This window comes from Pristiophorus japonicus, chromosome 17, assembly GCF_044704955.1.
Source record: "Pristiophorus japonicus isolate sPriJap1 chromosome 17, sPriJap1.hap1, whole genome shotgun sequence".
Taxonomy (NCBI): Eukaryota; Metazoa; Chordata; class Chondrichthyes; family Pristiophoridae; genus Pristiophorus; species Pristiophorus japonicus.
This window is the reverse complement of record NC_091993.1, coordinates 115,842,826-115,914,914: the sequence shown is the minus strand read 5'-3', so window position 1 is coordinate 115,914,914 and position 72,089 is coordinate 115,842,826. Positions and strand designations below refer to the sequence as shown.

Genomic DNA, 72,089 nt, shown 5'->3' with positions numbered 1-72,089 from the left:
TATTGTGTACAGTTTTGGTCTCCTAACCTGAGGAAGGACATTCTTGCTATTGAGGGAGTGCAGCGAAGGTTCACCAGACTGATTCCCGGGATGGCGGGACTGACCTATCAAGAAAGACTGGATCAACTGGGCTTGTATTCACTGGAGTTCAGAAGAATGAGAGGGGACCTCATAGAAACATATAAAATTCTGACGGGGTTAGACAGGTTAGATGCAGGAAGAATGTTCCCAATGTTGGGGAAGTCCAGAACCAGGGGTCACAGTCTAAGGATAAGGGGTAAGCCATTTAGGACCGAGATGCGGAGGAACTTCTTCACCCAGAGAGTGGTGAACCTGTGGAATTCTCTACCACAGAAAGTTGTTGAGGCCAATTCACTAAATATATTCAAAAAGGAGTTAGATGAGGTCCTTACTGCTAGGGGGATCAAGGGGTATGGCGAGAAAGCAGGAATGGGGTACTGAAGTTGAATGTTCAGCCATGAACTCATTGAATGGCGGTGCAGGCTAGAAGGGCCGAATGGCCTACTCCTGCACCTATTTTCTATGTTTCTATGACAAGGGAGAACCAGTTGATGTGGTATATTTGGACTTTCAGAAGGCTTTCGACAAGGTCCCACACAAGAGATTAATGTGCAAAGTTAAAGCACATAGGATTGGGGGTAGTGTGCTGACATGGATTGAGAACTGGTTGTCAGACAGGAAGCAAAGAGTAGGAGTAAATGGGTACTTTTCAGAATGGCAGGCAGTGACTAGTGGGGTACCGCAAGGTTCTGTGCTGGGGCCCCAGCTGTTTACACTGTACATTAATGATTTAGACGAGGGGATTAAATGTGGTATCTCCAAATTTGCAGATGACACTAAGTTAGGTGGCAGTGTGAGCTGCGAGGAGGATGCTATGAGGCTGCAGAGCGACTTGGATAGGTTAGGTGAGTGGGCAAATGCATGGCAGATGAAGTATAATGTGGATAATTGTGAGGTTATCCACTTTGGTGGTAAAAACAGAGAGACAGACTATTATCTGAATGGTGACAGATTAGGAAAAGGGGAGGTGCAACGAGACCTGGGTGTCATGGTACATCAGTCATTGAAGGTTGGCATGCAGGTACAGCAGGCGGTTAAGAAAGCAAATGGCATGTTGGCCTTCATAGCGAGGGGATTTGAGTACAGAGGCAGGGAGGTGTTGCGACAGTTGTACAGGGCCTTGGTGAGGCCACACCTGGAGCATTGTGTACAGTTTTGGTCTCCTAACCTGAGGAAGGACATTCTTGCTATTGAGGGAGTGCAGCGAAGGTCCACCAGACTGATTCCCGGGATGGCGGGACTGACCTATCAAGAAAGACTGGATCAACTGGGCTTGTATTCTCTGGAGTTCAGTAGAATGAGAGGGGACCTCATAGAAACGTTTAAAATTTTGATGGGTTTAGACAGGTTAGATGCAGGAACAATGTTGGGGAAGTCCAGAACCAGGGGTCACAGTCTAAGGATAAGGGGTAAGCCATTTAGGACCGAGATGAGGAGGAACTTCTTCACCCAGAGAGTGGTGAACCTGTGGAATTCTCTACCACAGAAAGTTGTTGAGGCCAATTCACTAAATATATTCAAAAAAGAGTTAGATGTAGTCCTTACTACTAAGGGGATCAAGGGGTATGGTGAGAAAGCAGGAATGGGGTACTGAAGTTGCATGTTCAGCCATGAACTCATTGAATGACGGTGCAGGCTAGAAGGGCCGAATGGCCTACTCCTGCACCTATTTTCTATGGTTCTATGTTTCTATGTACTGGTCAGGTGGGCAGAAGTGAGGCAAATGGAATTCAATCCAGAGAAGTGTGAGGTAATGCATTTGGGGCGGGCTAACAAGGCAAGGGAATACACATTAAATGGTAGGGCACTGAGAAGTGTAGAGGAACAAAGGGATCTTGGAGTGCATGTCCACAGATCCCTGAAGGTAAGGTGGTTAAGAAAGCATATGGAATAATTGCCTTTATTTGCCAAGGCACAGAATACAAGAGAAGGGAGGTTAGACCACAGCTGGAGTACTGCGTGCAATTCTGGTCACCACATTACAGGAAAGATATGATTGCACTAGAGAGGATACAGAGGAGATTTACGAGGATGTTGCCTGGACTGGAGGATCTTAGCTATGAGGAAAGATTGGATAGGCTGGGTTTGTTTTCTTTGGAACAGAGGAGGATGAGGGGAGACATTGAGGTGTTTAAAATTATGAGGCGCCTCGAGTGGATATCTCTGTATGATGTATTTCCCTTAGCAGAGGGGTCAACAACCAGGGGGCATCGATTTAAAGTAATTTGTAGGAGGTTTAGTGGGGATTTGAGGGGAAATTTCTTCACCCAAAGGGTTGAGGGGGTCTGGAACTCACTGCCTGAAAGGGTGTAGAGGCAGAAACCCTCACCACATTTAAAAAGTACTTGGATGTTCACTTGAAGTGCCGTAACCAACAGGGCTATGGAGCAAGAGCTGGAAAGTGGGATTAGGCTGGGTAGCTCTTTGTCGGCCGGTGTGGACACGATGGGCCAGAATGGCCTCCCTCTGCAAATTTCGACGATTCTATGATTGTGTGCTGAGTCCTCAGCTTTACACCTGCCACCCGGGATGGGTCACCAACGGAGGCATGGTGCTTCCGGTGATCTGAGATCGGCAGAAGCCAGATCTACCAGGAGCAGGTGACCAACAGAAGCATGCTGCTACCAGGGACAGGAAAGCAACAGGAGGCAGGTGTTTCCCTACAGGAAGAGGAGCAGAAAAGACAAGAGAAGGAGTCGCCCCTGATTGCGCTCATACACACCCCAGTGTCCAGTTGCACAGCAATATTGGCAGGCAGAGGCCTGTGAGCAGATCATGGGGCTGCCCTTCTGGAGAGGACGCGTAGTGCAAGCAGAGGCAACGGGAAATGGGAGCAAAATCTAAAACTGAAAGATGAAAGGCCGCACAGCCAGCATTTAGGCAACCACTTTTATATGAAGCCCGTTAAATTTTACAATAAAGAATCGCATAAAATGCCCCCATCTGGTAAATAGCGAGGCGCTTGATTTGGAATGCGTAGAACGAGTGAAACTGCTTCAAGCTGGGTTTAGCCTGCGTTTATCAGTGACCACAATGAAAGTCTGTTTATCTGCCATGTATAATGGTTCCAGATCACTCTGGCTCTTCTGGTTAGAACATAAAAACATCAGAAATAGAAGCAGGAGTAGGCCATATGGCCCCTCGAGCCTGCCCCGCCATTTAATACGATCATGGCTGATCCGATCATGGACTCGGGTCCACTTCCCTGCCCGCTCCCCACAACCCCTTATTCCCTTATCGGTTAAGAGGGGATTTGAGGGGAAATATCTTCACCCAGAGCGTTACGGCACGTTCCCAATAAATATCCTGAATTGTACGTAATCCTGATCAATACTTGAAGTTGCAAATATCAATCTGGACTAAACTGACTCAAATTCTCGGTGAATTCTCATTTTCAATGGACAGTGACCATTGCCCAGTACAAACTGTACTGGGGCAGAGGGAATGTCCTCCTCACGGCAACTTTCTGTTTGTTCATTTCTTTCAATTACTTCACAATTCTTTCTTTTTCTAAAATTATATTCTGAAGCAACCCACTGTAAAACGTTATAGAATAAATGTTTTATAAAAGCATAGACATGTGAACATGTACCCAATGAGAACTGCCTCATAAACCTTCCGGAACATTCCGGGTTCCCTGTGCCCACACGTGGTACTAAAAGTCCAGTACAGTTGTTGAGTGATGAAGCTCAACGGCTAACAATGTGTTTCATCTGCGACTTTAAGGATACAATGCAATTCGTCTGTTTGAACTTTGCAAGGAGCCTGTTGCCTCAATTTAACAAAAATCATAGAACAATATCCACTTTTGGTGGTGGCAGAAATGTGTGGTAGCAAATTGGTTAGTTACCTCGCATTCAGTCTCTCTTGAAGTATAGACAGGAAAATTGGACGGATAGTATAACGGGCAGGGTGTATAATGGGCAGGGTGTATAATGGGTGGGAGTATAATGGGTGGGGTGTATAACAGGCGGGTGTATAATGGGCTGAATGTATAACGGGCGGGGTGTATAATGGGCGGGGTGTATAATGGTCGGGGTGTATATCGGGCGGGTTATAACGGGCAGGTGTATAATGGGTGGGGTGTATAACGGGCGGGTGTATAACGGGCAAGGTGTATAACGGGCGGGTGTATAATGGATAGGTGTACAATGGGCAGGGTGTAAAAAGGGCGGGGTGTATAACGGGTGGGTGTATAACGGGTGGGTGTATAACGGGTGTAGTATGTAATGGGCTGGTGTATAAGTAGCGGGTGTATAATGAGCAGGGTGTATAACAGGTGGGTATATAATAGGCGGGGTTTATAACGGGTGGGTGTAAAATGGGTGGGGTGTATAACAGGCGTGATGTATAGCGGGCGGGTGTATACCGGGCAGGTGTATAATGGGCGGGGTGTATAACGGGCGTGTGTATAATGGGCGGGTGGATAATGGGCAGGATATATAATGGGCGAGTTTATAACTGGCGGGTATATAATGGGCGAGGTGTATAATGGGCGGGTTGTATAACGGGCGGGGTGTATAACGGGCAGGGTGTATAACGGGCAGGTATATACTGGGCGGGATGCAGAACGGGCGGGTGTATAACTGTCGGTGTATATAATGGGCGGTGTGTATAATGGGCGCGTGTATAACGGGCGAGGTGTATAACGGGCGGGTGTTTAACAGGAGGGTGTATAATGGGCAGGGTGTATAACGGGCGGGAGTATAACGGGCAGGTGTATAATGGGCGGGAGTATAACGGGCAGGTGTATAATGGGCGGGAGTATAACGAGCGGGGTGTATAACGGGTGGGGTGTATAACGGGCAGGTATATACTGGGCGGGGTGCAGAACGGGCAGTTGTATAACAGTCGGTGTATATAACGGGTGGTGTGTATAATGGGCGGGAGTATAACGGGCAGGTGTATACGGGCAGGTGTATAATGGGCGGGAGTATAACGGGCAGGTGTATAATGGGCAGGGTGTATAACGGGCGGGGTGTATAATGGATAGGTGTACAATGGGCAGGGTGTAAAAAGGGCAGGGTGTATAACGGGTGGGTGTATAACGGGTGGGTGTATAACGGGTGTAGTATGTAATGGGTTGGTGTATAAGTAGCGGGTGTATAATGAGCAGGGTGTATAACGGGTGGGTATATAATAGGCGGGGTTTATAATGGGTGGGTGTAAAATGGGTGGGGTGTATAACAGGCGTGATGTATAGCGGGCGGGTGTATACCGGGCAGGTGTATAATGGGCGGGGTGTATAACGGGCGTGTGTATAATGGGCGGGTGGATAATGGGCAGGATATATAATGGGCGGGTTTATAACTGGCGGGTATATAATGGGCGAGGTGTATAATGGGCGGGTTGTATAACGGGCGGGGTGTATAACGGGCAGGTGTATAATGGGCGGGAGTATAACGAGCGGGGTGTATAATGGGTGGGGTGTATAACGGGCAGGTATATACTGGGCGGGGTACAGAACGGGCAGTTGTATAACAGTCGGTGTATATAACGGGTGGTGTGTATAATGGGCGGGAGTATAACGGGCAGGTGTATAACGGGCAGGTGTATAATGGGCGGGAGTATAACGGGCAGGTGTATAATGGGCAGGGTGTATAACGGGCGGGGTGTATAATGGGCAGGTATATACTGGGCGGGGTGCAGAACAGGCGGGTGTTTAACAGTCGGTGTATATAACGGCGGTGTGTATAATGGGCGGGTGTATAACGGGCGAGGTGTATAACGGGCGGGTGTATAACAGGAGGGTGTATAACGGGCGAGTGTATAACAGGAGGGTGTACAATGGGTGAGTGTATAACAGCTGGGTGTATAATGGGTGGGTGTATAATGGGCGGGTGTATAATGGGTGGGTGTATAACGGGCGGGAGTATAACGGGCGGGTGTAAAACTGTCGGTGTATATAACGGACGGTGTGTATAATGGGCGGGTGTATAATGGGCGAGGTGATTAACGGGCGGGAGTATAATGGGCAGGGTATATAATGGCCGGGTGTATAACAGGTGATTGTATAATGAGCAGGTGTATAATGGCAGGGTGTATAACGGGCGGGGTGTGTAACAGGAGGGTGTATAATGGGCGGGTGTATAATGGGCAGGATATATAATGGGTGGGTGTATAACGGGCGTGGTGGATAACGGGCGGGTGTATAATGGGCAGGGTATATAATGGGCAGGGTGTATAACGTGCAGTTATATAACGGGCGGGTGTATAACAGGTGGGTATATAATGGGCAGGTGTATAGCAGGCGAGGTGTATAATGGGCGGGTGCATAATGGGGTGAGTGTATAATGAGCGGGTGTATAACAGGAGGGTGTATAACAGGAGGGTATACAACAGGCAGGTGTTTAACAGGAGAGTGTATAACAGGCGTGTGTATAATGGGCAGGGTATATAATGGCCGGGTGCATAACAGGCAGGTGTATAACGGGCGTGTGTATAACGGGCGGGTGTATAACAGGAGGGTGTATAATGGGCGGGTATATAACGGGCGGGTGTATAACGGGTGGGTGTATAACGGGTGGGTGTATAACGGGTGGGTGTATAACGGGTGGGTGTATAACAGGAGGGTGTATAACAGGAGGGTGTATAACGGGAGGGTATATAACGGGCAGGTGTATAACAGGAGGGTGTATAATGGGCAGGTGTATAACGGGCGGGTGTATAACGGGCGGGTGTATAACAGGAGGGTGTATAACAGGAGGGTGTATAATGGGCAGGTGTATAACGGGCGGGTGTATAACGGGCGGGTGTATAACGGGTGGGTGTATAACGGGTGGGTGTATAACAGGAGGGTGTATAACGGGAGGGTGTATAACGGGCAGGTGTATAACGGGCGGGTGTATAACAGGAGGGTGTATAACGGGAGGGCGTATAATGGGAGGGTGTATAATGGGAGGGTGTATAATGGGAGGGTGTATAACGGGCAGGTGTATAACGGGCGGGTGTTGAACAGGAGGGTGTATAACGGGAGGGTGTATAATGCGAGGATGTATAACGGGTGGGTGTATAACGGGAGGGTGTATAATGGGAGGGTGTATAACGGGTGGGTGTATAACGGGAGGGTGTATAATGGGAGGGTGTATAACGGGAGGGTGTATAATGCGAGGGTGTATAACGGGTGGGTGTATAACGGGAGGGTGTATAATGGGAGGGTGTATAATGGGAGGGTGTATAATGGGAGGGTGTATAATGGGAGGGTGTATAACGGGCAGGTGTATAACGGGCGGGTGTAGAACAGGAGGGTGTGTAACGGGAGGGTGTATAATGCGAGGGTGTATAACGGGTGGGTGTATAACGGGAGGGTGTATAATGGGAGGGTGTATAACGGGCAGGTGTATAACAATCGGCTGAACTACTACCACTCGTTCCCACCATGGTGAAAAGTGAAAATCTACCCCAGGAAGTGCAGATTAATTGAAAGCTCCAGGTCTGGAAGGTTTCTATGCTTGACTGAGTTTTGAACAGACCCCCAGCATGTTTTTACAGAGACCTGTGTTAACGCTGATTCTGTATTTCCTGAGGTGAATCAATCTTTATGCCTGTGAACACTGCGGGAAGCAACATGCAAAGAGTTCATTTGCTCTAGTTGATTTAGCTTCCCAGTGTAGGAGAGATTTTACACAATTTTAATGGCATTTCTCAAGGAGCTTTTATCCTTTGAAGATATGGTCCTGAAATTAAATGCGCTACTGGCTGATGTACACTTACTGCAGTCAGTAGCGACATTAACCAATTTAAAATAAATGGATTAACACTTGCATTACGATAACCAAATAAGGCAATGCCTTACAAAAGCATCTATTTCCCTTAGCAGAGGGGTCAACAACCAAGGGGCATAGATTAAAGTAATTGGTAGGAGGTTTAGAAAGGATTTGAGGGAAAATTTCTTCACCCAGAGGGTGGTGGGGGTCTGGAACTCACTGCCTGAAAGGGTAGTAGAGGCAGAAACCCTCACCACATTTAAAAAGTACTTGTATGTGCACTTGAAGTGCCATAACCTGCAGGGCTATGGACCTAGAGCTGGAAAGTGGGATTAGGCTGGATAGCTCTTTGTCGGGTGGCGCAGACATGATGGGCCGAAATGGCTTCCTTCTGTGCTGTAAATTTCTATGATTCTGTGATTCTAAAAGTGTCAGATCTTTCTCCAGCTGTGTTACCAGCTATAACTTTAAGGCTATAATCCCATTTGGATATCAGAGGTGAGATATTTGTTGTCAGTATTTCCCTACCGTGTGAAAACAACACTGACCAGGGGCAGAGAATCGACTCTCCATAAATCACCCGGGAGGATATTTTCCGAGCTCTGCTGTTTTGGCACCATTCCTGGCTGGCGACCTTGCACAACATCCAATATAACAGTCGCTGCCTTTCAGAAGTAACTCATTGTACGCAACATGCTGTGAGATGCTTCGGAGAGATGTGCGAAGATGTTGGGCCATAAATTGCGGCCTCTCCAACGTGCTCACGTGCCCGAAGAGGCGCCGCAAGTTCAGGGTTTCGGCAGATGAAGCGCATGCGCCTAAATCCAGCACTCGCGATCTGACAAGATATCTTTTGACAGATCACACGCTACCCCGGGAGAAGGGCCTTCGCGGGCAGAGATTTAGGCTATTTGCCCAACTCTTGCCCAGCGAATGTCCTTCACACTCTTATGCCAGGTAAACGCAAGCGTAAGGCCTGCTTTTATCAGCGTAAGAGTTTTAAAAGATAGAGAAAATACATTTGAATACTTATTTTTATATTAAAAACCCTGCCCATGAAGGTAAGTTTATGTTTAATAGTATAAAAAAATGTTAATTAAAAAAAAATGTTTTTTTAATAAAAGGTTGAATTTAATTTAATTTCTATTACTTTTAAAAAAGTGAAGTGTTTTTTTTTTATTTCTGTGTGCGTTGTTTTTGTTTTTAGGGGTATTCTTATTGTCAGTAATGAGGGCTCGGAGTTCGGAGCTCCCATTACTATGAGGCCCACGTGATCCAAGATTGCGCGCATGAACCTGGGATACGTGGGCCTCTGGGGCTGCGTATCTCGGCCTCGGAGTGCAAGTGTCTGTTCCTCCTGGACCACCAGGCACTTTTGTAAAAAAGATTTCGGTCGGAGGCGGAAAGTGCTCGGAGCTGGTGCCTCTCCGCTTACGTCACTCCGTGTGAAGTGGAGCGGAAATGCTGTCATCGTGTGTAAACAACGTTACAGTGCGTGGGGCGTGGGAGAGGAGACAGACCAGCTCTGAGGAAATTCCCAGCCTATTCCCAGTCCAGTTCCAGTTCCTTTCTCCATTTTAGCAGTTGCACTGTCTGGCCTGTCTAGAAGGATGAGAGGGGATCTCATAGAAACGTATAAGATTCTGACGGGACTGGACAGGTTAGATCTGGGAAGAATGTTCCCGATGTTGGGGAAGTCCAGAACCAGGGAACATAGTCTTAGGATAAGGGATAGGCCATTTAGGATTGAGATGAGGAGAAACTTCTTCACTCAGAGTTGTTAAGCTGTGGAATTCCCTGCCGCAGAGAGTTGTTGATGCCAGTTCATTGAATATATTGAAGAGGGAGTTTGATATGGCCCTTATGGCTAAGGGGATCAAGGGGTATGGAGAGAAAGCAGGAAAGGGGTACTGAGGGAATGATCAGCCATGATCTTATTGAATGGCGGTGCAGGCTCGAAGGGCCGAATGGCCTACTCCTGCACCTATTTTCTATGTTTCTAGATGACATTTATGAGATATAATTTCACCTGGTCACACAGGTCATGTCCGGTCACATTTTAAACTTCGTATCACCGTGACTTTCTTTTACTCTCCCTCCTGCTCTTTGCTGGGCTGCAGCTCCTTGGGCACTCTGCAGTACCTCACCAAAGTTTTCATTGTTCAATTGTGAGGCTTGTCAGTGAATATCGACAGGCCATTCAGCTGCAGAGGACATTCCAGCCCAACTCAATCCCGTGTCCATCCAACATCCACTCAAGTGCGCTTCCCAGCTCGGGGTGTCAGATGGGACATAGAACATAAGAAATAGGAGCAGTAGGTCATATGGCCCCTCGAGCCTTCTCCGCCATTTAATACGATCATGGCTGATCCGATCAAGGACCACTTCCCTGCCCGCTCCCCATAACCCCTTATCGGTTAAGAAGCTGTCTATCTCTGTCTTAAATAGAGACCAGGAGCAGGGAACCCTGGCTATTGTTTCTGCTTCTTTGTCGAATGGCAATGGGCCACTTATAGAATCCCCGGTGTCATCCTGTCTGAGAACAGTCAACTCAGCACAGAACCTCGGTCCTTCCTGATCTTTATGGCTGAGCCAATTACATGTTGAATCATCTGGAGAGTTGAAAAGGCAATTTTCAAAGCACTGGGGTGTGCAGTGACAATACAACTATTGTACAGTGTCCTGTCTAATGTATGGACATCACTTTGCATCTGGATCAATTTAGTCTAGCAGGAGAGCCCGCTATTTTCCTTTTATTATTTTTATATTTGATGCCATTGATCAACAATGTCTTCTGTTAATTACCAAAGTGAACACGTTGGGTGTTGTTTGAATATTGTTAACCGACAGGTGTCATGGGGAAAGAGCGGGGGAGAGGGACTAATTGGATCGCTCGTTCAAAGAGCCGGCATAGGCACAATGGGTGGAACGGCCTTCTCTATGCTCTAATATTCCATGTAACATACTCAACAGGATCATTCATACATTTCTTATTATATTATATTAATTATAATAATATTATTATATTAAATGCCTACTTATGTGTGTCTTTACTTATAATCTAGATTTATATTCAAGTTGGAACAAAATAAGTATAATTTCCTCATCCTGCTCCTGGCCCTTAACTCCACAGTATCTAGAACCCAACCAGCTCTGCTAAAATTAATTTAGCAGATTTTACTTAGTCACACTTTATCTACTGGTTCCAAGTATGAAGAAATAACGGTTCCTTTTCACCATCTTCAGTACATAAGCACTACTTTACATTCACCAGTGCCAAGATGCTGTGTAAATGTATTTGATTTTATTTAAGTCTTTGGCACTTACAACTTTCCCGTATAGGACCATACAAGAGTCAGCTATTATCATTGGCCCAGTGTTTGCATTGTAGCAGTACTCTTGCTCACATCCCTCCTGGTCCAGATCCTTCCCCCTGAGGAATTCTGCAGTGTTATTACTGTGGAAAGAATGCGGCATTAACTGAGTAAGTGCCTGGTTTCTGCTACATTAAACAGACTGTTTACCACCAAATAATATCAAAATATCAATATGGACATTGTTAGTTTTTTATTATGCAAACTGCAACAAAAGCTGTGGTCTTTATGAACTCGTGTTATTTGTGCGTATTGCAGTACATGCTGCAGAACATGCCCGTCTATAGTTTTGACTCAAGAAATGGCCAACGTATAAAACAGGTGGAAATAAAAACACCCACTTAAAGTAGTAGCGGAGTGAGTGTAGAAAGAAAATCTTGCTGCTATTATTTTTTATTTTTCTATTCACTCAGCAAATATATTCACTATTCAGCAGTTCGTTTAAGGAAGTCAACTGTACAGATGGAAGTAAATGATTTGGAGTTTGGTATCTGGCACCAGTTTCAGTCAATTGCGTTACATTCATAACGAGGCTTTAGTTGGGCCGCTCCAGTTGGATAAATATCCAGTCCACGGCACAGCGGAAGACTCCTGGTTCGATTTCCCAATCTGGAATGGGGTTCCCATACAGGCTGATCCTGCTGTACGGGCTCTTCTGTGGATCATCAATCTTAGGGCAAAAGTCATCACCTTTTACATGAGCTATCTGGTTATCATTGAGATAGAGGGCCTGTAATTGGAATCATAAATTAAAAACCCAATGAATTCTGAAAATCACGAGTTACTTCCAACAACATATGTGAAAACAGAGGTCAGTGCAGTCACATTTATCAGGGGTTGTGAAATAGAGTGATGCTCCCTTTCACTGTACCTTGCTGGTATAAGTCCATCAAGAGTAAAGTGGTGCACATTGCATATTCCATGAATAGTGTTGACATAACTAAGGTTGCATGTTCAGCCATGAACCCATTGAATGGCGGTGCAGGCTAGAAGGGCCGAATGGCCTACTCCTGCACCTATTTTCTATGTTTCTATTATACTGAAAGGGGCCAAGAACTCTTAGTGGACTTGACGCTAAACGTGTGCAACCAAGGGAGAGCAGTAATAACAATGCTAATAATATGATTGAAAGAAATACTTGCATTTATATAACATCTTTCACGATCTCAGGACATCCCAAAGCACTTTATAGTCACTGTGGTAATGGTGGGAAACACAGCTGCCAATTTGCACACAGCCATCTCTTACAAACAGCAATGTAATCATGACCAGATAATCTGTTTTTAGTGACATTGATTGAGGGATAAATATTAGCCAGGACACCAACTCCCATGCACTTCTTCGAAATATGCCATGGGAACTTTTACATCCACCTGAGAGTTCAGACACGGTCTTGGTTCAGTGTCTCGTCTGATAGGTGGCACCTCCAACAGTGCAGCACTGCCTCAGCCCTGCATTGGAGTGTCAGCCTAGATTCTTGTGCTCAAGTCTCTGGAGTGGGACCTGAACCCACAACCGTCTGACTCAGAGGCGAGAGTGCTACCCACTGAGCCACGGCTGACAGTGCGCTGGATCACATAGCCAAAACAGTAGTACATAAGTCAGAGGAGGTTAGGATCAAACTGTACAGCGCTTTGGTCAGACCCCACCTTGAATAATGCATTCAGTTCTGGCTGCCAAGAAACAAGAGAGGCATTCAAGCTCTGGAGGCAATGCCCCAAGAGCAGATCTCCGGTGTCTGGGATCTGAGTTACATAGAAGAACTTGGCCTTTTCAGCCTGGAAAAGAAGCAACTGAGAGGCGATTGTCCAGAGGTTTTATTAAAATTATACAAAAAGCTTAGCCAGAATACTATTTCAAACTATTGGAGTCTCGGGTTTAAACTCATTAATTTGGGGAATGATTCAAGAAATTCTTCCGCACACAAAGTGATCAATGTGTGGAATAAACCTTCAGATATAGAGAAGTGGAGGCAAGAACCATGTGATTATTTAAGAAACAATTGGTTGCTACTATGGGAAGCTATTAGGATCTCTTCAGATGGATGAATATCGGTTGAATGGCCTTCCTCATCCATAGGTCAATCATTTATTCACAAGCAACATCCTCTGCCAAGTGGTTGGAACAACATGTTGCTCGGAGATGAAGAAACCCAGCTTGGGATATTGAATGATTTCATCATGAAGATGCCATCATTCTTTCAAAGCATCAATTGCAGCCAACTAGTAGTCTGTAGTTGTGCCATAAAACTCTACACCTACATTATAAAACTTTCCACAGATTTTTGATTCCTATAAAAGCAAAAGAATGACTATCTGTTTTGTTCACGAGCCCAAAGATTCTGCAAAGTTTTGCAACAGGGAAAAAAATAGTGTTTTTCCATGTAGTGAAAATGCAAGGATACAGTCTGGATTTTCCAACGAAACAGAAAGGCCGACAGCAAGTGACATGGGTGACAGTTTTTCAACCTCTCCCTCAATCAGTTCACTCGGCGAAAAACCCAGGGGAAGCAGAATGACACCAGGGCAGAAACTTGACTTGGAAACCCTGGAGTTTAGAAGGTTGAGGGATGATCTTACAAAAGCAAAGAAGTGATGGTGCAGTTGAACAGAGCGTTGGTCTGACCCCACTACGCTCAGTTTTGGACACAGAACCTCAGGAAAGATATATTAGCCTTGGAGGGGTACAGCACAGATTCGGTACAAATTTGGTTTGTCGTTGTAATGTATGCAGGCGGGGAAGTGGAGCTGAGTCATGATCAGATCAGCCATGATCTTATTGAATGACAGAGCAGACTAAAGGGGCCGTATGGCCTACTCCTGTTCCTATTTCTTATGTTCTTATGTACCTGTGAGCATGCTCACAGGTTTGTAGAGCTGTTGAGTTGTGAGTAGCTTAGCCAGTCACGTGATGTTGACAAGACTCAATAAAACCCCAGCCAGTTGGGTTCGGGGGATCCACTATGAGGCAGATGGTTGTGAGCCTGGTGGATGAACTGGTAATGTGTAGTGTGATTGTTAAACCTTTGTTAATAAACCAACTAGTTCTTAATAGCAATGTGTTGCTATGAATTCTTAAGCAAAGAACCCATAAAGCAAATACATTACGGTAGTCCCTTGCGTTTAGAAGGTTAAGGTGGTGATCTAATTAAATTCTTTAAAATGTTAAAGAGATTCGATAGGGTAGATATGGAGAAAGTATTTACTCTGGTGAAGGAATTCAGAACAAGAGGGTGTAATCTTAAAACTGGAGCTAGGCCTTTAATGACTGAAATCAGGAACAAAAGGCACTGGAAATCTGGAACTCTTCCCTCGAAAGGCCGTGGAGGCTGGGTCAATTGAATTTTTAAAGATTGAAATCGCTAGATTTCTGTTGAGTAAGGATACCAAGGGATATGGAGCAAAGGCGGGTAAATGGAGTTGAGGTACAGACCAGCCATGATCTAACTGAATGGCGGAACAGGCTCGAGGGGCTGAATAGCCTACTGCTGTTTCTCTGTTCCTAAGTACATCAGGTAAGTGAGCAGGTTTTCAATCTCACTGTGAGATTCCTTGTCACATACTTTGAAAGTGAGTCAAGAGTAACAAACAAGCCAGTAATCACCTTACAATTCTTGTTTCCACAGCTTTTTCTACAGTCATTCATTTTTTGTTTGTGTTTTTTGGGGGCAATGCATGCAATTCTGGTCACCACATTATAGGAAGGATGTGATTGCACTAGAGAGGGTGTAGAAGAGATTTACGAGGGTTGACAGGACTGGAAAACCTTAACAGGTCCTGCTTTCCTTCTTGTATCTCGCATAAGTGGTCATTCTTCATCCACGAGCCTAGATAATGTCTGCAGACTATTCTGAGGCTTTTGAGCAGGAATCTTTGGGTGGCAATCAGGGGTGGGAACTTTGGCTAATTTTCCCTCCTTCTTTAACCCACAGGTGACGAGATAAATTGTAGCGATGCCCGAGCTGGGATCGACAATGCCGCACAAGAACCTCCCAGGCCTGATTAGTTCAGTTCCACACCGACTCATTGACGTACTAACTAAACCTCCAGAGCAGTGTGAGCCAAACGTTCTTAAGGGGAGGGAAATTCCTCTGCAATCTCACCCGAAATCGGGCGGAATCATGGCAAAAATGACAGGAAAATGTCACAGTGCGGCCTAATGCCACCTCGTGACTGGGATTTCCCTCCCCCATCGGGACTCCTGTTCCCTGCTCCTTGCCCGCCCTCTGTGTGGAAAAGGGGAGATTTAGTAGAGGTGTCCAACGTTATGAAGGGCTTTGATGTCGTAAATAAGGAGCAACTGTTTCCACTGGCAGGCGGCTCGGTAACCAGAGGACACAGATTTACGATAATTGCCAAATGAACCTCTTTCTTCTGAGGCAGTCCCCCGGAGTCCAGGATGACTTGCTTCCACACTAATAAGAGTTCTAAGGTGACTTGAGCTGGCTTTCGCCTGCCCGCCGTGTCTTGCTTAGGGTGGCAATGCCAATGGTGAGATGAGGAGAGATTTGTTTACGCAGTAAGTTGTTATGATCTGGAAAGGACTGCCCGAAAGGGTGGTGGAAGCAGATTCAATAGTAATTGTCAAAAGAGAATTGGATAAATGAAAAGAAAGAAAAACTTACATTTTTTTAGCACCTTTCACAATTACTGGACGTCTCAAAGCACTTTACAGCCAATGAAGTACTTTTTGAAGTGTAGTCACTGGTTGTAATGTGGGAAATGTGGCAGCCAATTTGCGCACACCTAGCTCCCACAAACAGCAATGTGATAATGACCAGGTAATCTGTATTTGTCATTTTGATGGAGGGATAAATATTGGCCAGGACACCGGGGATAACTCCCCTGTTCTTCTTAGAAATAGTGCCATGGGATCTTTTACATCTACCTGAGAAAGCAGACGGGGCCTCGGTTTAACGTCTCATCCGAAAGATGGCACCTCCGACAGTGCAGCAAAAAGGAAAGATTTGCATGGCTGTGGGGAAAGAGCAGGGGAGTGGGATTAATTGGAGAGCTCTTTCACAGAACTGGCACAGACATGATGGACCGAATGGTCCCCATCTGTGCTGTGTGATTCCATGAAACGGTCTCATATGAAGCCTCAGTGCTTGATGCTCCTCGGGGTTCTCCCATGAAAGTACTGACCAGCTCCCAACCTATTAAGATTTCTAGATTGAAAGAACAACTGCGTGCAGGTCACCTTGTCTAAGCTCAATCTTACTTGATCACAGCAGTAGACAGGTATATCTAAATACTTTAACCCAGTCAAGAAATCTGTCTCTGAGAATGACAGCAGTCTCTGAGAATGGCAATTGTTTAACAAATCAGTTTTAGAAGGCATCAGTTGGTTTCTTTCCATCTCTTCATGATTCCATAAGCAGGTAGTACAGACAGCGTATCAACTCCTCACTTTCCTCACTCTCTCATTTCAAGACACGGGAAAACATATCAACTAGTCTCACATGCTGCTATTACCTATTTCCTCTCCTGCATCTTACCATGATGTTTCTGTGCTGTGGTAGGCCCGGTGGAATGGCAAACAATCGATTGTTGTCCAAGTGGAGATCCTGGAGTTTCGGCATATGACTGAGAGTCTTATTCGCGAAATATCGGATTTTGTTGGAACTCAGCCTTAACCTGGAAAGAGCAAAACAGATGAGGTGAGAACCACAAGGAGCTCTGAGCAGCAGACTGCTGCTGGAACTGAACAGACCTTTCTCACCAAGTGACAGACAAATTAGTCATATGGGATATCATGAGTTCCCCCTTGACTGGTTCCACAGCGCTGTATTATCAGTGCTCCCCTCTATCCATGGGAATCACAAAGAATCCCGTTCCCTTTCGGAGGAGCCAGCCCGCCTTGGCAAAATGACCTCAATGCCCTGCCATAAAACTGAATGGAAAATTCAACTAACGTAGATGGAAATATAGTGCCCGAAACTTTTGTGAGGAATTTGTGGTGGAACCTGTTTTTTTCTGTAACTCCACAGGTTTACAGTGTCCCTTTAAGTTCTGGTGGGGAGATGTTAGGGGCACCTTCTACCTTCCCCCTGCATCAAGGGAGTCATGGTTAGGGCAGTTCCTGGGAGACCGCAAGAAATTATGTCCCCAGAAGCCCTCATAAGGCCTCACTGGGAACTCAAGGCAACTGTAAGCTCGTGTGGGTTCCAAGAAGGCCTGTGGAAAGGCCCCACACCTTTTCCAAGCAAAGGTAATTGATCCTGAAGGGTTTTGATTAAGGATTCAGCAGAAGCCTCATTAGCTCCATTGGGAACCTAAGAAAAGCGATAGTCTTTTTTTTTCTCTCAAAGGGGCCTTTTCTGGGACCCCTTGAAAACAGCATTGAGCCATTCCAATTTTCAAGGCCTCTGTCGGAGTCGGTGTCCCTCGATGTGCCTTTGCTCATCCCAACCGTTATCCTGACTCTCCTTGTCCCCGAGACCTGGCAAGGTGCCAGTGTGTCTGGGAACGGTTGGGTGTTCCACTCTACACTTGCACCGGCCGAGCAGGACTTCAGGAGTTTTCACCCTATATAATCTGAAGTGTTCTGGGGCCAAGCCAAATTCTGAGCAGCTGAATCTCAATGCGATTCTATTTGTTGGAATTTGGAGCTTGATGCATGTGCAGCAGCCACCGATGGCTTTACCTCTTGAACTTTGAATAATTTTCCGGATCACAGCTGTGCCTGCACAGAACGGCTCATATCTATAATTGTGATTTTCTGGAAGACATTAACATCTGTTTTTTTTTAAAACTGCGCCAATCTTGGCTGAGCAAAATCGCAACTTTACATGTCAAGAATGAATAGACCTCAACAACTGACTTAAGCCTAGTTCACACTCGTCTCCGTTAACATCTGCTGTGATAATGCAGCAAACCTTCACGTGATTGGAAAACACAGCTTTGTAAAAACGAAACTGCACATGTCTTACCTCATGTCAATATATTTCCCTTGCTCCTAAAGACACTTTGCTGGGGTATTGGCTCACAGCCAATAGTTGTACTCCAGTCCTTCACCCAAATAGCCACCACTCCCTATCTCTGTAACCTCCTCCAGCTCTACAACCCTCCGAGATCTCTGCGTTCCTCCAATTCTGGCCTCTTGAGCATCCCCGATTTTCATCGCCCCACCATTGGTGGCCGTGCCTTCTGTTGCCTGGGCCCTAAGCTCTGGAATTCCCTCCCTAAACCTCGCCGCCTCTCTAGCTCTCTTTCTTCCTTTAAGACGCTCCTTAAAACCTACCTCTTTAACCAACCTGTCCCAATATCTCCTCATGTGGCTCAGTGTCAAATTCTGTTTGATATTGCTCCTGTGAAGCGCCTTGGAATGTTTTACTGCATTAAAGGCACTATATTAATGCAAATTGATGCTGCTGTTCATTTGTAAGTTCAGACAGTGAGTATCACAGCTGAGCACGATGCTGTCTTTATCCAATATCCATATGTACACACTTCCATTAGGAGTGGCCGGATGAAGATCAGCAATGGGAACCGTGACCAATTCTACCCTTCCTAATCCAGATGTGCCAAGGACACATCTAATGTCTCCAGCACCGACCACCCCAGCTGAATGAGCTAACTCAGCACAGAGTGACCATCAAACCTGGGATCTTCCTGACCTGTATGGCTCAGCCACTCACTGAGACACGTTGAGAGCTCCATGTCAACCATCTCCATGTACGATTCACTAGGTTCACTAGGTTGATTCCGGGGACGAAGGGGTTGACTTATGAGGAAGGGTTAAGTAGCTTGGGCCTCTACTCATTGGAATTAAGAAGAATGAGAGGTGATCTTATCGAAACGTATAAGATTATGAGGGGGCTTGACAAGGTGGATGCAGAGACGATGTTGCCACTGATGGGGGAGATTAGAACTAGAGGGCATGATCTTAGAAAAAGGGGCTGCCCATTTAAAACTGAGATGAGGAGAAATTTCTTCTCTCAGAGGGTTGTAAAACTGTGGAATTTTCTGCCTCAGAGAGCTGTGGAAGCTGGGACATTGAATAAATTTATGACAGAAATAGACAGTTTCTTAAACGATAAGGGAATAAGAGGTTATGGGGTGCTTGCAGGGAAGTGGAGCTGAGTCCATGATCAGACCAGCCATGATCTTATTGAATGGCGGAGCAGGCTCGAGTGGCCGTATGGCCTACTCCTGTTCCTATTTCTTATGTTCGTATGTTCTTATTCACTTCAATATCTCCTTTCATGTTCCATCCCTGCAGGAAACACTATCACTGGAAAATGATGCAACTCCAACTCCCAAGCATGCAGCAAGTGGGAGGCGAATAACTAATGTTACATAGGAACATCGGACATTAGAGAGAACATTGGTCCTAGCCTCATTTCTGATCCTTTGAGAGTTGAGCTTCCAGTGCGAGTACGTTGGAATGGTCATAGATGTTCATTATGACCATGAAACTACCGGATAGTCGTAAAAACCCAGTGAAGGAACTCTGCCATCCTTACCCGGTCTGGCCTATATGTGACTCCAGATCCACAGCAATGTGGTTGACTCTTAACTGCCTTCTAAAATGGCCTAGTAACCCACTCAGTTGAATTCAAGATAGCGGCTCACCACCACCTTCTCGATGGCAATGAGGGCCAGCCGCGTCCACATCCCAAGAATGAATAAAGAAAAATTCTGCCTTTTTCTCTAAATCGCACTGTAACATCAATGAGCTACAACAACAACTTGCATTTATATAGTGCCTTTAACCTAGGTTAAAGGTCCAGCTAGTTGCATGATACAACGATAAAGGAATTGTTGTGATCATGGCAATCAATACTATTGTGCCTGGTCAATTTCTAGTAAGTTGCAATCTCCAACTATTATTGTTGGTCCCTTACTGGTCGTCGGGGCCGAAATTCAGGGTCGCGGGAAGGACTGTTACCGCAGGTTTTCGGCGGCCATTCGGCAAAATCGATTGGCCGCCGCATTCCGGATGATTGGCCCTCCAACGCATATTCAGCGCGGGGGTGGGGTTTCAGCGGTGAGGACTTCCGCTGCAATCCGCCGACTGCCACCGTGGTAAGGGGCTTGCGACCGTGGTGATGTCATCAGGGTGCGCACCGCTGCTACGCGGCCATGCCACCCATATTCACTTATAAAAAGAGGGTTTTTTGGGACAGCGCCCCCGCCAGCTTTTTGGGTCGTTGGACTTTGCCGTGATACTCAACACCGCTGGAGGAGGGCAACGGAGGATTCTCGCTATCGAGGGTATTGTTGCTGCAAACTTTTGCTGGTGCTTTTGAGGACTTCTATACAACAGGATACCTATTACGAGGTGATCGCCGCCCCAGCTCTCGCTTGAAAAAATACAGCGAATCAGTATTCACTGCATGAGCCACCAACCTGTTCCACAGCCCTACTATTCTTTGGGAATAGAAGAACCCCCTAGCATCTAACCTAGTTCTGCCCTTACACACCATGTCTCAGCGCACACACAAGGAATGCCCTCCGAGTGCTGTATCAGAGGGCTGCCAGGATTCGTGAAACCACACCCCACAAAAAGGACAAAAGGAAAGATAGCAAAAAAAAGTGCCCCTCACAGACTAACATTCAGAAATTGGTATCTAATTACTGCAAAATTCAGGAGTAGCGACTGTCCCAAGTTGGGACAAACACAGCAATCAATTTCAGGACAATTCTGCAATTTATTTTTTTGGGTCACTAATTATTTTTTAATTTCTCAAACCATTAGAATGGACTGACACACAAGCCTGAAATGTTTTATAGTTGACTCTGTGAACCTCAGCTATTAATCCAACTGCTAGGCCTTCCTGTAGCTCTGGGACAGCATAACTAAAGCTGAAAAGAAAAGGGTAGACACAAGTAAATATTTCACCATCCCCAGAAATGATGCCCAACTTGTGCACTGGTATCTGGATTTTTGCTTTGTAAATATGAGCAGAGAGACAAAACCTGAGAATTGAACTGTTTGGTGAGGGAACTGTGAAAGGTGAGGTCAGAGTTTAATTGCAATCCAGGCTGCAAGTTAGAACTTGGGATGAAATGTGCGTCTTTTCCTTTTGAGCATGATTGTTCAATCTTTAAGGTTTGCTCGATTTGTGGGGGAGTATCTCTGTACATTCCAAATTACTGGTATTCTTTATCTTTTAAAAATTGTCGGAAGAAATATGCAAACGAGCCAATTAATTGCATGTATTCATTTATAGATAGCTGGCAAGGATTTAAATACAGGTTGAACCTCCCTTATCCAGAACTCCCTTATCCAGAACCACCCCTCGTCCAGAACCATTCCCGGCCACCAGGTGGCGCATGCGCAGAACTCCGACATGAACAAATTGAACAAATTGAGGTCCTTCCTTGCTGCCGACTCCTGCAATCACTGGCCTGACCCCACGATCCACTGCCCCCTCCCCCTCCATGATCTATCTCTCTACCATACTTCCAGCCCCAAGCCAGCCAGCCCCGATATCCCCTTGTTCAGTACCTGTACCATTCAATTTAACGTGACCATCCCTCGTCCAGAAAAATCCCTTATCCAGAACAGGCCAGGTCCTGAGGGTTCTGGATAATGGAGGTTCAACCCGCACATGGAGCAACAGAGCTAGGAATTTCTGATTACTGTTCTGCTGAAATTGATCTGAAACGGTAACTCTGTCTCTCTCGCCACAAGTGCTGCCTGACCCGCTGAGTGCTTTCCAGCAGTTCCTGTCTCTACTTCGAGTATTGCATTTCAGGGATGTACTTGAATACTGTACCTGACCAAGGAGCTGAGGTTTGTGAAATCATCCACTTCCACTTTGATAATTTTATTGCGATCAAGGTGCATCTCGGAGATTGAACTCGGCAGGTCTTGAAAACAAATCAAAATGAGGAGCGAGAGGATATTAGTGGTTAATTAATGACTTGCACAGTGCCCCTCTCTTACAGGAGTTACGAGTAAGAGTTTTAAATATACAAGTTTAATTCAACTGTGTAAGTGGAAATAATCAACTCTCAGTAAATTGATCAATTTAGTTTTAAAATATTACTAATTAGTCTGAGCAGTTAGATATTCAGCAGAATCACTTTGGGTGGAGCAAAAAAATCATTAGCATCATAGACAGTCCTTCGGATTCGAGGATGACTTGCTTTCACTCTAAAAGTGAGTTCTCAGGTGCCGGATTTGAGATCCTGGTCTTCAAAACCAGATCTAACAAGGTACAGAAAGCACTGGTGGGAGTAGTTTACAGGCCCCCTAACAGTAAGTGCAGTGTCCGGCACAGTTAAATCAGGAAATAAGAGGTGCATGTAACAAGGGTAATACGGTAATCATGGGGGACTTTAATTTACACACAGACAGGGCAAACCAAATTTGCAGTGATTGTCAGAGGATGAGTTCATGGAATGCATTCAAGATAGTTCTCTAGATCAGCATGTCAAGGAACTAACATGGCAATAGACTATTTTATATATAGCATTGTGTACAGAGAAATGGTTAATTAATAACCTTGTAGTAAAGGAGCCTCTGGGCAGAAGTGATCATAATATGATGGAATTTTATGTAGAATTTGAGAGTGATTTAGTTAAGACTGAATCTAGGGTCTTAAATTTGAACAAAGCAAACTGCGTAGGTAAGAAAGGCAAGTTGGCTAAGGTAGGTTGGGAAACTAGATTAAAAGATATGATGATAAATAAGCAATGACAAACATTTAAAGAAATAATTCATAATTCACAATGAATATTCGTTCCCTTAGGAAAAATAAAAAATGATCCAACCAAGGCTAACAAGAGAAGTTAAAGATAGCACTAGATTAAAGGAAGAGGCTTATAATGATGCAGAAAAGAATAGTAAGCCTAAGGATTAGGAGGACTTTAGAGTTCAGCAAAGGAGGACCAAGAAATTGATAAAGTGAGAGAAAATAGAGCGTAAACTAGCAGGAGATATAGAAACAGATTGTAAAAGGTTCTATAGGTATATAAAAAGGAAGAGATTAGCAAAAGTGGGTTCCTTACAGGCAGAGACAGGAGAAATTATAATGGGGAATAAGGAAATGGCAGAGACATTAAACAAATACTTTCTGTCTTAATCGAAAAAGGTACGAAAAACATCCATAAATAGCGGAGAAGCAAGGGACTAGTGAGAATGAGGAATTTCAAGAAATTAGTATTAGTAAAGAAACAGGAGAAATTAATGGAACTAAGTGCTGACAAATCCCCTGGACCTGATGACCTACATCCTAGGGTTTCAAAAGAGGTGGCTAAAGAGATAGTGGTTGCATTGGCTTTGATCTTCCCTAATTCCCTAGATTCTCGAACGGTCTCCGTAGATTGGAATGTAGCAAATGTAACCCTGCTGTTCAAAAAAAGAGGGAGAGAGAAAACAGGGAACGGTAGACCAGTTAGCCTGACATCAGTAGAAGGAAAAATGTTAGAATTTATGATTAGGAACGTGGTAACAGGGCACTTAGAAAAGCATAATATGATTGGCCAGAGTCCTGATTTATGGAAGGGAAATCGTGTTTGACAAATATAGGTTTTTTTGAAGTTGTAACTAGCAGGGTAGCTAAGAAGGAACCAGTGGATGTTGTGTGTTTGGATTTTCAGAAAGTGGGTCGCACCTATCGTTTCACTGCCACGGAGGATGAGGTGGCCTCTTGCGCGAAATTCAGCTCCTTGTCTTTTTTTTTCCCCAGGCGGAGCAGAAGTAGGGAAGAGAGTTGGAGATCGGTCATAAGAGGGGCGGAAGTGGAGACGGAACGGACTCTCCACCGCTGTCAGTCATTAGCGTAGCGTTGATGACGTCATCGCGCTGGCGCGTCACCACATCGCTCCCCTTCACTTAAAGGGAAGAGCCCCTGCAAGCTCTGCAGTTATTTTAGTTAGGTCCACTAGGACACCAGGGAGGGTTTCGGCCGGGCCAGTGGCCTGGCACCCAAGAACGGGTGCCAGGCTGCCTGTTGGCGGCCCGGCCGAACCCAGGAGGATAATTGTCAGGCCGACCTTGAAAGTGGCCGCCAAAAAAAATAAAATGGTGGCCGCAGCAGTCGCCCTCCCCTATAATGGCGGCCACACCGCCATTTTGCACACACTGCAAACACAGTGCAGCGAAAGAAAAAAATGTCGGGGGGCACCGAGCGGCAGCAGCAAGATTTCTTTACCTGAATTTTGCTTGCGGGATGGGGAAATCAGCTGGAGGTGAGCGCTTTGATGACGCACTTAGGAGGGTTCGGCAGCAGCGGGGCAGAAGTGGGGATCGCCGGAAAAACCACTGAGGAGAATTTCGCGAGCGGCGGCCATTCGACACCGCCACATGGCCGCCGCTTTCTGGCGCTAACAGGCCTTATCGACAGGCTGAATATCGCCTCCAGGAAGTTATCCACTTCGGTATTAAATATAGGAAAGTAAAACATTTTTTAAATGGTGAGAGATTGGGGAATGTTGGAGTTCAGAGGGACCTGGGTGCCTTTGTACATGAATCACTGAAAGTTAACATGCAGGTACAGCAAACAATTAGGAAAGCAAATGTGAGCTATGTTAGCTTTTGTTGCAAAAGGATTGGAGTAAAAGAGAACGGAAGCCTTACTGCAATTATATAGGGCCTTGGTGAGACCAGATCCGGAGTACTGTGTACAGTTTTAGTCTCTTTACCTAAGGAAGGATACACTTGCCTTGGAGGGAGTGTAACAAAGGTTCACCAGACTGATTCCTGCAATGGGAGGATTGTCCTATGTGAAGAGTTTGAGTAGACGAGACCTATATTCTCTAGAGTTTAGAAGAATGAGAGGTGATCTCATTGAAAGATACAAAATTCTTACTGAATTTGACAGGGTAGATGCAGGGAGGATGTTTCTCCTGGCTGAAGAGTCTAGAACTAGGGTTCACAGTCTTAGAATAAGGGGTTGGCCATTTAGGACTGAGATGAGGAGAAATTTCTTGACTCAAAGGGTTGTGAATCTTTGGAATTCTCTACCCCAGAGGGCAGTAGGCTCAGTCGTTGAGTATATTCAAGAGAGAGAGAGCGATAGATTTTTGGATATTAAGGGAATCAAGGGATATGGGTTCAGGGCAGGAAAGTGGAGTTGAGGTAGAAGATCAGCCATGATCTCATTGAATGGCAGAGCAGGTTCGAGGGGCTGAATGGCCGACCCCTGCTCCTATTTCTTATGTTCTTATGTTCTCACCTTTCGGAATTTCAGAAAGTCCCGTCTCAGTAATCCGGAGATATGACAACTTTTTCAACCCTTGAAAGGCTGCTTTTGCCACCCCTTTTGGCTTCAGTGGGTTTCTACTTAATTCTGTAGGGGTTAGAGACATTTGTTAGGCAAGAAAAGTTCTTCATTGGTAATTTTTAAAAAAGTTTTGAAACTATTTCAAATACCGCTTCGAATTTTACAGCGCAGAAGACAACCATTTGGGCTACTTTGCCTGTGCCGGGTTTGTGAAAGAGCTGGTCACTTGTTTACATAACCCATACCCTTTGACACTTTTTCTTCTTCAAATATCCATCAACTTTCTTTTTCAAAATTATTGCAGATTCCCCTTCCACCACTATTTCTGAAAGGGCTTAAAAACACTCTGTGCAAGAAACATTCTCCTAACCTCTCCCTTTGTTATATTGGAGATGATTTTAAGTTAATGTCTCCAAGTTACTGATTTATCGACCAGTTATTCCGCTTTACCTCAAATTTGATCAGATTTGTTCTTAATGTTCACTGTTCTAAAGAAAAGAACCCCAGTGTGTCTAATCTTTCTTCATAACTGAAGCCTTTCATCCCTGATCTGTACCCTCTTCAGGGCCTATTTTTGTAGGTTCAATATAGTTTTTGTTGCGCCCTTACCTGTAAAATCTAGGTATCTAGGTTTCCATTTGTTTTTTGAGAAAATATAATGTGGCAATTCCTTCCAATAGACGATTTTCAATTTGAACAATCCTGGGTTAAATCCAAATCATTTTATTTCTCAGGAGAGGTAGATGGTCATCAAGAACATAACTGCAGAATATCTCAGATATCGATCTAACACTGCAATGAACATTATACAATCTAGTTGGCATTCCATCGATGACTGTTCCATGATTCCGTTAGAACAAGGACCACGGGATTTCACTGAGTAGCTGATCGTCTACTCTGTAGTAATCCTTACAATCTATTTGATCTGCCTATTCATTCCTGCTTGACTCTGACACCCCATCAGCCGGCACTGAGATGATCACTTCAATGTGGACTGACTGAACCTTTATGTAAACCATTATGAACCAAATCAAATTCCTATGTCAAAACCTCTCTTACAGCTGTTTTGGAGCACATTTCTCAGTTTGCTAATTGAACGGCACTTTGAGGGGAAACATTCTACTTGCCATCGTTATCATCATCATCATAGGCAGTCCCTCGAAATCGAGGAAGACTTGCTTCCACTCTAAAAGGGAGTTCTCAGGTGACTGAACAGTCCAATACGGGAATTACAGTCTCTGTCACAGGTGGGGCAGACAGTCGTTGAAGGAAAGGGTGGGTGGGGAGTCTGGTTTGCTCCTTCTGCACCGTCTGCGCTTGTTTTCTGCATGCTCTCGGCGACAAGACTCGAGGTGCTCAGCGCCCTCCCAGATGCTCTTCCTCCACTTAGGGCGGTCTTTGGCCAGGGATTCCCAGGTGTCAGAGGGAAGTTGCATTTTATCAAGGAGGCTTTGAGGGTGTCCTTGAAACATTTCCTTTGCCCACCTGGGGCTCGCTTGCCATGTAGGAGTTCCGAGTAGAGTGCTTGCTTTGGGAGTCTTGTGTCAGGCATGCGAACAAGTTGACCCGCCCAATGGAACTGGTTGAGTGTGGTCAGTGCTTCGATGCTGGGGATGTTGGCCTGATCGAGAACACTAACGTTGTTGCGTCTGCCCTCCCAGAGGATTTGCAGGATCTTGCGGAGACATCGTTGGTGGTATTTCTCCAGCGATGTGAGGTGTCTACTGTATATGGTCGACGTCTCTGAGCTATACAGGAGGGTGGGTATCACCATCAAATCAACCAGCAAGGCAAGACAAAATTTTCGCCGTTGGAAAAAAAGATATTCAATCAAGAATCAGTTGTAATCATGAGAATGACTGCCGTAACCACTACAAGTAAGCCACATGTCCAACAAAAATGCTATCCCCACTCCATACAGGCAGTATAAAGCAGGAGATGGGGTCTACTTAAGATATGTGGTGGAAACCTCCAAATTGACTGTTAAATTAATCACGCAGTGCTGCAAGCATCAGGCCAAGAGGATGAAGAGAAGGGGATTTAGAAATTAAAAAATAAATGAAGAAAACCTTTCCAAACTTATCCATAAAAGAACATTTTTAAAAAGTCACCAAGATATCAGTGCTGCTCTGAAACATATTGTCTGGCTGTGAGGAATGATTCATTATAGTGAGAAGACTGATAGTGCAAGATGTCTAAAATGCTCATATATATAAATAAACATATATATCTGAACGGTTTAATTCTACGGGTAGGATAACCAATTGCACTGACGGCATGACTGATCATATTGATATTAAAGCAGTATTCTCCGTTTTTTTAAACAAATATTTGATCAATGATGCAGGGGGTTGAATTTAAAAGGTGCATAAAAATGTCCTGATTGGCAGTACAGGTTGAACCTCCCTTATCCCGAACCCTCGGGATAAGTATTTTTCCGGATGAGGGGCGGGTTTCGTTAAATTGAATGGTACAGGTACTGAGCAAGGGGAAATCGGGGCTGGCTGGCTTGGGGCTGGGAGTGCGGCAGAGAGATCATGGAGGGGAGGGGCGGTGGATCGCGGGGTCAGGCCAGCGATTGCGGGAGTTGGCAGCGAGGAAGGACGTCAATTTGTTCAATTTGTTCATGTCGGAGTTCTGCGCATGCGCCACCCGGTGGCTGGGAATGGTTCTGGACGAGGGGTGGTTCCGGATAAGGGAGTTCTGGATAAGGGAGGTTCAACCTGTAATACAAAAATCCAGGAACTTTCACCCACATTAACATTTAACATAATTCTCTGACATTTGCAATGATCACAAATTTGTGGCTCTTTTCTAAAAATTAAATCTTCCACAATACCCTTTTGATGATTTCATTCAACCATAGATATTCACACAAAGTATGTGCGAGATTCGGAACTTTTCATACCCAGAGCAAACATGTTGGACATTCCATCAAAGGGTTTCTTTTTCACAAAGTTTATTTTGTTGTCACATATGTGGAGTTCAAGGAGAGTCTTTGGCATGTTCTCAGGAACGGTACTGATTAGATTCTTGGCAAGATATAACCGCCTGAGACTGTGGAGTGAGGAAAAGGCCTTGGGATGGATCCTTTGCAGCCTGTTGTTCACAAGAATTAAAATCTAAATTAAATTAGAAACAAACAAACAGAAAATGAATTGAGAATTCAGAAACAGACAAGGGTGTAATTTTCTGAGTGAGCAGTGGCAGCTGGGACTTTATCCATTGCCAGTGAATATCAGAAAATCGTGGGGTTCCTTCAGTGTACACTTACAAAATTACCCCAGCAGAAACTTAGCTTTTATATTACACTTTATACAACCTCGGGGCAGTGCGATTAGTTGTAAATTGCTCTCGCGTAGAGCCGGCACAATGGGCCAAGTGGTCCCCTTCTGTGCTGTAAACATCTATGGATCGAAGAAGCGATACAAAGGAGCCATCTGGACAGATTTTGGGATTGGGATTTTTGAACTCTGATAAATCAGAGTGGACATCTTGGAGGAAAAATTCCCCAGATTGGGGGCGGTAACCGACTTGGGGGCGGGACTTCCTGTGCCCGGCACGGAAGTCCCGTCCCGGCCACGCCATTGTGGTTACCGCCCCTCACAGGAACTGGAACGCAATCTCGTATGCGCCACTTCCTGTAGGGGCAGGTTCCGGGGCGCTACCATGGCGAGTTGGTCAGCGCTACACGGCTGCTCCGCATAACGCCGACACGTTTCATTGGCCCTGTCCTTTGGTTAAACGGGAGGGCCACTGCGCACTCTGCCGGGCCTCTGACGGAACTTCACGGGACCACCAGGGCGGCGTGGAGCCGAGGCCACAGCCCGTTTCCCGATCCGGCTCTGACACCGCTTGCAGCAGCCTCGCGGGGCGCAGAGCAATGTCTGCCGGGGGTGGAAAGGGGTCACCGCACGGCGCTGAGGGGTCGCCACACGATGACATGGCAGAGCCTCCGTTAACTCCCACGCAATTTCGCGGGAACTGGGAGCGCCACACCCCACCTTGCCCAAAAAACTGATTTGCGTCCCATCAGCACCACAGGAGGCACTATCGAGCGTTGTAAAACAGGGCCATTCCAAGCCTTTGCAATCTCAGTGAACAGATGCTTTACACAATTGAATAGAAACTAAAACTGAACATTAAGGTTGTTTACAGCTGTTCGTCGTGTGGGGAGATGGGGTGGGGGTGGGCGGGTGGCGGGGTATTATACCGTAAAATACCTGGCTCAGGTTAAATCAATGGGAATATTTAGGGCCAGTTTACTCACCTGAAGGCTCTTTAGATTTTTGAAGTCATTTTCCTTCAGCTCTCTGATCTTGTTATTCTGAAGATCCAGCAAAGTGGTCTCAGGCAGAAAGTATGCAGGTACTTTGCTGAGTCCTGTAGCAGACAAAAGGCTACTTTAAACAATTTCAATCTCTGTAACTTATTGAAGCATCTTAGCTCATGTACAAAAGGTAGATTCATTGATGACTGAATTTAATTTGCATTTGAAATTGCACATATTATTTGACTGCAGAGCTGCCACTTACGTCACTCTTGCCCTTACATTCTGGGTAACAGGCCACATGTTTTTTTCATTCGTTCCTGGGATGTGGGCATTGCCGGCAAGGCCGGCATTTATTGCCTATCTCTAATTGCCCTTGAGAAGGTGGTGGTGAGCTGCCTTCTTGAACCGCTGCAGTCCGTGTGGTGAAGGCGCTCCCACAGTGCTGTGAGGGAGGGAGTTCCAGGATTTTGACCCAGCAACGATGAAGGAACGGCCGATATATTTTCAATGTCAGGATGGTGTGTGACTTAGAGGGGAATTTGGTGATGGCGGTGTTCCCATGCATCTGCTGCTCTTGTCCTACTTGGTGGTGGAGGTCACTGGCTTTAGAGGTGCTGTCAAAGAAGCCTGCTGCAGGCATCAAGCAGGACGCCAGAAATTTGGCATCGGGCATCATTATCTGAATGAGCTGCTGACACCCGTTGTGCCTGCACAGGCAGCTTGCCCATTTGATAGAGATTCCAGGCTGCTTACCTCACCGCAAGAGGTTATAGATAAGTCCTGGGTGGGGGAAGTGGAGTAGCAATGGGTGGGGCGGTGGGCGGTGGAGAGAGAGGATTAATCAGGAGGATTGTGCAATTATGAGGAGCTGGGGGTGGTTGGGTGCACTCCTGCTCCTCCTGGCACCACAGAAACGGGTTTTTTATAAAGAAGAATCCTAAGCCCAGTTCCGACTCCACTCATCCCAAACCAATTTCTGCCGTGGGACCTAAACCAGGCATTAGGCCTCTCATTTACATATGCAAGGGGCCTAACACTGTTTTAGGTGGCTGCCAGCGATGCCTGAGAAGTGGCCTGTGCCAATATTAGTTTGAATGTCTTTCAGATGTCCTTTGGGTATTGAGCATTGGTCCAAAATTGGACCACGTTGTGCCTTTTTTACCTCCTTAATTCTCCATTCACTCGGCCTGCATTTGATGGTTACCGCTCCAATGGGATGGTGAGTGTTACAGAACTATTTTTGTTCATGAATAAGTAGGTTCCAGCTCAGAAACCATGACATCATCCTTAAATGCACCACCCAAAATGAACGGGACAAATAAGAAGTAATGCTGCCCCTTGCAAAGAGAACAGCAGAAAAATACATGTCAGCGGCTGAAATTGTAAATAGAAATGTTGTGTTTTGCATTAAGTTAGTGCAGCTGTTTTTCTTTTTGCAATTGTGATATTTGTTTGACTACAAAAGGGAGAAAAAGAAAACAGCTAAGCCATTTATTAAAGGGTGGAAAAAAAACAACTCAGTCTGCCTCACGAACAGTAATGTCTGTCAGTCAGAGCTGACCGTGGTCACATCGAGGTTTGCAGTCTAGACAGCTCCACCCTCCTGGCTGAAGACAGAAGCATATTGGGAAGTTAGAAACATGGGGATAATGTCGATGAGGCTTTAATTCAACCTTTCATTACTTTGCACCAAAAATATGGGAGATTAACATCAACTTAGGTTTCAGCGGAGACTTGATACTTTAATCTTAAGACGCATAAAATTAGTTGCCTCAGCTAAGCCAATTAACAAAGTCACAGCAGCAAGTTGGTACAGATGTTTTATGAACTAGATGGAAAAAGAACCATTTTATATTCTATCTGTTTTACTGCGTATCAACAACGTTCCTGTACTAATGTTTGTCAGTGGCTGGGCTACACAGAGCCATTGTGAAGCAAAATCTAAAGTCAAGTAAATCAGTCGCATTTGGATCACATCCACCATAAGCTAAAGTTGCTTTCCGCATAAACAGGATTTTATGCGCATTAAGGCGCTAGTCATACATATTTTTAAAGCTATGCATTCTCCCACAATTAGTCACTTTTCTTATTTTCTTCAAAACAGTATGAAGTTGACACTGTCGGAATGTAGTAATAATCAGAATGGTAATTGGATTCACAGTACAACATGACAGGGTTTTTTGGTTTATAAAGGAGATTACCCAGTGTAGCTACTGTTAAGTTCCTCCCAAATCATTTGTTATAATGACTACTGTTACGACGTTGCTTATTTTTCTCATTTTTTCCAACCAGGAAGTCCTCGGGGTTTAGCATTTCTGAAAATCTGTTGCTGATTAACTGAAAGAAGGGCCCTGTAAAAATCAATACAATTTTCTGACTCGCTTATACAAACGTCACACACCATTTCCTTGACACATCTTTTCAATGGGGACGGATGAATTTCGTTCAGCCCCGTATTCGCTGACTATCAAGTCAAAGGCTGAGAAATGAGACAAGTCCTTTTTCAATCACCCCTTCCCCCATCACAGCCAGTAACGTCAAGTTTAGAGTGAGTACTACCATTATAGACTCCATTAGTTCCTGCAGAGTGACTACAACAGCCTTCGCCTCTAATCTGCTTGTCACGGCATACGTCTGCGAAAGGCCTGTCAAAGTAGCTGCATAATTCTGTTCTAGATGGATATAGCACTACGGTTGATGGTATTACTTATTAAATGGACTAAAGCATCTATTGTTAAAAGCTTCCAGGGCCATCGCCCATCATCTTGAATATTTTCGGCTCAGTTGACATTAGTCTTCTCTGAGGCAGGAGGTTCAAATCTCATTGCAGGTCTTGGAATATAATCGAGGCTGATTCTCCAGAGCAGGACTGAGGGAGTGCTGCACTGTTGGAGCTACCTTCTTTTGGATGAGACATTAAACAGGCCTGTTTGGTTAGAAGAAAAGCGGAGCGCTTTTGTGGTCCAACATTCCACCCAACCAATACCATCAAAAGTAGATGATCTGGTCATTGATCTCATTGCTGCTTGTGGGACCTTGCTGTGTGCAACATGGCTGTCATGCTCCCGTACAGAGCAACAGAGACTGCATTCGAAAAATAATCTCTAGCGGCGTGCGTTAGGATATTTACGGTGCCGTATAAATACAAGCTCCTTCCTTTCCTGAAATAACTCACCTTGAAGAACATTTCTTGAATGTGCTTCAAAAATGATTGTCCATGTTATTTCTGATCAGGTTGAGTGATTCTTTGGGTAGTAAAAGAATGTTGTTGGTAAATAATGCTGCTGGATCCGAATGGATTCATAGCCCTTCCCCCACCTAGCTCCTTGGCTAGCAAACACTGTCAGAGAAGAGGGATGCATGTGCACTTGAAAACTAGACCACCAGGGAAAGACGGGATGCTGTCTATTGGAAGACCAATCAAGACAGAGTCATACTCACCAGACCAAGGGTTGAAAAAAATCCCTCTTAAATACACCAGGTAGGTTTAAAATAAATAAATAAAAGGTATAAACACTGGCAACAACCTATGTGTAATGTATGCACCTGTGTGTATGCTCACAGATATATTCAAAAGGGAGTTGGATGTGGCCCTTATGGTTACAGGGATCAAGGATTATGGAGAGAAAGCAGGAATGGGGTACTGAAGTTGCATGATCAGCCATGATCATATTGAATGGTGGTGCTGGCTCGAAGGGCCGAATGGCCTACTCCTACATCTATTTTCTATGTTTCTATGTTTCTCACAGGTTTGTAGAGCTGTTGCTCCTGATCTTTGGGCATCCTGTGCAGAGGGGAGTGGGCAGGTCGGAAGGCCTCCTCGTAGGGCTGCTCCTGGACCTGGCCAAGCTGGCCATTAATTGGTCCAGGCAGCGGGCGGTCGAGAGGATCATTCAGCCCGACTGCCTGCCTCTCTTCCACGGTTACGTTCGAGCCAGGGTGTCCCTGGAGATGGAGCACGCGGTGTCCACCGGTATGCTCGCGGCCTTCCGTGAGAGGTGGGCACCGGAGGGATTGCAGTGCACCATCACCCCCGGCAACCAAATTTTAATTTGATTTGTTTACGGTCAAAAATTTAATTTGTTTAATTTGTTGGTTTTAGTGCCCCTTTAATAAGGGGGCACTTGAATTATAGTTTTACCAAAATAATTGTAGTGCTGTTACATTGTGAGTGGCTTAGCCAGTCACGTGATGTTCACAAGACTCAATAAAACCCCAGCCAGTTGGGTCTAGGTCATCCACGATGAGGTATGCAGTTGTGAGCCTGGTGGATTGTTAAATAAACCAACTAGTTCTTAATGGCAATGTGTTGCTATGGATTCTTACTCAAAGAACCCATGAAGCGAATTCAATATACCATGTTACTTTGTTTCTGGCTGTAGCTTCCAGATAGTTGGTCGTCATTTACTGTGACTGTGTAAATGAACGATGAGATGGACACTAGTGTCTCACGTGTTCTCGAAGGCATCTTCTCCCCTTAAAGGGACAAAACCAATTGCAGATTAAATGATTGAAACTGGATATAAATTGAGCATAATAAGATAAGAAATAGGAACAGGAGTAGGCCATACGGCCCCTCGAGCCTGCTCCGCCATTCAATAAGATCATGGCTGATCTGATCATGGACTCAGCTCCATTTCCCCGCCTGCTCCCCATAACCCCTTATCCCCTTATCGTTTAAGAAACTGTCTATTTCTGTCTTAAATTTATTCAATGTCCCAGCTTCCACAGCTCTCTGAGACAGCAAATTCCACAGATTTACAACTCTCTGAGAGAAGAAATTCCTCCTCATCTCTGTTTTAAATGGGCGGCCCCTTATTCTAAGATCATGCCCTCTAGTTCTAGTCTCCCCCATCAGTGGAAACATCCTCTCTGCATCCACCTTGTCAAGCCTCCTCATAGAAGATGATTAATAACAATTACTGGAAGTAGTTTCTGCAGAGGTTACATGAAAGCTAAATGTTTATCTTGAAACCTGAACAGTTATTTCATATCTCAACAGCTCAACATATCTCATAAGTAACAGTTTCTTTGAACTCAATCATAACTTTTGTTTAGCTAAGCTGGATTGATTTGAACTGGATCACTCAGAGTTCTAGCAGTCATTTGAATAAGAAAGAAGAAATGCTGATGCATTGAGATCTCAGTTTTGTTTGGAGCTTTCGAAGTATGAGTTTCATTCCTACATTACAACAGTGACTACACGTCAAAATAAGTGCATAATTCGCTGCAAAGCGCTTTGGGACATCCCGATGTTGTGAAAGGTGCTATATAAATGCAAGATCTTTCTTTTTTTTTTAATTTATTTTTACATGTGCAACACAAATTGTCAATGTGTGAAAGTAATGCAGAACCATAGGATTCAATGCTGCTGCAGGTTAGAGTGTTGTTAGAACCTCAATTACTCTTCATAGTGTTATGTATCTCTAAAGCATGCACTCCCATATTCCGCCACCAGGGAGCGCATCCCCTGAAGTCCCAAGGGATCCCAGCATCCCTTGGGAGCACTGTATATAAGCCTAAGGCCTGTTCCTCACTCTGGAGTGTCTTAATAAAGACTGAGGTCACAGTTACTTTAACCTCCCTGTGTGCAGTCTCATCTGTGTTAGGAACACAATAACTGGCGACGAGTATACGAATCCAAGGCAAAGATGCAGCAACCTGTGGGCATCCTGGAGAAGTTCACGGAGGGTGAGAACAAGGAAGCCTATGATGAACGGTTAGACCAGTAACTTTGTAGCCAACGAGCTGGACGAAGAAGGAAGCACTGCAAAAAGGAGAGCGGTCCTCTTCACGGTCTGCGGGGCACCGACCTACAGCCTCATGAAAAATCTTCTGGCTCCGGTGAAACCCACAGATAAGTCGTAGGAGGAGCTGTGTACACTGGTTCAGGAGCATCTTAACCAGAGGGAGAGCATGCTGATGGCGAGGTATCGGTTCTACACGTGCCAGCAATCTGAAGGTCAGGAAGTGGCGAGCTACATCGCCGAGCTAAGGCGACTTGCAGGACAATGTGAGTTTGATGGCTACCTGGAGCAGATGCTCAGAGACTTTTTTTACTGGGCATTGGCCACGAGACCATCCTACGAAAACTTTTGACTGTAGAGACATCAACCCTCAGTAAGGCCATTGCGATAGCACAGGCGTTTATGTCCATCAGTGATAACACCAAACAAATCTCTCAGCACACAAGTGCTAGCAATGTTCATAAATTAACTGGAACTGTGTTTGCGAGCAGAAATGTACAGGGCAGAAACCACGAGTCTGCAACTGCCAGCAGGCCTCATGTGACCCAGATGATTCAGAGTCCACAACAAAGGATGAATGCAAGGCAATTCACACCTTGTTGGCGTTGTGGAGGCTTCCGTTCAGCCTATTCATGCCGCTTCAAAGAGTATGTTTGCAAGAGCTGTGGAACAATGGGGCACGTCTGCAAAACCTGCTAACCACCACGTGGCAGAGGAAGATCGGTCCATGGTGGATCAAAGCAATTTCGAGCCTCAGAGAAAGGAGCCAGATGCTGAAGTACACGGGGTGCACACATTTTCAACGAAATATCCACCTATAATGCTAAATGTAAAATTGAATGGCTTACCCGTAGCCATGGAACTGGACACTGGTACTAGCCAATCCATCATGAGTAAAAAGATGTTTGAGAGACTGAGGTGCAACACGGCACTCAGACCAGCCTTGAGCCCCATCCACATGAAACTGAAAATGAACACCAAAGAGCTCATCACTGTCCTGGGCAGCGCCATGGTCAAGGTCACCTACGAGGGCATGGTGCACGAACTGCTACTCTGGATTGTCCCAGGCGATGGCCCCACACTGCTTGGAGCTGGCTGGGCAAAATCCGCTGGAACTGGGATGACATCTGAGCAATATCACATATCAATGAGGCCTCATGAACCCAGATTCTGAACAAATTTCCTTCCCTTTTTGAGCCAGGCATTGGAAACTTTTCCGGGGCGAAGGTGCGGATCCACTTGGTCCAAGAGGCACGACCCATTCACCACAAGGCGCGAGCGGTACCTCACATGATGAGGGAGAGAGTGGAAATCGAGCTGGACAGGCTGCAACGCGAGGGCATCATGTCCCCAGTGGAATTCAGTGAGTGGGCCAGCCGATTGTTCCAGTACTCAAAAGTGATGGCACGGTCAGGATTTGCGTTGATTATAAAGTAACTATTAATCATTTCTCGCTACAGGACCAATACCCGCTACCTGAGGCAGACGACCTATTTGCGACACTGGCAGGAGGCAAGACGTTCACCAAGCTCGACCAGACTTCGGCCTACATGACGCAGGAGCTGGAGGAGTCTTCGAAGGGCCTCACCTGCATCAACACGCACAAGAAACTGTTCATCTACAACAGATGCCCGTTTGGAATTCGGTCGGCTGCAGCGATCTTCCAGAGAAACATGGAGAGCCTACTCAAGTCGGTACCACACACGGTGGTCTTTCAGGACGACATATTGGTCATGGGTCGGGACACCGTCGAGCATCTACAAAACCTGGAGGAGGTCCTCCAGCGACTGGATCGCGTAGGGCTGCGGCTGAAGAGGTCGAAATGCGTCTTCATGGCAACAGAAGTGGAGTTTTTGGGGAGAGGGATCGTGGTGGACGGCATTCGGCCCACAGACGCCAAGACAGAGACTATCAGGAACGCGCCCAGGCCAGAGAACGTCACGGAGCTGCGATCGTTCCTGGGACTCCTCAACTATTTTGGTAACGTCCTACTGGGGTTAAGCACCCTCTTAGAGCCCCTACATTGCGTAAAGGTGAGAACTGGGTATGGGGAAAAAAATAATTGCTTTTGAGAAAGCCAGAAACATTTTATGCTCCAACAAGCTGCTTGTATTGTATAACCCGTGTAAAAGACTTGTGTTAGCATGTGATGTGTCGTCGTACGGAGTCGGGTGTGTATTACAACAAGCTAACGTTGCGGGGAAGTTGCAACCTATCGCCTATGAATCCAGGAGCTTGTCTAAGGCCGAGAGGGCCTACAGCATGATTGAGAAAGAGGTATTAGCGTGTTTGTTTGGGGTAAAGAAAATGCATCAGTACCTGTTTGGCCTCAAATTTGAGCTGGAAACTGATCACAAGCCCCTCATATCCCTGTTCGCTGAAAACAAGGGATAAATACTAATGCCTCAGCCCGCATACAAAGTTGGGCACTCGCGCTATCAGCGTATAACTATACCATCTGCCACAGGCCAGGCACCGAGAACTGTGCAGATGCTCTCAGTCGGCTACCACTGCCCACCACGGGGATGGAAATGGCGCAGCCTGCAAACTTGTTGATGGTGGCGCAGCCCGCAGACTTGTTGATGGTCATGGAAGCGTTTGAAAATGATAAATCACCTATCACGGCCCGCCAGATTAGGACTTGGACCAGCCAAGATCCTCTGGTGTCCCTAGTAAAAAAACTGTGTAGTGCTTGGGAGCTGGGCCAGTATCCTCGTTGAAATGAAAGAGCTAATCAAGCTGTTCCAGCGGTGAAAGGACAAGCTGTCCATTCAGGCAGACTGCCTGTTGTGGGGTAACTGCGTAGTGCTACCCAAAAAGGGCAGGGAGACGTTCATCTCGGATCTCCACAGCACACACCCGGGTATAGTAATGATGAAAGCGATAGCCAGATCCCATGTGTGGTGGCCCGGTATCGACTCTGACTTAGAGTCCTATGTACAGCAATGCTGTGTGTGTGCTCAGTTGAGCAACGTGCCCAGAGAGGCACCACAAAGTTTGTGGTCTTGGCCCTCCAGACCATGGTCGAGGATCCATGTCGACTATGCGGGCCCGTTTCTCGGTAAAATGTTCCTGGTGGTGGTGGATGCTTTTTCAAAATGGATTGAATGTGAAATAATGTCGGGAAACACTGCCACCGCCACCATTGAAAGCCTGAGGGCCATGTTTGCCACCTATGGCCTGCCTGACATACTGGTCAGTGACAATGGGCCATGTTTCACCAGTGCCGAATTAAAAAAATTCATGACCCGCAATGGGATCAAACATGTCACCTCGGACCCGCTTAAACCAACCTCCAATGGGCAGGCAGAGTGGGCAGTACAAACAATCGAACAGAGCCTTAAACGAGTCACAGAAGGCTCACTCCAAACCCGCCTGTCCCGAGTACTGCTCAGCTACTGCACGAGACCCCATTCACTCACAGGGGTGCCCCCAACTGAGCTACTCATGAAAAGGATTCTTAAAACCAGACTCTCGCTGGTCCACCCCAACCTGCATGATCAGGTAGAGAGAGCAGGCGGCAGCAACAAAATGTAAACGATGATCACGCCACTGTGTCACGGGAAATTGATCTGAATGACCCTGTGTATGTGCTAAACTATGGACATGGTCCCAAGTGGATCGCGGGCACGGTGATAGCTAAAGAAGGGAGTAGGGTGTTTGTAGTCAAACTAGACAATGGACAAATTTGCAGAAATCACCTGGACCAAACGAGGCTGCGGTTCACAGACTGCCCTGAACAACCCACAGCAGACACCACCTTTTTTGAGCCCACAACACATACCCAAAGGATCAACAACACCACCCCGGACCAGGAAATCGAACCCATCATGCCCAACAGCCCAGAAAGGCCAGGCTCACCCAGCAGCCCTGCAGGGCCAACAACATGCCAGCCCAGCGAGGGCACAGCCAACACACCAGAACAGACATTTGTACCGAGGCGGTCCACCGGGGAAAGAAAGGCTCCCGACCGCCTCACCTTGTAAATAGTTTTCATTTTGAATTTGGGGGGGGGAGTGATGTTGTGTATCTGTAAAACATGCACTACCATGTTCCCCCACCAGGGAGCACATCCCCTGAAGTCCCAAGGGATCCCAGCATTCCCTTGGGAGCACTGTATATAAGCCGGCCCCTAAGGCCTGTTCCTCACTCTGGAGTGTCTTAATAAAGATTGAGGTCACTGTTACTTTAACCTTCCTGTGTGCAGTCTCATCTGTGTTAGGAACACAATACATAGAATCATAGAAATTTATAGCACGGAAGGAGGCCATTTCTACCCATCGTGTCCGCGCTGGTCAAAAAGAGGCCATTCAGCCTAATCCCACTTTCCAGCTCTAGGTCCGTAGGTTACAGCACTTCAGGTGCACATCCAAGTACTTGTTAAATGTGGTGAGGGTTTCTGCCTCTACCACCCTTTCAGGCAGTGAGTTCCACACCCCCACAATACTCTGCGTGAAGAAATTCCCCTCAAATCCTCTCTAAACCTTCTACCAATTACTTTAAATGTATGCCCCCTGGTTGTTGACCCTGCTGCTGAGGGAAATAGGCCCTTCCTATCCACTCTATCTAGGCCCCTCATAATTTGATACACCTCAATGAGGACTCACTACAGCCTCCTCTGTTCCAAGGAAAATAAACCCAGTCTATCCAATCTGCCCTCATAGCTAAGATTCTCCATTCCCGGCAACATCCTCGTAAATCTCCTCTGTACCCATAATGGAGTGGACCCAACCAGTGGAAATTGGCAGATAATCGGAGGCCCCCCACCCTACATTTACTATGACGCAGTGATCTTTCTAGCTTCTGACTTGGTGACCTAATCACATGCCCAGCACGCACTGATGACACCCACAGTTTCTCATTCTAAGAATGGGTTTCTCTTGGAAAACCGCGCTGGCTGGTGAACTCCTTTGCCCTGCATCAACTGCAGCTCTATTTCTACTGGCTGCCTGGCACAAAGCTAAATATCAGCCCTCCGCAGATAGTAAATTCTACCATTTTACCAGGCATCCAGATAGAAGTTCCTTATCCTTCTGGATCAAGAATCTAAAATCTGTGAAAAATCAATTAAAATCACTCAATTGGAGACTAGCCCCCACAAAATCCTTGCAGATGACGGGCATGAGAATCAACGAGAATCCACCGTAATGCGCGTGCCACGTGATTCACAGCACTCTGACCTTCCACAGACCACACAAAAAATCTGCAAAAGGACATAGACAGGCTACGTGAGTGGGCAAAAATTTGGCAGATGGAGTATAATGTTGGAAAGTGTGAGGTCATGCACTTTGGCAGAAAAATTCAAAGGGCAAGTCATTATTTAAATGGAGAAAGATTGCAAAGTGCTGCAGTGCAGCGGGACCTGGGGGTACTTGTGCATGAAACACAAAAGGTTAGTATGCAGGTACAGCAGGTGATCAGGAAGGCCAATGGTATCTTGGCCTTTATTGCAAAGGGGATGGAGTATAAAAGCAGGGAAGTCTTGCTACAGTTGTACAGGGTATTGGTGAGGCCACACCTGGAATACTGCGTGCAGTTTTGGTTTCCATATTTACGAAAGGATATACTTGCTTTGGAGGCAGTTTAGAGAAGGTTCACAAGGTTGATTCCGGAGATGAGGGGGTTGACTTATGATGAAAGGTTGAGTAGGTTGGGCCTCTATTCATTGGAATTCGGAAGAATGAGAGGTTATCTTATCGAAACGTATAAGATTATGAGTGGGTTTGACAAAGTGGATGCAGAGAGGATGTTTCCACTGATAGGGGAGACTAGAACTAGAGGGCATGATCTTAGAATAAGAGGCCACCCATTTAAAACTGAGATGAGGAGAAATTTCTTCTCTCAGAGGGTTGTGGATCTGTGGAATTCGCTGCCTCAGAGAACTGTGGAAGCTGGGACATTGAATAAAATTATAAGACAGAAATAGACAGTTTCTTAAACGATAATGGAATAAGGGGTTATGGAGAGCAGGCAGGAAGTGGACCTGAGTCAATGATCGGATCAGCCATGATCTTATTGAATGGCGGAGCAGGCTTGAGGGGCCTACTCCTGCTCCTATTTCTTATGTTCTTATGCTTGTGATGGACAGTGGAAATCGTGAGAATGTAGCTATCCTTTGACAATCACAGCATTGCTGTGCCATTGTATGTAGGAATATTAGTTATACAGATTTTACATACGTGCGCAAATCATAATATTCGCATCACTTAAAAGTGACATTTGTCTACAGGTTGAATCTCCCTTTTATGGAACCTTCGGGACCTGATCTGTTCTGGATAAGGGATTTTTACGGACAAGGAGTGATCACGTTAAATGGATGGTACAGGTACTGAGCAAGGGGATATCGGGACTGGCTGGCTTGGGGCTGGGAGTGTGGCAGAGAGATCATGGGGGGGGGGGCGCGGGGGACGGTGGATCGTGGGGTCAGGCCAGCAATTGCGGGAGTCAGCAGCGAGGACGGAATTCAATTTATTCAATTTATTCATGTCGGAGTTCTGTGCATGCGCTACCCGGTGGCCTGGAATGGTTCTGGACGAGGGATGGTTCCAGATAAGGGAGTTCTGGATAAGAGAGGTTCAACCTGTATATATTGTTTTTTGCAAAAAAAAGTCTTAAAAAAATGTGGGTCCATTTTTTGTACTAAAGAATAGAGCTGAATATTTCTCCTGGTTGGTGTATAAGTGAACCATAGCGAATTTGAAGGTTCCTGGCCTATGCTGAGCTAGCTTTGTTGATACTAGGATGCCAAGGGAGGGGCATAATTAAACTTGGCTTGGGTGGTGATGATGAGCTGGGATCATTGCTGTCCAATGATCACCTGCTAGAAAGTGTGTCTGTCTGTGTGTGTGTATGTGTGCGTGTGTATCTACGTGTGTGTCTGTGTGTGTGTCTATCTGTGTGTGTGTGGTGTGTGTGTGTATGCGTGTGTGTGTGCATGTGCCTGTGTGTGTGTCTGTGTCTGTGTGTGTGCCTGTGTGTGTGTCTATGTATGTGTCTGTGTGTGTGTGTGCCTCTGTGTATGCCTGTGTGTGTGTGTGTGTGTTTACCTCTGTGTGTGCCTGTGTGTGTGTGTGTGTGTGTGTCCGTGTGTGTGTGTGTGTGTCAGTGTGTGTGTGTGTCCATGTATCCATGTGTGTGTGTGTGTGTGGCTGTGTGTGTGTGTGTGTGTCCGTGTGTGTGTGGGTCTGTGTCTGTGTGCATGTGTCTGTCTGTGTGTGTGTGTGTGTGTGTGTGTGTGTGTAGTCTGTGTGTGTGTGTGTGTGTGTGTGTGTGTGTGTGTGAACATCAAGTAAGGACTAAGCTGTAATGGCCAAGTAGCTTTGCTCATTGCTTAGGCTCAGAGAAAGAAGGTTCACTTGGCTAAGATACGGAAGGATAATGAACTGTACCCCAGCATGAGACAACGCCTTCAGGAAAGAAAAAGGAGCAACATGGACAGAAAAAGAGATTTGAGATGTACTTAGATCTGGAGGACCCTTCATTTGCAGCAATTTCCAAAGAAACCATTTTGTTTCAAAATGTACTCGTGTTCTCAAAGCAGGAGATCTTTTCTGAACCAATTCCTTTTGGAAGAGGAACTATCGTAATAACAGACATGTACACTTGCAATTCTTCTTTCTTCACATAAAAATAGTTTGAATGTTCCTTACCTAAATTAGAACACTGCACCACGCTCATGTGGCAGAGACACCTGGGCGGACATTTGTATCGCCATGCGACGGGACGCTCTGGAGCTGGTCCAGCCGCTGATCCGGATTCCTCTCCCACAATGTCAAAGAAGTTGGACTGCTTGAAGGGCTTAGCCTGGCAGAGCACGAAAGCCACCAGGCAGGATATGAAGACCTGAACAGCTCCACTCATGGTGACTGAAAGAAGAGAAAGTCAGGATTTCAGCATCTCTGGAAGTTGTTGCTGCTTGCATTTATATACCCCCCTGGTGATTAAGTAACTCCTCAAATTTGAGCCCCAATGCGCTCAGTCCAGTGCTGCTGAAATCCTGTTACTCTGAAAAATTAACTTCAATTTAAATTCAATTAAAAAAAAGAGTTCATTAAAGCAAATCTTGCAAAACATCGATTTTATTTTAAATAAGTCTTTAAATTTAGCGTTTGTAAATACACAGAATTGCAACCCCTTCCCATATTGTTCCAAGAGCTGCTTCTCTGTAAGAAAACAGCAACATCTTATAGACACAAACATAGGAAAATAAGGGAAAATATGAGAAATGACCTACTGACCCATCCAGCCCGTCCCAAACAGTTGTGGTACCCTGTACATCACAATATACATCACAGTAACTACACTCCCCACCCATCCAGAGCCATGTCATTTACCAATTACCTCCAAATAAAATAAGCTACGTTTTAATATATATATTAATATATATATATTAAAACGTGTATCTTTCAAAGAATTCAGATTATTGCACCAAGAAGCATAAAAAAACAAATATTAAAAACTCAGGCCAATTGGGGAAAAATCTGGACAATTTCTCTCCAACCCCCTCAGGCGATTGATTCGCAGTGTTTATTAAGTCACTATTTCTTTCAGCGATTCAGTACATCCAATTTCCGGTATTACAAGTTGAACCTCCTTTATCTGGAACCCTCGGGACCTGGTCTGTTCTGGATAAGGGATTTTTCCGGACGAGGGGTGGTTACGTTAAATTGGATGGTCCAGGTACTGAGCAAGGGGATAGCGGGGCTGGCTGGCTTGGGGCTGGGAGTGCGACAGAGAGATCATGGGGGCAGTGGGGGGGGGGGGGGGGGGCGGGGAGGCGGTGGATCGCGGGGTCAGACCAGCGATTGTGGGAGTCGGCAGTGAGGAAGGACTTCAATTTGTTCAATTTGTTCATGCCGGAGTTCTGCGCATGCGCCACCCGGAGGCCGGGAATGGTTCTGGACAAGGGATGGTTCCGGATAAGGGCATTCTGGATAAAGGAAGTTCAACCTGTACCTTCTTTCCCCTTCAGTTTATACGTTATTATGCAAATAGCAAATTCCACTTGCAATCTATGAGCAACTTTGCAGTAGATTCAAACTTTCAAGGAAAGTCACACAGTCATGGGGATACATATGAGGCCCATGTTTATCAGTCACAAACTGAAATCCTGTTGTACCCAAATAACAAAAACTGGCATCGTCTCAGTTTTCTGCCCCCTCTTTTACAAGAAAAATAGAAACATTTGATGAACAAATACTCGCCGCAATCACTTCCCACACACATAATATTGTTTGTTTTTCAGCAGTACACGGAACATCCAACCTCCTGCGATGGCTCTGTTGGTAACTAACCAACCTATAAAGACCAAGAAGGTCCAGGTTTGGTTCCTAGTCTGTACTAAATGAGCTTATATCAACAAGGGTGAAGCAGGATTGGAACAGTTAACCTCAGTGCCTCTGGACATGGGAGGGTAACATCAGGCACAGTTTGCAATCATGACTCTTATCTGGTAACCACTGCTGGAAACCGTGCATATAAGAACATAAGACCATAAGAAATAGGAGCAGGAGTAGACCATATGGCCCCTTGAGCCTGCTCCGCCATTTAATAAGATTATGGCTGATCTGATCATGGACTCAGGTCCACTTCCCTGCCCGCTCCCCATAACCCCTTATTCCCTTATCAGTTATGTGCGATCAGGGCCCAGGAGAGGCGTGAGTTCGGGGCCCAGAAGAGGCGAGGGCCCAGGGGCAGCACGGGCCAGCCCACACTGCGATATGTGCGTGCACTAGGTCCATGCAGCAGAGCTGGTCTCCAGTCGTCTTGGGTAATCCTTGCCTCTGGACCAAGACTTAGCTCTGTCAAGCCCGTGTGGTGGCTGGTGTGTAACAACCCCCACACGTTAAAAAAATCCATGCACTGGCATCTTCCACCCTTCAGGATGTAGTTTGGGACTTGGAATATTAGGTCCTTCATTGAAACACCTGTGAACTCATCCCTTTTTTGGTGTGGAAGCAAGTCATTCTCAATTCGCAGGACCATCTATGATGATGATATGTGCAAAATGACTAAGAATGGAATTGAACTGCAACAACAACAACTTTTATTTATATAGTGCCTTTAACGTAGTAAAACGTCCCAAAGCGCTTCACAGCAGTGTTACAAAACAAAACAGATACATTTGACAGATAGCTACACTGCGATGCTCCCATACATCAGATGAGTAAGGTACTGGAAAGTGATTGGTGAGCCTGTGTGAGTACACCACCTTAGGTCGGGGCTGTAAATAGAGCTGGAGTGCCGGGCCCTGGAACATCGTGGGCGAAGGACATTACCTTAAAATCAGAACAAAGTCATTCAGGAGAGCAGTTAGGAAACACTTCTTCACGCAAAGTGTGGTAGAAACATAGAAACATAGAAAATAGGTGCAGGAGTAGGCCATTCCGCCCTTCGAGCCTGCACCACCATTCAATATGATCACGGCTGATCATGCAACTTCAGTACCCCATTCCTGCTTTCTCTCCATACCCCTTGATCCATTTAGCTGTGAGGGCCACATCTAATTCCCTTTTGAATTTATCTAATGAACTGGCCTCAACAACTTTCTATGGTGGAGAATTCCACAGGTTCACAATTCTCTGAGTGAATAAGTCTTTCCTCATCTCGGTCCTAAATGGCTTACCCCTTATCCTTAGACTGTGACCCCTGGTTCTGGACTTCCCCAACATCGCGAACATTCTTCCTGCATCTAACCTGTCCAATCCCATCAGAATTTTATATGTTTCTATGAGATCCCCTCTCATTCTTCTAAGTTCCAGCCTAGTCGATCCAGTCTTTCTTCATTTGTCAGTCCTGCCATCCCGGGAATCAGTGTGGAACTCTCCCACAAATAGAAGTAGATGCCAGCTCAATTAATCATTTTACATCTGAGATTTGTAGGTTTTTGCTAGAAAAGGTTATAAGAGGACATGGCACCAAGGCTGGTGGATGGAGTTAAGAAACAGGTCGGCCATGATCTCATTGAATGGCGGAACAGGCTCGAGGGGGCTGAATGGCCCCCTCGTCTTCCTATGTTCTCTCAGGATCCCCATTCTGCTAAAAGGCCAAGCTGAACAATGAAATTATTCGTCTGAAAACTCATGGGGCCCGAAATTGAAGAACTTACCGCACACTGCAGCCAACATTCCTCGGCTCGAACCGCCCAGTGCCACTTTCGACATGGCCTGGAGCGGGCGGGAGGGGAGAGCCGCCGGGAAGCGCCCGCCGACATCAGCGGACGGCCGAGTCGCGCAACTGACCTCCCGCCCGCCAAGCTGCGACATTGGTGCGGGCGGGAGTTGGCGGCAGAACGGGGGTGGACTGCTGGCCGGAGGCTGGTCTATCCCCAACGGTGAAAAAAAGGTTAGTACACTTTTTATAATGTTGTTTCTTTACAGGGACGTACCTGGATGGGGTCCCCTGAAGGTCTTCAGATGGTTTAACATTTTTTTTTTAATGCTTTTGCTTTTCAGGGTCTTCGACCCTCCGTGGGCCCGACTCCATCCTCGGCGGCACTTGGGCGGCAAGCGCCTCTGCCGCCGAGAATGGGAGCTCCCGCCCGCTGCCGCATAAGTCGCTCATTTGCCACCCGCCGACCTTTGAGGGACCTCTCCGATGAAAACCCTGCCGAAAGTACCGTCAGGTACCTCAGCCGCATTCGGCAGTCCTTTAGGCGGCACTTGGGCGGGCGGAGGCCTTCAACAAATTCGGGCCCTTGATGATATTGCTATGTGTCAAATTTAGCCATTAAAGGTTAAGGATAGGAATGAGGAATCTGAACACGCCAGTTTGAAAACAGGAAAGAAATGTGAGAAAGGATTGAGCAGAACATCTCTAGAAAATGTTGGTCATCTACAATAAGCTTGGTAACAGAAATATTGAGAAATCTGGAAAGTGTGAAAACTGGGCTGTATTAAAAACCAGAAAACTCCACTGGTGTTTACCACAAAGATTATGTATAGAGAAATAATTCCTTTTTTATCAAGACCAGTCTCCATTTTATTCCATGAGAAGCACATGTTGCTCTATATATCAGCCAGGATCTTACCCAATGTCGGCCAACATTGCAGCAATGACTCGGCTCCCTCACTGGATGCAAGCATTATTACACAATTGTTAAAGACTACAGCTGGCTATCATGTGCAGGTGTATCCACCCCCAGGCCTGACTTCTTCAATCAGTTCCTTCCAACCTCTGAAGCTTTACCCAATATAAACACTAAATGCACCCACATCTCACCCTGCACCAAAGTCTCACTAGCCCATCGCCCCTGTTCTTTGCCAATCCCCACTGGTTCACCATCCCCCCAATGCATTGATTTCAAAACCCTTTTTTTCAAATCCCTCACCTCCCGCTGCATCTTTCAGTTTCCTCCAGCCTCGTGTCCCGGCTCAGTTTGCCACTCTTCTGATCGATGCATTGACCATCCTTCTGCTCCACATCTGGTAACGGAACCTTCAGCCATCTCATGCGTGCATTGTGTAATTTTCTCCCTAAACCTTCCCCCATCTCGCTACTTCTCTCCCCGTTCTTAGAAATCTCCTCAAAACCTCTGACCTGTCTCATGGTCACCTCGCCTACGTGTTCTCCTCTTGCTGCTTGCTACCTGTTTCTCCGTGAACCGCATTAAAAGTGCCATAATAAATGCAAGCTGTTGTTGGTCATCTGACAGTGTGAATGGCAAGTAGGGCGGGAACAAGAAGGTGCGATTGAAGAGCCAGGCATAAAAAAAGAGATCACGACTCACAAATCTAATTGTATTTTTTGAAAAAGTTGCAAAGTTGGTGGACGAGGGAAGCCCAGCAGACATTGGCCCGAACTTGGTGGCCTTACCGCCCACTGCCGCCGGCTGCCACCGAGTTTTTTCGGCAGTCATCCCATGGTGACAGATTCCTCCAGGTCTGCCGCCGGTGGGAAGGGAGTACCGCTGGGCACCGTCCGCTGACGGCCGCTGATGTGCAAGTCGCGTAAGTGGCCTCCCGCCCACCGATCTGGCAGATTTCTCCGGGCGGGAGTTGGCGGCAGCAGGAGGAAGGACCGCTGAGTGGAGGCAGGTCTAACCCCGACGGTAAGTAAGAAGACCTGCAAAAAAAGGTTAGTGAACATCTTTTATTTTATTTTTCAGCGATTTATTGTGGATGGGGGGTCCCCTGAAGGTCTTGCATTGGATTTTTAACTTTTTTTATTTTTAGCTGGTTTCCCCCTCCCTGGGCCCGACTCAATCCTCAGCGGCACTTTGGCGAGGATTGCATTTGCCGCCGAGATTGGGAGCTCCCGCCCGCTGCTGCCCAGATTCACGGCGTAAGTCGGTTTTGTGCCACCGGGCAGTACTGGCATATCTTTTAGAGGAATCTCCCTGGCAAAATACCGCCAGGTCTCTCGGTAGTCCTCAGCGGTCCTCTGGCTGGCACTTGGACGGGCCTTGGTTTTGACCAGGTTCGGGCCCATTGTCTATTTAGATTTCCACAAAGCTTTTGACAAGGCACCGCATAAGAGGCTATAAGATCGGAGCCTCTGGTATTAGTGGAAATATATTGAGTGGGATTCAGAACTCTGGTTGGTAGGATGCAGGCAAAGAGCAGTTACAGATGGTTTTGGATCTGTTTGGAGATCGGTCACCAGTGGTGTCCTGCAGGGATCAGTGTTGGGACCGTTGCTTTTTACTATTTTTATTAATGATCTGGATTCAGGGGTTGGCAGCACAATTTGCAAATTTGCAAATGATACCAAGATCTGTGCGAATGCTAGAACTATAGAAGATGCTCGTCCGCTTCAAAAAGATTTTAATGTGTTGGGAGATTGGGCTCATGACTGGAAAATGATATATAACTTAGATTAGTGCAGTGTTGCACATGTGGACAGGGCAAATTCTAAACATTCATACATCCTCCAGGAAAAGGCATTAAAGAAATGCAGATAGACAGAGATTTGGGCATTCTAGTGCATACATCCTTAAAGGTACATGACCAATGCCATGCAGCGACAGCTAGAGAAAATAGAGTGTTGGGGTGTATCCATGGGACATAGAAACATAGAAATATCGAAACATAGAAAATAGGTGCAGGAGTAGGCCATTCGGCCCTTCGAGCCTGCACCACCATTCAATATGATCATGGATGATCATGCAACTTCAGTACCCCATTCCTGCTTTCTCTCCATACCCGTTGATCCCTTTAGCCATAAGGGCCACATCTAACTCCCTCTTGAATATATCCAACGAACTGGCATCAACAACTCTCTGCGGTAGGGAATTCCACAGGTTGGCCTTCATAGCTAAAGGATTTGAGTATAGGAGCAGGGAGGTCTTACTACAGTTGTACAGGGCCTTGGTGAGGCCTCACCTGGAGTATTGTGTTCAGTTTTGGTCCCCTAATCTGAGGAAGGACGTTCTTGCTATTGAGGGAGTACAGCGAAGGTTCACCAGATTGATTCCCGGGATGACAGGACTGATATATAAGGAGAGACTGGATTAACTGGGCTTGTATCCACTGGAGTTTAGAAGAATGAGAGGGGATCTCATAGAAACATATAAAATTCTGATGGGATTGGACAGGTTAGAGACAGGAAGAATGTTCCCGTTGCTGGGGAGTTCCAGAACCAGAGGTCACAGTCTAAGAATAAGGGGTAAGCCATTTAGGATCGAGATGAGGAGAAACTTCTTCACTCAGAGAGTGGTTAACCTGTGGAATTCTCTACTGCAGAAAGTTGTTGATGCCAGTTTATTAGATATATTCAAAAGGGATTTAGATATGGCCCTTATGGCTAAAGGGATCAAAGGGTATGGAGAGAAAGCAGGAAAGGGGTACTGAGGTTGAATGATCAGCCATGATCATATTGAATGGTGCTGCAGGCTCGAAGGACCGAATGGCCTACTCCTGCACCTATTTTCTATGTTTCGATATTTCTATGTTTCACAATTCTCTGAGTGAAGAAGTTTCTCCTCATCTCGGTCCTAAATGGCTTACCCTTTATCCTTAGACTGTGACCTGTGAATATAAGCCTAGTCGATCCAGGCTTTCTTCATATGTCAGTCCTGACATCCCGGGAATCAGTCTGGTGAACCTTCGCTGCACTCCCTCAATAGCAAGAATGTCCTTCCTCAGATTATGAGACTAAAACTGTACACAATATTCAAGGTGTGGCCTCACCAAGGCCCTGTACAACTGCAATAAGACCTCCCTACTCCGATACTCAAATCCTCTCGCTATGAAGGCCAACATGCCATTTGCTTTCTTCACCGCATGCCAACTTTCAATGACTGATGTCCCATGACACCCAGGTCTTGTTGCACCTCCTCTTTTCCTAATCTGTCACTATTCAAATAATATTCTGCCTTCGTGCTTTTTGCCACCAGATAACCTCACATTTATTTACATTATACTGCATCTGCCATGCATTTGCCTACTTACCTAACCTGCCCAAGTCACCCTGCAGCCTCTGCATCCTCCTCACAGCTTACACTGCTACCCAGCTTAGTGTCATCTGCAAACTTGGAGATATTACATTCAATTCCTTCATCTAAATCATTAATGTATGTTGTAAATAGCTGGGATCCCAGCATTGAACCTTGCAGTACCCCACTAGTCACTGCCTGCCCTTCTGAAAAGGACCCGTTTATTTCTACTCTTTGCTTCCTGTCTGCCAACCAGTTCTCTATCCACGTCAATACATTACCCCCAATACCATGTGCTTTAATTTTGCACACTAATCTCTTGTGTGGGACCTTGTCAAAAGCCTTTTGAAAGTACAAATACACCACATCCACTGGTTCTCCCTTGTCCACTCTATTAGTTACATCCTCAAAAAATTCTAGAAGATTTGTTAAGCATGATTTCCCTTTCATAAATCCATGCTGACAATTGAGTATAGGTACAGGTCCTTAGTCAGGCCGCACTTGGAATACTGGGTCCAGTTTTGGTCTCCTCACATGGTGGGTGATATTGAGGCTCTGGAAAGCGTGCAGAAGAGGGCAACTAGACTAATTCCAAGTCTAAAGCATCTTAGGTTAAAAGAGTTAGGATTCTATACCTTAGAGCAGTGTAGAATTAGGGGGAAATATGATTGAGGTTTATAAGATAATGAAGGGAATAGACAGTGTTCCAGCTGACAGTTTATTTCAATTAAATAGGTTAGGCAGGACCAGGGGTCACAAATTTAAGTTGTATAGGGTTAGATCTAGGTTAGATGTCAGGAGGTGATTCTTTTCCTAGAGAATAGTAGACCTCTGGAACAAGCTGCTGTTTCACGTGATGGATGCAGACTCACTGAATTCCTTGAAGCGAAAGTTGGATCTGTTTCTGGCTGCGGCAGAGATGAACTCTTACAGAAAGTAGGTACTGCAGGGAATTTAATGGCCAGAGTGATCTCCTGGATTAGTTTCGATCGTCTAGATGGGTCGGAGAGGAATTTCCCAGATTTTTTTCTGTTTTTAAAAAAAATCTGTTTTTTTGCCTCTCCCAGGAGATCACATGGTGGGGTGGAGTGTATGTGTTGTGATACACAAGGTATCGCAATTGTGGGGGACAGGCTCGATGTGCCAGATGGTCGTCCCCTGTCCGTCATTGTTCGAATGTTCGTATGTAAAGTGCGATAATAGAACAAAAGTGGGCCAGAAATAGAAGCAACTGAAAACGACAGCACAAGTGTGTGAGTGGGTGAGACAGAAAAAGAGCAAATAGGGTGTAATGGGTTTTTTGTGTGGGTTGTCCAGAATTTTCCGAAATGGAAACTTTTTTTTTGAAATGAAAGTCAATTTTTCCACTCTGCTGCAGCGTCTCATGGTGTGGAGATGTTAATTATTAATGCCAAGAATGTCAATTAATTTCTATCAGCAGTAAAGCAAATTTTCAGCACTCCAGTACCCCATGTTCTGCTCATTATCCTCTTCCTGTACTGGCCCACGGATACACAAGACAGATTGTGCTTATTTTAAAATTAGGAGAATGTGTGCGACAAAAAAAAAAACATTATGGTGCGTTGGAACTTCTAATGCCAACAATTTATTAAATTTAATGCTCGCATCTAGCCAAACTCGTATATAATAATTATTAATGGGTCGCATGAGTTAATGCCTGGCACTTGCCTACATTATGTTTCAGTTTTATGTTGCAGACAAGGGAATGGCTATTTTGGGGTAGTAATATACCGGCTGCTGATTCGCTGCTGTCTGTTCTGCGCTATTGACCAAGGAAAATTCATGTGCCATCGTTCCCTGTGTATTAGATCACATGGTCAGTGCCTTCATCTTAATTACATAATGTTGGCCTGGAGACATCCACCTCAATTACCAATTCCTCCAAACACATTGAGCAGTCAGCCCAACACTTGACTCCGGTACACTTCAATATTCATGCTGCTGTTCCCAATTTTAGGAAGAGATTACAAAACGCTAGGGCAGTGATGCACGTCGCTTCACAAGTAATTCAAAGGCTGCCCTTGTGAGTTTTGCAGGTCAAAGGATGGTACATGCTTGTATCCTGTCCAGCTTAGTGTGGCATTGATCTGCTCCCTGTTCTAACTCATACCAAGTTGGAAGTAAATAGGAGATGGACATCCATGAAATAGGTTTGAGCAGTCTCAGAATAACGGATCGCCCATTTAAGATGGAGATGAGAAGGAATTTCTTCTTCCAGAGGGTTGTGAATCTTTGGAATTCTCTGCCCCAGAGAGCTGTGGAGGCTGGATCATTGAATATTTTTAAGGTGGAGATGGACAGATTTTTGAATGGTAAGGGTTATGGGAACAGGCAGGGAAGTGGAGTTTAGGCCAAGATCAAATCAGCCATGATCTTATTGAATGGCGGAGCAGGCTCAAGGGGCCAAATGGCATACTGCTGCACCTCTTTCTTATGCTCTTATGTCCATCCAGTTCCTAATGGGTAGCACAAAAACTGCTCCGCAGTACATTAAACTGGCACTGAATTGGCGAGGCCATAATGACAGATGGTATGGAAAATGGAAATTGCCTTTCGGGTGCAGTGGGATGGGGGGCATTCTCTGAGCTTGGGGCCTGAACGCACAGTCGTGGGGCAGAGTAGAGGGACATTCATTCTGAATTAGCCATGTTGTACATGACTTGATGCCGCTTCTGGCTGCTTAAAATGGGAAAGTGCTCTGGGTCCCAAGGCATCGATGAGCACAACATTCATCAAAAGAATTTTTAAAAATTACAAATAGGTAAGCAAGTAGTAATCAAATGAATGTCGAACTTATGCAAAATGGCGGCTTTATACAATCAAGAAGTTTATGTGTGTATAATAAGTAATAGGAGAGCAGTCACAAATTTGCATTCATATATGATACAATGAATTGGAAGGTTGTGACTAAGTGTGTAACCAGTAGAAGTACTGTAACACAATTCACTGATGTGAGGTGGGACAGGGCTTGAACACTTGTACAGGGCTCAATTTTGGCCCACACTTCTTCGCGATGCGCCATTTTTCTCTGTTCAGAAGTGCGGCGAAAAAATTCCTCCCCACTTTGGCCGCTGTCCGGCCTCTCCCTGGTCGTCGCGCAGCGAATCAGGGGCAGAGCCAGCGTCCTGCACTGAAAACAGTGCCGGGATGTCGGCACATGCACATTGGAGTCAGGTCGTGATGTCCGCGCATGCGCAGTAGCGCCGAAATTTGGCAGTCGCCAATTTTTAAAAGGAATCGTAGCTGCTTGTGTTTTGCTGTCTGGTGAGTTTGCTTCCTGTAGTCTGTGTGTGCTCCGATGTCAGCAGTTCCCGCCCCTGTCGCTGGCTGAGCGATTTACCGGTCGGCCCGCCCCTATCCCTGGCCGAGTGGTCTCCTGGTCGTCCCGCCCCTATCCCTGGCCGAGTGGTCTCCTGGTCGTCCCGCCCCTATCCCAGGCTGAGTGACCTCCCACACCAGCCGGCCCGCTGTTGAAGTAGCTGCTTGTGTTTTGCCCTTGCTTCAGCCTGTTACAGCCTGTCTGGTGAGTTTGCTTCATGCAGCCTGTGTGTGCTCCGATGCCGGCAGTTCAATCGCTCCCACCCCTATCCCTGGCCGAGTGGTCTCCCGGTGCGTTGTCGTCCCGCACCTATCCCAGGCCGAGTGGCCACCTGCACCGGCCAGCCCGTTGCTTTCCCGGGCCGAGTTTTCAGATGAAGGTAGGACTTACTGCTATTTTTTATTTGTTATTGAATGCTTATTACTTTTTGTGCTTTGTTTAGTGCTTTGTAAGTCTTGGTGCTTCCCTTCCCGCCCCTATCCCAGGCTGAATGGCCTCCGATGTACCTATCTGCGCTGATTTCGTAACTCTCCGCAAGGATTTTCTGAAGTGGCCACATATGCTGGCCTAAGTAACTTTTAGCTGGCCAAAGTGGCCTAAATGGCCAAAACTGGCGTAGGTGGCTGGTAACGCCCTCCCTTTGAGAAAAACTAAACTAAACTAAAAAAATCGTAACTAACTCACTTACACTGGTGCCAATTGAATGTTAAAAATGGGGATTTTTAAGATATGCCAGAAAAATCAAGTTTCTCCAAAAAAAATGGAGCAACTCCTGGCCAAAATTGAGCCCACAGTAGGGTCATTGTTTGAGATAAACTAGCATACCACTGCTCACTTCAAATTGTAAGGCAGCTCCTGAAAATTACATATTTGTATTTCCAAGTAGCTCTGTTAATGAACAACCTAAACTGTAACCGCAAGTTGTTCCCAGTAAACAATGTTCCTGTTTTGTGAGAAACATGCATGGTTTGGAGCATGTAAGCCTCAAATTAACAGATGCGGTTTTTAAATTATAATACAAGAGAAACACCCAATGTAAACCAGACATTTTGGTGTATACAATTGCAGAATTACTTTGCTCAGTAATTTAACACAATTGACACGGTGACTACTCGCATTGACAACTATAATTTCCCAACCACACGACAGCACAGATTTCAGGCTTCATGTTACTTTAGCAGGCTAAAAGAACTTGGTTGGGTTTTCGCTTAATTCTAATAACGGAACTCTGTTTGATCTCCTCACACAGCATTATTCCGCAACACTGGACCATCCAATGCTAGCAGGAAAAGCTGTTATTCAAATACTAAAGTTTTTTTTAATGTTTATTCTCTTCATGGATGTCATATTTATCCTGGTTTTCAATTCATTTTCCTTGGACATGGAAGACTAGATATCGTTTGGACCGGAATAAGAGATACCCACAAGCTGAAGGGGAAAGGAGTGATTGGAAAACTGAGGCATTGAAGACAATAACAAGCGGGAAAAGGATCGTGAGAAGTAATCAAAGATGCTAGAGTAGAAAGGGGCAATAGATTTGCAATTTCAGCGGTGACTGAAAGCAGGCAGCATCCAATGGTAGGGAAAGTCGGACGGGGACAAATTCGGCCCCATAGAGTACAAAAGCAAGGACGTTATGATGAACCTTTATAAAACACTGGTTCGGCCTCAACTAGAGTAATGTGTCCAATTCTGGGCACTGCACTTTAAGAAGCGTATGAAGTCCTTAGAGAGGGTGGAGGAAAGATTTACGAGAATGATTCCAGGGATGAGGGACTTCAGTTACGTTGATAGACTGGAGAAGCTGGGGTTGTTCTCCTTGGAGCAGAAAAGGATGAGAGGGGATTTGATCGAGGTGTTCAAAGTCATGAGGGGTCTGGACAGAGTAGAGAGAGAGAGAGAGAGAGATGGGCTGTATAATGGGCGCCCAACCCAAAACTGACAGCTTTCCACCCCTGCTGAAAGTGAAAATCTACCTACAGGAAGCATGGAGAAAGAGACATTGCAGCGATGAGCAGGGGTGGGGGGCGTTTGGGGGGGTGGGGGGGGAGGGTACGGAGAAACTGATCGGGGAACAGTGAAATAGAATGTTAGTAACAGACAGAGAAGCCAGCAAAGGAGCAAGTCTGTATTTTCTCTCGTGAATTTGTTCTCCCCTTTCCATCCTCTCTTTTTCTGAGGTGACTTCGCACTGTAATTCAGATCCAGTGATGCCCTTCAGCACTTTTGTGATCTGACTATTATTCATATGTGAGCCTGCCAATAAGCTTGAGCAGAGGGTACCAAAACTAAACCAGGGGGAGTTGGATAATGATTAGGAGCCCTGGCTGATTATTCCCTCAATAAACTAGGGACATTAAGAACATAAGAACATAAGAAATAGGAGCAGAAGTAGGCCATTTGGCCCCTCGAGCCTGCTCCATCATTCAATAAGATCATGGCTGATCTGATCATAGACTCAGCTCCACTTCACTGCCCGCTCCCCATAACCCTTTACTCCCTTATCGCTCAAAAATCTGTCTATCTCCGCCTTAAATATATTCAATGACCCAGCCTCCGCAGCTCTCTGGAGCAGAGAATTCCACAGATTTCTACAACCCTCTGAGAGAAGAATGGGCAGTCCCTTATTCTAAGATTATGCCCACTAGTTCTAGTCCCCCCCATCAGTGGAAACATCCTCCCTGCATTCACCTTGTCAAGCCCCCTCATTATCTTATACGTTTCGATAAGATCACCTCTCATTCTTCTGTACTCCAATGTGTATAGGCCCAACCTACTCAACCTCTCCTAATAAGTCAACCCCCTAATTGAGGCTAATCATAGAATCATAGAATGGTTACAGCATAGAAGGAGGCCATTCGGCCCGTCGAGCCCATGCCGGCTCTCTGCAAGAGCACCTCAGCTAGTCCCACTCCCCCACCCTTTCCGCTGCAATTTTTTTTCCTTCAGGTACTTATCCAATTCCCTTTTGAAAGCCATGTTTGAGTCTGCCTCCACCACCCTTTCAGGCTGTGCATTCCAGAACCTAACCACTCGCTGCGTAAAAATGTTTTTCCTCATGTTGCCTTTGGTTCTTTGCCAATCACCTTAAATCTGTGCCCTCTGGTTCTCAAACCTTCCACCAATGGCGACAGTTTATCTCTACTCTGCCCAGACCCCTCATGATTTGGAACACCTCTATCAAATCTCCTCTCAACCTTCTCTGCTCTGAGGAGAACAATCCCAGCTTCTCTAGTCTATCCACGTAACTGAAGTCCCTCATCCCTGGAGCCATTCTTGTAAATCTTTTTTGCACCCTCTCTAAGGCCTTCACATCCTTCCTAAAGTGCAGTGCCCAGAATTGGACACATAACACTAGTTTATCGAGCCAGTGTTTTATTAAGGTTCATCATAACCTCCTTGCTTTTGTACTATATGGGGCCTAATTTGCCCGCGCACCCACCCCGTTTCAATGTTTTTTTTATTGCAGCTGGAGTTGAGGTTGCCTCTTGAGCGAAATTACGCTCTTTGTTGTTTTTTTTAAATTCGGATCCAGAAGTCGGTCTTAATGGGGGCAGTGATTACACGAGAGGGGCGGATACAGGGCGGTGAGTACAGGAGAGGGGCAGATACAGGGCGGTGAGTACAGGAGAGGGGCAGATACAGGGCGGTGAGTACACGAGAGGGGCGGATACAGGGCGGTGAGTACACGAGAGGGGCGGATACAGGGCGGTGAGTACACGAGAGGGGCGGATACAGGGCGGTGAGTACACGAGAGGGGCGGATACAGGGCGGTGAGTACACGAGAGGGGTAGATACGGGGTGGTGAGTACACGAGAGGGGCGGATACAGGGCGGTGAGTACACGAGAGGGGTGGATACAGGGCGGTGAGTACAGGAGAGGGGTAGATACGGGGCGGTGAGTACACGAGAGGGGCGGATACAGAGCGGTGAGTACACGAGAGGGGCAGATACAGGGCGGTGAGTACACTAGAAGGGCGGTGAGTACACGAGAGGGGCGGATACAGGGCGGTGAGTACACGAGAGGGGCGGATACAGGGCGGTGAGTACACGAGAGGGGCGGATACAGGGCGGTGAGTACACGAGAGGGGCGGATACGGGGCGGTGAGTACACGAGAGGGGCGGATACAGGGTGGTGAGTACACGAGAGGGGCGGATACAGGGTGGTGAGTACATGAGAGGGGCAGAAACGGTGCGGTGGCAACACCTAAGGGGCAGAAGTTGGGAGCAGTGCGGAGTGACCACTGCGATGATGTCATCACGGCACTGCGTCACCACGGCTGTCTCCTTCACTTAAAGGGGAGAGCATTCGTGGTTTTAAAACTTCGGCCCACTGGGCCACCAGGGACGGTTTTAGCCAGACCAGCGGCCAAGAGGGGGTGCCAGGCTGCCTGTTGGCAGCCCGGCTGAACCCGAGGCCATAATTGTCGGGCCAACATGGCACTCGGCCAACAAAAAAAATATGGCAGCAGCGGCAGTGCGCCCTCCCCTTTAAGGGAAGCCGTACCACTGTTGCAGAAGGCCACAGCCTCACTGGACCACCGGGAAAAAACAGGTTTTGGCACCGCCAGGCGGGACGAAGATTTTCAGAGCGGAATTTTGCCATCGGGGGTGTAGATCGGCAGTGCGCACGGTGATGATGTACTTAACACGGATCGGCAGTAGCGGAGCGGTGGGGTGGGGGGGGAGGTGGGGGGTGGGGGGGTGCGGATTGGGGCACTGCCGGGAAACCTCGGGTGGGAAATTGGGCTAGCAGCGGCCATTCCACAAAAATTTGGCGGCCACTCCAATCCGCAGCATGGCCGCCGATTTTCGGTGGTAACAGGCCTTACGGAGAGGGGCAATTTCATAAATTTATGAAGCACAGTATCATGTATGTTTTTTAATTGCTTTCCCAATCTGTACTGCCACCGGCAACGATTTGTGCACGTATACCCTCAGGTCTCTCTGTTCATGCAGCCCCTTTAGGATTATACCCTTTAGTTTATCTTACTGCTTCCTCTTTCTTACCAAAATGTATCACTTTGCACTTTTCGGCATTAAATTTCATCTGCCACGTGTCTGCCCATTCCACCAGCCTATCTACGTCTTCTTGAAGTCTATCACTGACCTCCTCACTGTTCACTACACTTCCAAGTTTTGTGTCATCTGCAAATTTTGAAATATTGCCCTGTACGCTCAAGTGTCAGTCATTAATATATATCAAGAAAACCAGTGGTCCTAGTACCGACCCCTGGGGAACACCACTGTATGACTTTCTCCTGTCTGAAAAACAACCGTTCACCACTACTCTCTGTTTCCTGTCACTTAACCAATTCCATATCCATGCTGCCACTGTCCCTTTTATTCCTTGGGCTTCAACTTTGCTGGCAAGCCTATTCTGTGGCACTTTATCAAACTCAATTATACCGTCCCTACCACAGCTACAGTTGCAATCAGCCAGCGCAGCACAGACAAGGGATCAAACTTGGGTTGTCTATGGCTCAGCTATTCACTAAGTAAAGTCAGTGACCCATAAGAGGAACCAGAAGGAGCAAGTCAGAAACAAATCTCATGAGCTGTGTTATTTATTCACTTGACACAAACTGCTACTTGAGCTTGGTGTATCTGTGCAGCCTTTGGCATGTAATGGCAGGGTGGTGGTCTGGGTTTTTTACATGATACAAAAGATGGAGATCATATAACATCGGTCAACACTGGCAAAAACATGCACAGATTCCAAGGCGAGGCATACAGAAGTGACATTTCAGGCCCGAGTAACCCTTTGGAAAGTAATTAACAGTATTAACTACCCCTTTAACAACATGATAATTGTTAATAACTGCCAATCAACGAATCTGGTCCAGAAAGTGAACAATTTAAACTGTGGCGTCTCAATCCTTCAGATAGTGAATTGTTGTTGGAGAATTTAAAATGTCATTTTTTTCTCACTTTTCCTTTGTCTCTTTTTTTCTCTCTCAATCTAATCCGTTTCCTCTCTTTATTTCTTATTCTGTACCTAATTCACCCGCTATCTCAGTCAACCCTTTGTTTATTTCTCAATCCTTCAATCTCATTGCTTCAGGAGGTACACTGATGCTCTCACTGTTCACCGGGGTCCCAGATGCCCCATTGCCCTCACAGCTCGCACTTCCAGCAAGTTAGTGTGAAACAAAATCTGTGAGCTGGAGGGTGCAGGAAAAAATCGACCACATGGGGCCTGCCAAATGATGCCCTGCTCCAACAAATTCTGGTCCATTAACGTTAAGTAAAAATTAATTTATACCTTGTGTGCAAGTAATTACTACATACCAACTCAATGGGGTTTATAGTCCTAAAATCACTTATTCTTTTTTTTATTTTCCACATTAACAAACTTGATTCGCCATGGAACAAGTAGACTATCGCCCCAGTGTGGCACAAGTTTGGGTTCATTACGTGATTTCCCACATTACAACAGTGACTACGCTCCAGTGACTACATTATTGAGTTCATTATATGATTTCCCATATTACAACAGTGACTATGCTCCAGTGACTACATTATTGGGTTCATCACATGATTTCCCACATTACAACAGTGACTACACTCCAAAAATGCTTCATTGGCTGAAAAGCGCTTTGAGATATCCGGTGGTCATGAAAGGTGCTTTGGAATTCTAAGTCTTTCGTCCTTTCATTTAACTTGTGAGAGAGAGTGTGCAGTTCATGGCAATCACAGGGTTTTGCATCTGTTTAGTAAACTCAATAGTGCAGCTGTACTGGTCTGACAATGTCCCCCTTATTCAATGAATCTTTTCATCTATGCGATGCTGCATGTACAGAAGAGATGGGACACAGGAGCATAATAATGAAATGATGTTGGTTTTGATTATTTAGCTTAGCATCAGTTTACATTTTTGTGTAGAAATGGAATTGAAACCCTGTGAGAACCAAAACAAAACAACAGAAATGAAAGCTTGTCTCTTATTGGACAAATAAGGGTGCAGGAAAATAAACTATTTTGACAGAAATTAACTTTATTGGATGCGTTTTTCCTTCTAAACTCGCACCAGACTCATGAATGAGAGTTCAAGGTCGAAAATGCATCTGCTTCGCGATTGAGTAAAGAACTTTAATATTTTGAACTCAGTTAAGATAAATATGATTTTGTACAGTTCCTGTATTTCAGCAGATTGTGGTACTTCGGAACCTGGGATAATACAAACCCTCCAGAGCATGTTAAGCTTTTCCCTAAGGCCTGGGAGCTTTCACTGATGAGATCCAGCTGTCGTTTTCCTAATCAAGAATCACAAGACATCACTAGACGCTGACTTAAAACATCGATCTGTCCGATGAGAGGGGTGGGGAGAGACTCGTGTGGAACATAAACAACAGCATGGACTAGTTGGGCCGAATGGCCTGGTTTTGGGTTGTACATTCTATGTAATCATTTGATAGTGAAGAGCCAGCAGATTTTTGTTCCTACTGTTTAAGTTTTTTGTCAGTTTCACTCAGCTAATTTGACACAGTCACATTTTTGGGTTCTTTTCAAATTCTCTGACAAAGACCTTGGAAGAAATATGCGAAAATCTTTGCCTTGATATTGGCAGAGAATAAGGCATTGCTGATTGAAGTCTCTTCCTCCCCCTCAGTGCAACAAACAGAACATTCAGATGGAAAGATGCTCCCTCGAGCAACCCAATTAAGGATTGACAGAATTCTCGGACAACTCACCACATTACAGGAAAGATGTGATTGCACTGGAGAGGTTACAGAAGAGAGATATGGGGATGTTGCCTGGACTGGAGAATTTTAGCTATGAGAAAAAATTGCATTGGCTGGGGTTGTTTTCTCTGGAACCGAGGAGGCTGAGGAGAGAGCTAATTGAGGTGTATCACCCTCACCATAGGCAGTCTGTCAAAATCGAGGAAGACTTGCTTCCACTCTAAAAGTGAGTTCTTAGGTGACTGAACAGTCCAATACGGGAATCACAGTCTTTGTCGCAGGTGGGACAGACAGTCATTGGAGGAAAGGGTGGGTGGGGAGTCTGGTTTGCCGCACGCTCCTTCCGCTGCCTGCGCTTGTTTTCTGCATGCTCTCGACGATGAGACTCGAGGTGCTCAGCGCCCTCCCGGATGCTCTTCCTCCACTTAGGGCAGACTTTGGGCCAGGGATTCCCAGGTGCCAGTGGGGATGTTGCATTTTATCAAGGAGGCTTTGAGGGTGTTCTTGAAATATTTCCTCTGCCCACTTGGGGCTCGCTTGCCGTGTAGGAATTCCGAGTAGAGCGCTTGCTTTGGGAGTCTTGTGTCAGGCATGCAGACAATGTGGCCCGCCCAACAGAGCTGGTTGAGTGTGGTCAGTGCTTCGATGCTGGGGATGTTGGCCTGATTGAGAACACTAACGTTTGTGCATCTATCCTTCCAGAGGATTTGCAGGATCTTGCGAGGACAATGGACATGAGGTGTATAAAATTATGGGGGCCTAGATAGAGTGGATAGAAAGGACCTATTTCCGTTAGCAGAGGGGTCAATAACCAGGGGAAACAGATTTCAAGTAATTGGCAGGAGGTTTAGAAGGGACTTGAGGAGAATTTGTTTTACCCAGACGGAGGTGGGGGTTTGGAACTCACTGCCTGAAAGGGTGGTAGAGGCAGAAACCTTCATAGCATTTAAAAAGTACCTGGATATGCACTTGAAGTGCCGTGACCTACAGGGCTACGGACCAAGAGCTGGAAAGTGGGATTAGGCTGGATAGTTCTTTGTTGGCCGGCACGATGGGCTGAATGATTCTATGATTCTGTGGCTAAAGCATTAAGGAGCTGTGGCTCAGTGGGTAGCATACTCACCACTGAGTCAGAAGGTTGTGGGTTCAGAGTCCCACTCCAGAGATTTGAGCACAAAAATCTAGGCTGACACTCCAGTGCAGAGGGAGTGTTGTTCTATCGGGGGTGACATTCTTTTGGATGAGACGTTAAACCGAGGCCCTGTCTGCCCCTCGGCTGAACGTAAAAGCTCCCATGACACTATTTTGAAGAAGAGCAGGGGAGTTATCCCTGACATCCTGACCAATATTTACCCCTCCATCAACATCTAAAAATAGATAACCTGGTCATTATCACATTGGCTACCGTGTTTCCCGTATTGCAACAGTGATTGCACTCCCAAAGTAATTCATTGGCTATAAAGCGCGTTGAGAAGTCCGGTGGTCATGAAAGGCGCTATATAAATGCAAGTCTTTCTTTCTTTCAATACTAGGACCAGATGCTTGATATGTAGGCAATACATTTGAGCTGAATACGGGGCCACCCATGGATTATTCATAATACTCATGGCGCTGTATATTTTGGAGTTCTGTTTTTAATATTTTAGAAGCCAAGAATTTGCATTTCAGAAATTCAGCACACTGAAAAAACAAGCTTCTTTTCCAAAAGGAGAACGGTAGGTTTTTTTTAAAGTTTCACTCTTAGTAATTGCAGGACAGACAAGAAACCTAACCTAATAGGGATAACAATTGTGGAGCCATTGCTTTCCGGATTTATTTCCTTCACCAGAAATAAATATTATTTTGAGCAGAATGTTAACCTATTGATGCCTTCACGTACTTTGCACAGAGCAATACAATAATAGGTAACGGAGGAGTGCTGTTATACTTACCTCAGTAACAAGGGGGAGTCAAAAGAGCAACTTCATGCCAGAAAGAATTAACTGACACACAAGGCCCTTTCCAGAATATACAATGGAACCAGCTTTATTTTTCTTGGCCCGTTGCTATATCTGCTCCAAAAAAGGGAACTTTTCTTGAATTTGTGGCAACTGAACTCTTTATTTTGTTTTTTAAAATTGCACACCCGTTTGTAACATCTTGCAGTGTCATTGTGGGGCAAAGCCAAGTTGTCATGCAGAACATCACAAATCTGAGCAGGAGTCGGCCGTACGGCCCTTTGAGCCTGCTCCACCATTCAATGGCTGATCTTCTACCCACACTGCCCTTTCCCGCCCGATCCCCATATACCGTGATTCCCTTAGGCCTAGAAATTCGGGTTGTTTGCAGCCCCAGGCACAAACGACGTTTCAGCCGCACACGGCACCGCTAATGACTCTTGCTAAATTCCCCGGGAGTTTAGCAGCGGCGGTAATCTGTAGCGCCCTGCTTCGCTGTGCCGGCGTTGTCCACGTCATCACCATGTGCAGCGCCCCGTTATCGCCCCGAATTGGGTATGGCCCCCCCCCCCACCCCCCGAAACTGAGGCGGGCAATGTCAGTGGCAGTTTCAGGGGAAGTGAACTAGTCAGCAGACCACTCACAGGGCGATACTTAAAGTGGAGCTGGCGGCCATTGAAGAAAAAAAAAAATCGCCCGACTTTCTTTTACGCGGGGGCCGTGCCGCGATCGGTCAGCCAGAATGCCGGGGCTGTTGGCACGGTAACCCCGCTCCCTGGTGGTTGAGGGAGGCCCGTTTCTTCACTGCAGAGTTTGCAGCTTGACCCTTCCCTTTAATGAGGGGAAGAGCCCCTGATACGCAGTAGGCCTAGTGCGTAGCGCTGTGCCCTGTCCACCCCACTACCGCTCCAGAAAGGAAATGGAGCGCGTTGTTTTGCGCTCCACTTCCTTTCGAGGGCGGTCACCCAAATTTTTCGAGCGGGGCAGGACTTCCACGCCTGGCGCAAAAGGTCCCACCTCCCAGATGTTAGCACCCCCAAACGGGGCGCAACGGAATTTCACCTCCTTAGTGTCGAAAGATAGTGCAGCGAATAGGAACCATAAACATTTAACAGAAAGAATGTAAGAAAAGAAATAGAGTGGGGTGAGGTGTTGGAGCCCGAGCAGAGTAGTGACTGGGTGTGTATTCAGGAGCCTGCATGCCCTAATTTGCAAATTCCTAATTTCATCCATGTCACTTTTAATGGAAGGGAGAGCGGGCAGCATCAGATGGAGATACTTCCCTGGCACAGTCTCATGTGCCTCTTCAGAGCTGGCATCAGAAAAGCATTGGGAGAGGCATGTCAAATCCTAGTCTCACACAGCACAGACAAAGGGCATTCAACCCATCATGCCTGTACTGGCTTATGTAAAGAACTATCTAATTAATCAACGGGTAAGTCAATTCCCCGTTCCTTTGACCATCACTGTACAGTGAACCCAATTGGGAAGAGGAAGGGAAAGTAACTCCCAGAAACAACACATAATCACGCTCGGAATTACTCAGGTGCTGTAGCAGTGTTAAAGCAGGCAGCATAGCGGCCTTTGTTAAACCGGTTGTGCAAGCCTTCAGTTTCTTGGCAAAGTGCTTGGGTTGTCCATCCACCTCAGTGGAGAATTGCTCCATTCAGTATCCTGAAAAGCTGCTTCACTGAAAATAACTACTTTCTTAGTCAAAACATCAATAGTAATCAAGTGTGCAGTCTAGACAGCAGCGGTATGTCTTAGCCACAAAGCATTCATGGCGTGCCTACCCCTGCCCACATGAAGCACTCCCAACTGGCCGATTATTTGGATTATGCTCTCATACCGTAACACTCAAACATCCTTACGTAGCTCAAAGCTGGCCCATTGAAACGCATGTGCTCTTCAAGTAATGGAGGCTGAACTATGTACCAGTGTGCAGTCAGTGCATATATGTTATGTAAACATTTATTTATTCTGGTTTCAAAGTTGTTGAATTTAAAATTTGTTACTTGCATGTTTGAAAATGAAAAGTTGAACAGAACTGTGGGGTTTTTCTCATCTTACAAATCCACACATGATATAAATAGAAACAAAATGGGGTGGAAATTCCATGAGGGGCGGTAATGGCGGCGAAAATCATTTGCGGGCGGGCGACTGCTTCCAGCGCCCCGCCGGAACATTCGATGCCGGGTTTGCAGGGGAGCGCGGAGCAGTGCCGCCCGGGAGAGGCGAGCTGGTGTGCACCGCCCCTGGTTGCGACACCATTTTGAAATTTGTTTTCTGGGGGACCCGTAGCGGCTCGTAGCGCCCCCTAGTGGCCTGGGAAAGCGGATGGTCCGAGCTGTGCCGGCGGCAGTGAGGGAAGGAATGTCTACCTGAGGTAAGGGTGATGTTTATTTTTTTTTTTATTTTAGCGATTTATGTTTGCGTGGCGTCAGTAAGGTATTGGGAATGTTTCTGGTGGGTATTCTTTCTCCCAGCGAAGCCTCTCTTCGAGCGCTCCGAGGCCGGCTCGTTAGCTCTGGATTCTGGATTTTCAGATGCTCAGCCGGCCTTGCACCCTGAGAGAGGCCGTCATTATCGCTTCAAAATGGGCGTTACCGAAGTTCCACCCCACTATCTCCAGGTGACAATATATTTAGGTACGCACTCCTCTTTGCCAGTCAATATCGGGTTTGATATGAAATATGTCTTTAAGAGGGAGTTTTTAGAATCTGTATCCCTTTAAGAAAAAGTCTTCAGGGATGAATTTGTGTTGGGGGTTCTCCCGCTTGTCTGTGTTTATGCCATTTTCCCAGCGTTCCCGCAGCTCTTCCGTCAAAGTTACAGCAGACGGGCAGGAGAACCATTGCGGGAATTCACTTCCTCACTATCACTAATCCCGCAAAGGAGAGTCCTACGACCAATGTCTCTTTAGAGAAGCAATATCACCATCACAGGTGTGAAACTCCATTGTATCCATGCTGGATCTATACTCTACTACTTCTTTTTTTGTCTCATGCTTTTTCTTGCGTACACAAATTAAATATATTTTTTAAAACTTCGAAATCTAATCAATCAAAACTAGTCTAGCCCGCTAACGTGTGTGTGTGTGTGTGTGTGCGTGTGTGTATGTCTCTCTCTCTCTCTCTCTCTCTCACGGTCGCAATCAGATAACTATTGGAGCTGTGTGGCCTGGTCAAGTGATGTCTTATCACTACAAATCTAGTATTGCTCACAATTATTTCCTTGTCTCCCATTCCTTTTACAGTAAATGTACAATCAGACCCTTACTTTATAAGAACATAAGAACATAAGAGATAGGAGCAGGAATAGGCCATACGGCCCCTCGAGCCTGCTCTACCATTCAATAAGCTCATGGCTGATCAGATCATGGACTCAGGTCCACTTCCCCGCCCACTCTCCATAACCCCTTATCCCCTTATCGTTTAAGAAAATGTCTATTTCTGTCTTAAATTTATTCAATGTCCCAGCTTCCACAGCTCTCTGAGGCATCGAATTCCACAGATCCGCAACCCTCTGAGAGAAGAAATGTCTCCTCATCTCAGTTTTAAATGGGTGGCCCCTTATTCTAAGATCATGCCCTCTAGTTCTAGTCTCCCCCATCAGTGGAAATATCCTCTCTGCATCCACCCCGTCAAGCCCCCTCATAATCTTATACGTTTCGATAAGATCACCTCTCATTCTTCTGAATTCCAATGAATAGAGGCCCGACCTACTCAACCTTTCATCATAAGTCAACACCCTCATCTCTGGAATCAACCTTGTGAACCTTCTCTGAACTGCCTCCAAAGCAAGTATATCCTTTCGTAAATATGGAAACCAAAACTGCACGCAGTATTCCAGGTGTGGCCTCACCAATACTCTGTACAACTGTAGCAAGACTTCTTTGCTTTTATACTCCAGCCCCTTTGCAATAAAGGTCAAGATTCCATTGGCTTTCCTGATCACTTGCTGTACCTGCATACTAACCTTTTGTGTTTCATGCACAAGTACCCCCAGGTCCCAGTGTACTGCAGCACTTTGCAATCTTTCTCCATTTAAATAATAACTTGCTCTTTGATTTTTTTCTGCCAAATACTTTCCAACATTATACCAAACATCTGCCAAATGTTTGCCCACTCACTTAGCCTGTCTATGTTCTTTTGCAGATTTCTTGTGTCTGCCTCACACATTGCTTTTTCTCCCATCTTTGTATCGTCAGCAAACTTGGCTATGTTACACTCGATCTGTTCCTCCAAGCCGTTAATATAGATTGTAAATAGTTGGGGTCCCAGCATTGATCCCTGCGACACCCCACTGGTTACTGATTGCCAACCCGAGACTGAACCATTTATCCCGACTCTGTTTTCTGTTCATTAGCCAACTCTATCCATGCTAATATATTACCCCCATCCGTGAAATTTTATCTTATGCAGTAACCTTTTGTGTGGCATCTTGGTCAATTGCCTTCTGGAAGTCCAAATATACCACATCCACTTGTTCCCCTTTATTCACCCTGTTCGTTACATCCTCAAAGAATTCCAGAAAATTTGTCAAACATGACTTCCCCTTCATAAATCCATGCTGACTCTGCCTGACCGAATTTTGCTTTTCCCAATGTCCTGCTACTGCTTCTTTAATGATGGACTCCAACATCTTCACAACCACAGATGTTAGGCTAACTGGTTTATAGTTTCCTGCTTTTTGTCTGCCTCATTTTTTAAATAGGGACAGTTTTTCAATCTGCTGGGACCTCCCCAGAATCCAGGGAATTTTGGTAAATTACAACCAATGCATCCACTATCCCTGCCACTACTTCTCTTAAAAACCCTAGGATGGAAGCCATCAGGTCCAGGGGATTTATCTGCCTTTAGTCCCATTACCTTACTGAATACCACCTCCTTAGTGATTGTGATTGTGTTAAGTTCCTTCCTCCCTATAGCCGTTGACTATCCACTGTTGGAATATTGTTAGTGTCCTCTACCGTAAAGACTGATACAAAATATTTGTTCAGAGTTTCTGCCATCTCCATGTTCCCCATTACTAATTCCCTGGTCTCGTCCTCTAAAGGACCCGGTTGATCCCTGGGTGAGGCACCGACTGTAGTTAAGAAGGTGGGTGGGCAATCAGCTCCCGACCTCCATCAGTGCGAGAGTGAGGTGGGCTGTACGGAGGTGTGTGTGACTGACCCAGTGTGACTCCCTATCCCTCTGTGGGGAGTGGTAGACCTCCACTCATTGCCTCCTTGCTTCAGTCTGCTTTTTTCATATTTGTCTCATTTTGCTTATCCTGACCTGTTGCATAGAACAAGGTTCCACTGTTTTTCTCAAAACCAAATTACTTTTATTCATGTATTTTCTGAACACACGCAGCAGATAGGAACATGGACTCTGATTAACAGCCGCTTCTGTCCCGGGTAACGGCTAACAACAACAACAACACCAACAACAACTTGTATTTATATAGCGCCTTTAATGTAGTAAAACGTCCCAAGGCGCTTCACAGGAGTGCTTTAAGACAAAACAAATATCTTTGACATCGAGCCACAGTTACAGCAGATGAGGTAGGCTTTAAGGAGTGTCTTAAAGGAGGAAAGAGAGGTAGAGAGGCAGAGAGGTTTAAGGAGGGAGTTCCAGAGCTTGGGGCCTAGGCAGCTGAAGGTACATAGAAACATAGAAATATAGAAAATAGGTGCAGGAGTAGGCCATTCGGCCCTTCGAGCCTGCACCGCCATTCAATAAGTTCATGGCTGAACATGCAACTTCAGTACCCCATTCCTGCTTTCTCGCCATACCCCTTGATCCCCCTAGTAGTAAGGACTTTATCTAACTCCTTTTTGAATATATTTAGTGAATTGGCCTCAACAACTTTCCGTGGTAGAGAATTCCACAGGTTCACCACTCTCTGGGTGAAGAAGTTTCTCCTCATCTTGGTCCTAAATGGCTTACCCCTTATCCTTAGACTGTGACCCCTGGTTCTGGACTTCCCCAACATTGGGAACATTCTTCCTGCATCTAACCTGCCTGAACCCATCAGAATTTTAAACGTTTCTATGAGGTCCCCTCTCATTCTTCTGAACTCCAGTGAATACAAGCCCAGTTGATCCAGTCTTTCTTGATAGGTCAGTCCCGCCATCCCGGGAATCAGTCTGGTGAACCTTCGCTGCACTCCCTCAATAGCAAGAATGTCCTTCCTCAAGTTAGGAGATCAAAACTGTACACAATACTCCAGGTGTGGCCTCACCAAGGCCCTGTATGGCCACCAGTGGTTGAGTGATTATAATCAGGAATGCTCAAGAGGGAAGAATTTGAGGAGTGCAGATATCTCGGGGGGTTGTGAGGCTGAAGGAGATTACAAAGATAGGGAGGGGGCGAGGCCATGGAGGGATTTGTAAACAAGCATGAGAATTTTGAAGTTATGCATGAGTCAGTGGAATCGCTGAGGACCTTGAATCTAACAAAAACATACCATTCTGAATCTAAAATAAGCGATCTGGAATACCTGAACCGCAGAAGTTCTGGCTTATCAACATGCCTCTGTATCATCATGCTGCAGAAGTCTGGAAGCTGACTTTATAACTGAATATTGTGAGCAATACTAGATTTGTAGCGATATGACATCACTTGACCAGGCCACACAGCTCCAACAGCTATCTGATTGTGGCAATTCTCGAGAGTAACACACGTTAGCGGGCGGGTCTTGCTTTGACTGATTTGATTTCTAAGTTTAAAAAAAATATATTTATTTGTGCACGCAAGAAAATGCATGAGACAAAAAAAAAGTAGCAGAGTAATGAAATCAAGCCAAATCTCATAAATATACTCCTTATATTCAACTACTGTGTGTTGCATATTAACATCATAAATGTGTTTATAAAAAGAACAGTTTATGATTTTAATATATCTAATTCACAGAGGAAATATTTTCCTCCCAAGACAGATTACAGTATTTCTTATGACCTTATGGACTAAAAGTTAACTTGTTCCTCACCTTCCATTATTCATTGTAATAGATGCTGCTTCTTTGCCATGTTACAATGAACTTAGGAGTTAAAAAAGGACAAGAACATGCTGAATTTTATAGCGTGTGAACTTCTAGATATCTGGAGACCAGATAGAACATTACAGCCAATATATTGCAACACATTTGGACACCACACATGCAAACACGTTATCCTTACTGCCCTCAAAAGTCACCCATAGGCCATTCAATGTTTAATGGTCTAATCCTTTGCTCATAGAATCATACAGCACAGAAGGTGGCCGTTCTGTCGACTATACCTGCGCTGGCTCTCTGAAACAGCTATCCAATTAGTCCCATGCCCCCTGCTCTTTCCCCATAGCCCTGCAAACGTTTCCTTTTTAAGTACGCATCCGAAAGTTACTATTGAAGTTGCTTCCACCACCCTTTCAAGCAATGCAATTCCAGATCATAAGAACGCGCTGAGTAAAAAAAAAATGTCTCCTCATCTCCCCCTGGCTTTTTTGCCAATTATCTTAAATCTATGTCTTCTGGTTACCGACTCTCCTGCCTGTGGAAAAAGTTTCTCCCTGGTTGAAGAATTTTTATGAATGAGAAGTAACCATGACTACAACTACCTATTTATGTTAAAATTATGCAACAGCAAAATTAGGTAGCACCTAATTGCGCGGAGAAATATTTGTTGGCTGAGCATAAGTACCACTACAGTCTTTAATCGACTGGGTGTAGACTAGTTCTTAAGCTGCGAACATAAGTAAGGTACCTTCACCTATCATTACATGAATACAAATGATGTTCCATACCTGTTAATTCTGAGATTCGATTGTCAGAATGTCAGGTTTATGTATTAGATCGAGTCTGTAGATTTAGTCCATTCAGAAGAGGCTTAGAGACCAAAGTTCTTCCTAGTCCAGTGCAGGTAAGACAAAACAAAGCCTGGCAGGGTCTTTATTCTCACAACCTCAAATTGCTGGCTCACTAAATAACAGTGCCTCGAATCATATGGAAGTGATAAATGCTGTACCATGGCCAAGAGTAAATTTTATGGCCTAACCTGGTACTTAAAATGTCCAGCCCTAGGGTATGCTGAGGTGGAACCTTTCTGTTCTGGTTTTCCCCTGAAATTTTCGGGTAACTATATTTGTTTTTAAAAAACGTGCTATCAGTTGGCCAGTTAATGCTATTTCCTTAAAAAAGACAAGGTTTAATTTTTTGAGGGGCCTACCTACATGGTCCAAGATTCCAACGTCACACAATGTACCTTACTGGAAAAGATCAACTTTGGAATAGCTTCCAAAATGTTTCTGTAAAATATTCCATTGCCATCTTGCAATTTAATTATAAGCAGCCATGCAGATGAAAATAATGACCGATTTCCACAGAGCATTGTAATCGTCATAACAAGGAGGGCAATAAACAGGGCTGT

At 45.8% G+C, this 72,089-nt stretch overlaps 1 protein-coding gene across 1 annotated transcript; it reads right to left on the bottom strand.

The window, feature by feature from the left end:
• Window positions 1–11,673: 11,673 nt before the first annotated feature.
• On the bottom strand, window positions 11,674–43,220 carry LOC139228280 (decorin-like). Its single transcript, XM_070859463.1, has 7 exons — window positions 43,010–43,220; window positions 29,611–29,723; window positions 28,249–28,462; window positions 25,293–25,406; window positions 21,888–21,981; window positions 16,659–16,797; window positions 11,674–11,891 (listed from the first exon to the last, which is right to left on the bottom strand). Exons 1-7 carry the CDS (start codon window positions 43,218–43,220, stop codon window positions 11,697–11,699), a joined length of 1,080 nt encoding a protein of 359 aa, XP_070715564.1. The 3' UTR covers window positions 11,674–11,696.
• Between the last annotated feature and the right edge of the window lie 28,869 nt (window positions 43,221–72,089).

Bases quoted from the DNA above. Each gene is read 5' to 3' on its own strand.
- LOC139228280 (XM_070859463.1), bottom strand. From the start codon at position 43,220: ATGAGTGGAGCTGTTCAGGTCTTCATATCCTGCCTGGTGGCTTTCGTG. The intron at 25,407-28,248 runs GTATGAAAAGTT...TAACCCCTACAG, and splicing joins GTCCAACATGTTTGCTCTGG to AATTAAGTAGAAACCCACTG. The intron at 21,982-25,292 runs GTGAGAACATAA...TTTGTTTTCAAG, and splicing joins ACTTTCTGAAATTCCGAAAG to ACCTGCCGAGTTCAATCTCC.